Here is a 65,026-nt window from a genome sequence, read left to right on the forward strand (position 1 = left end):
GAGGACGAGGAACAGATCACCTTGGTGGCTCCTTATTGGCCCAGCCGGACCAGGTTCTCGGATCTTATGCTCCTTGCGACAGCACCTTTCTGGCAAATTCCCCTGAGGAAGGACCTCCTTTCTCAGGGACGGGGAACCCTCTGGCACCCGCGCACAGACTTCTGGAATCTCCACGTCTGGCCCCTGGACGGGACGTGGACGACTTAAGTGGTCTACCACCTGCAGTCATTTTTTTATTTTTTTATTTATTTAACAGGGACCATACAGTCAAACATAGTTACAATACAAAGCCTGTAACTGATGCGCAGCATATAGAGTTTATAGCTAATGCTAATTTTCAACTCTTGTCCCTGGTTGAGCAGTTTTAAGTACATTATAAAACCAATACATAAAAATAAAAAAATAAAAAAATTCACATTTCTTTAAACACACGCATGCGCACACACACACACACACACACACAGACCGACACGCATACAGACAGACAGACAGACAGACACACACACAGAAAAATAACAATAGTTAAAAATGGTTACAGTTTTGGTTTGCCTTTAGCCACAACTTAATCCTGGAAGTGAACTTTTTCAAGTCATATATGACCTTAATGTCAGATGGTAATGAATTCCAGAGTCTGCTGCTCTTAACAGAAAAGGCTGTCTGTGCGAAGCTTGTCCTACAGTATGTTATTGTACAGTTATGATTTGTGCTGCTTCTGGTAACTCTTTTGCTGTTCTGTATTTGAATACATTTACTAAGTGGCTCAGGTGCTAAATTATTAATACACTTGAAAATTAATTTTAAAAAACATAAATTACTGAAGCTTTCAAAGCTTAATATATTCTATTTCTCGAGGATGTAACAGTGATGGTAACAGATTGGTTTCTTTTCCATAATTTTTATTGCTTGATTGTAAAGTGAACCAATGTGTTTTGTTGCAGATGGGGCTGCTTGCGCCCAAACTGTCATGCAGTATGAAATATGCGAAAAGACCATTGCATGCATGTACAGCAGGGCTGCCTGGTTTGGTATGTAATTTCTAATCAGTTTAAAACAGTTAAGATTCCTTTGTATTGTTTTAGAAATTTTCTTTATATGTTTAGCAAATTTAAGTTGAGGATCTATGACCAGTCCAAGATATTTAAATTCTGTAACAGATAGAATTTTTCCATTTTGTAAGTTAATTTTAAATCTTTCACTATGATCAAGTTTCTTAATAGAAAAACACATGGAGAGTTTTTATAAAATTTAGCACCAACTGATTTTGATTGAGCCACTATCTAACATCAGCCATACATGCAGACAGTACATCAGCAGCCAGCTCTGGTGACTTAGTGGGTGCATAAAGAACTGCATCATCTGCATAGAGCTGGACGCTGGCACCTGAACAGTTCAATGGTAAGTCATTTATAAAAAGACTGAACAGCAAAGGACCAAGTATGGATGTGGTATGCCCAATTTGATGTTCAAAAATGAGGATTTTTCTTGGGCAACTTTAACACACTGTACTCTAGCCTGAAGATAGGACGCAAACCAATGTACTGCCTCAGTAGAGAAATTAAAAGATGACAATTTAGTTAAGAGCAAGCTATGGTTGATTGTGTCGAAAGCCTTTTTAAGATCAAGGAATACAGCTCCCACCACATCACCCCTATCTAGGGATTTTTTCACATTTTCAATAAAACAGCAGTTTGCAATTTCAGTTGAATAACCCGATCTAAAGCCAAACTGCTGTGGGTGGAGGAACTGACTGGCTTCTAAATAGTCAACCAATTGTGCTGATAAAACTTTCTCAATTACTTTAGATAAAATAGGTAAAATAGATTAGGGTTGGGCGATGTCCCCTAAATTGGCAGTTGACGATGTTGACAGTAAAACATCGCGATGGACGATGATATCGTCGGTGGGGCGGTAATTTTCAAAAATGATACGAATAATTATAATTTCGTTATTTTACTAACCCAACTAATGACTCGTCGGCGCTTTATCAGTAGGTTGCACGACACGTGAAGCATTTTTTTTTAGCTTTCACTTAAGAAGAGTTTTATATTTTAATATATCTCTTTACATAAATACTATTTTCCACTTAAAAACTATAATTTCGTTATTTTACTCACTGATGAGCAAAAGGTCGAGGCAGAAATGACCATGTACCTGCAGGAAATGGCCATTGATGGGGAAGAAGACCCGCTGACTTGGTGGAAAACGAACGACAAAAGGTTTCCGTTCATGGCAAGATTAGCACGGAAATATCTGTGCATATGTGCTACCAGTACTCCATCAGAGCGGGTCTTCAGCACAGCGGGTAGTGTAGTTACTCCAATCCGCAGCTTATTAAAACCAGATAAAGTGAATATGTTGGTATTTCTGGCCAGAAACATCAAAATTTAAACATGGTCTATGGTGAAAGATATTAGACTTCTTTACGCATTTTTCAGCCATCCGTTCTTGAGCTATTCGATTTTGCATATTATTTTTTAAACGTTCATTTGTGTAGTTCATATGACCACTTTACAATATTTCAATAACATAATTTATTTTGTAGCCTGTGCTGAAGTTAATTGTGCTGCTAATTATAAGTGAAATGTTAATGCCGAGTTTCGGTCTGAGTGTTGTTCCCGTTTTCTTGTTCTTTATTTGTTGTTCTTCTATGTTTTAATAAATGTGTGTTATTCATATTCACCTTGTTTCTTTCATTTGATTTGACATTATGGATTTATGGCCAAGGAAAGTTTTCTTTAAAAGTATTAACCAGACAAAAGTTATTTGACGTTCGCTGGTCTGGGTTTATCTTAAACTGCCGCTTCAGTGTATACAAGAGCTATGTGACAACGAGCAAGATTTTCTGAGACACTACAACTACTAATAATTCATTAATAAAGGCTATTTTCTTGTAGCCTACAACATAAAATATTTTAATCTAAATGTACAGTGTAAGACATGTAAAAAAAGACAAGAAGCTAACAAGATCAATATTTGTGCAGCCTGCCTGACACGGTATTTTCACAGACTAACACGTCACGTCTCTGGCATATACTACAGTATTTAAAATAGCATATATGCATTAGTTATATTCTCAATTTAATTTACAGAGCAATCCCTGCAAAGTTTTTAGGTTAACTATAGAAGAGACTAGGATTAGTGAGTCACACTAGCAAGACTCGCAAAAGGGGGCGTGGCATCACGATGGTGGCTCTACATCGTGATGTTGGTCAGCCATCGTCCATCGGCACAACCCTATAAATAGATATGGGACGATAGTTACACATAGAGTCCTGACTTCCTGATTTAAATACTGGCACACTGACTGCATTTTTCCATCCTAAAGGAAATGTACTTATAGAAAGATTGACAAGATGTGTCAGTGGTTTAACTAAACACAGTTCTATATTTTTTTTAAAAGCAACTATTAATCAAATAGATATCATTGGATTTGGAATTTGACAATTTATTAATAATTTCTGCAATTTTTGTCTCCGTAACCTCTGTAATATAAAAGGAATCTGCAGAAGTCACTCCAGTTGAATAATTGAAATCTATAGACTCAAAATCTTTTGTTAGTTCTTCTACTGATTGCACAAAATATGAATTTAACTCATTAGCCATAGTGGCATTATTATTTATGTTAAGTTCCTTTATCCCTTTGTGTTTATTTGTTTTATTAGTCAGATTGTTTAAATGTCTCCAAATGGAATTATTATTGCCCTTAGCATTACCTATAAGTTGAGCATAATAGGAAACCTTTGCTTTACGTAGTTCTAGTACCACTTTATTTCTTAAACATTAAGTTAACAGATCAGTATTCAGTTTTGAGCATAATGATTTTTTTTCAGAGCCAAATCTCTCTTGTTCATAAGCTTTCTGATTTCATTACTTATCCATGGTATAGTAGTTTCTTTCTGTCTACATCTTTTTTGTTTTATAAATGTATCTATTAGTCCTGAGATAGCTGTAGTCATAGAATTACAACACTCGTCTACATCATTCACAGCCATGATCTGTTCCCAATTTAAGTTATTAAATTCTCTTTCAATCTGCACAGTTTTAGCTTCAGGAATGATAAATGTTAATTTATCACAACCAGATTTGCCAAAATACTGTAGCCTCTTTCTAGTCAGTTTCCTAGCTGTCAGAATCATGTTGTGATCTGAGAGACCTGTTATCAAATTGTACGTCCTTGTTATACGTTCTGGTTTATTAGTAAAAGCCATATCAATAAGTGTTTTGGTCTGCCTTGTGATCCTAGTGGGCCCTTTAATCATTTGTAGATAATTAAATTTTGTCATGATTGTTTACCATTTTTGTCACACCAATTAATGTTAAAATCACCATACCATATATAGTCTCTTTATAAGAATCAAGTAGTTTAGCTACAATACTTAATTCATCATAAAAAGTAATGTTATGAGAAGGTGGGTTATAAAGAACAACAATATTAAAATTCATTGTAGATGATAAAATTACATTCAAAGCTAAACATTCCAGAGGGGTTTTCAATTCAACTGTATGACATTTAAATGTATCTTTTATGTATATTAAAACTCCTCCCCCCTTGCCTACATCTCTGTCCTTTCTGAAACATTGATATCCAGCAATGTCTATCATATTAGTTGATACATTACTGTGAAGCCAGGATTCTGTTAAACAAAGATAATCCAAATTTGAGTCCATAAGGAGTAGAGATCTGATCCCTTTTGGAAATTAGGCTGCGAATGCTTAAGTGTCCACCCAATATACCTTTTGGTTTACACTTAACATCCCAGAGCACTCTAGCATGATTAACAGTTTGGAAAAATAGATATTGTTTTTGTTTTTGTACAGCGCGACTATCCGAGCCATTTGAGTGCACTAATGGCGTCTTGTTCGGTCCTCCACATGAAGCAGCGCGCCTCACTCTATCCCCAGACCGAAAATGAAAGGCCACGTCATCACTCCAAGCCACCACAGCCCTGCGGCCAGCAGCCACAGCAACTCCCGGTACATTCCCCGAACACGGATCCATCAGACGGGGTGACTCACCGGTCCCGCCGCGATCGGCCACACACAAGCGGCCAAGATTAAATGTACTCCGTCCTTCGGCTTGGCGCTGATCCTGTGGTTCCTAGCTCTCAGCCAACAGCCCCCGTAGCTCCGCTCCGCTTTACCCTTCTGGTTGGTTGCAAAAGAGTTGTTTCCCTTCACAACTGTTGAAAAGCCATCTTTCAAAAAGTTGAACAACACATTTTAATTGCACCAGTTTTTTCAGTTTCATTTGAAATTTCAGTTAAAATAAATAAATAATAAAGTTCAAAGTTTGAAATTAAGCTGCCTTGCATTATTGTGTAGGCTATTGCTTAACAGTGTTAGTTGGTTTGAACATGTACAATGTAGCGGTGTGAAAATGATGATACCGTAGCAAGTCTAATACCTAGAATATCAAAATCCACAAAAGGAGGTAGATCCTAAACTATGGATAGTCTTCCGAAAATATTTCGGGACTCAGACATGCTCACAAAGTGACCGATCCGGTCATAGTTTGAATTACAGGGGGTACTGGGGGGTACTATACCCCCCAATGAAGACCCAGTACCCCCCAAAGGGACAGAAATATCAGTTTTGGGGGGGTCAGATAATTTTTCTGATATTGTGAAAAAATATATTTACGGTTACAATATAAGTCAACTCCTATTTTCACTGTAGGAACATTTTAATGTAAAGCGATTTCAGACACCCCTATAGTGGACCGTGCCATTTTTAACCACCGTGGCGGCTAGAAGCAATGGAGATAGAGAACGGTTTGCTGCTGACGTGCATGGATAATTGTAAGTTGCTAGCTGACGTCTAGCTTGTTGATTTTACAACCTTCATTTATTAACGTGTTTTGTTCTTTCATAGCTCATGTCACGTCTTCATATATTGAATTACCGGCTACTTACCTGTAGGGATGGGACGCTTACCGGTTTCAATATAAACCACTATAAAATGTATTGACTACATATGGTTACACGTCGGCCTTGTTGACATGCCCTGCTTTTAACCTTTAGTGACACATCTTACTGGAAACAACAACAGTTTACTTTGCTCACCCAACAACAAAACGAGTCATCGCCCATATTTCTGCTTGCATCATCTGATTGTGGAGAACTATGTTGTGGTTTTCTCTCTTCAGGTATGTTTCCACTCAAAAATAATTTCTCTTGACCTTTTATATGCTCAAAGCGCACATAACAAAACAGTTGGAATGTAAGGGCTGGCATATTGAGGTAAACTCATAACAATGTTACCGTGAATAAGACCCTCGGTCATTGTCCATATTAAAACAGAACATGTAAAGAATAACCTTCATGTGTTGACTGAGCAAATATAAATGTCCTTAAAGGAATAGTTCACCCAAAATTACAATTCTCACATCATTTACTCACTCACTTTGAAGGAAAATCTTCATTTGAGCTCAACAGAAGAAAGTCATGTACATGCACAGCTCTGTAGGTCCATACAATGCAAATGAATTGGTACCAAAAAGTTGAAGCTCAATAAAGCAAAAAAGGTAGCATAATAGTAATCCATACGATATGAAAGGTGTACGTGAGAAACAGATCAATATTGCAGTTGCTTTTTACTATAAATATCCTCCCTGGCCAGTAGGTGGCGTTATGCATGAAGAATTTGAATCGCCAAAAACAAAAGAAGAAAAAAGTGAAAGTGGAGATTTATAGTAAAAAAGGACTTAAATGTTGATCTGTCTCTCACCCACACCTATTACATAACTTTTTTTTTATCCCTTTTTCTACCAATTTGGAATACCCAGTTCCCACTACTTAGTAGGTCCTCGTGGTGGCGAGGCTACTCACCTCAATCTGTGAGGCGCATGACACCACGGAGACTCACAGCATGTGGAGGCTCATGCTATTCTCCGCGATCCATGCACAATTTACCACTCACCCCAAACAGAGTGAGAACCACTAATCGTGACCACGAGGAGATTACCCCATGTGGCTGTACCCTCCCTAGCAACCGGACCAATTTGGTTGCTTAAGAAACCTGGCTGGAAGGAGCAGTACCCCCCCAATTATGGTGGGGTAATTCGCACTCTGGATCCGGTCCTGACATACTGTGAATAAGATCTACTGCTTTTATAAAAATGTTACTACTTGAGTCACTACTACAATATTAATCCGCTGTACAAGTTGTGGTATTCATAATGTTTTTGCATCTGATTATGATTTTAATAGTCTTGTTAAAAAAATAAAGACAATTAATAATGTTACTGTGGACCTAAAGGTAACATTTCAAATAACTGAGATCATTTAATTGTATTGCACTAGTGTCATTTCTCACGTTCCCAAAGCTGTTTATTGAACTTCTTTGACAGAAATGTGTGCTACGTCATCAGATTTCTTAATATTTCATTAAATACATTAAAGTGTTTAGTGTTATATTGTCTCACTAACATCTAATCATTTGTGTTAAATGTGTCGTTTGACTCCTCCACCGCATTATACTATGACCTTTAATTAAAGATATATGAAATGACATTAAACGTGCAGGTAACATCAGCCATTCAGCAAAATAATATTATTGAGTTATGTGAAGTGTATTACTAATCTGTTTGATGTTTTCCTGGTCAAACATATAACTTTCCATAACATGGAAGACAGTTCATAAGTATATAATATTTATATTTCAATATATTAATGTTAACCGAAATCATCACCATAGTTTGCTGGATGTCATTCAGACACATGCAGTGGGTCATTTTACACAATGAATGTCCACACTGATCCTGCCCATTTAATCAGATGGACATTCATTAGTCGTTAAGCTTGACCTGTATGATTTATCAAATCTTCCACACATCCCTTTCATGATTAAATATAAAGACATTTATAAAAGTATGTTTCAAGTCAAAAAGGAACCGAATTTTAGGATTGACCCACATAACAAAATAATGTTTCATTGAAAATTGGTGTGCTTAATATTTTAATAGTCTACTGAATACACTACTGGTAAAAAGTTTTGAAACACTTGCTTGAAATGCTTCACATGATCTTAAAAATCTTTTAATCTGAAGGTGTATGCTTAAATGTTTGAAATTAGTTTAGTAGAACAAAATATAATAGTGCCACCATATTCATTTATTTCACTACAAACGAAAGTTTTTTTTTTTTTAAATAATCTTGGACAGAATAATAAAGAAAAGAAGTCAATAAGTGCCCAACATAGATGGGAACGCCTTCAATACTGTTTAAAAAGCATCCCAGGGTGAAACCTCAAGATGTTGCTGGAGAAAATGTCAAGAGTACATTCTAGGCAAAAGGGTGACTACTGTGAACATGCTCAAATATAAACGTTTTGATTTATTTGGGATTTTGTTTAGTCACAACATAATTCCCATAGTTCCATTTACAGTATGTTATTCCATAGTTGTGATGACTTTACTATTATTCTAAAATGCAATAAAATATATAAAAATAAAGAATAAGTAAGTGACCCTAAACTCTTGACCAGTAGTGTACATGTATGCTGAGCAGTGATATTCACAGCAGGTACAATGCAGCTAAAGACACACCTTAAGGAAAATGGTCAAAAGTGCAATTTCATATAATATTGATGTGTGAAAAGAAATAATAACGGCAGGTTGTTTTGATGAAAGTCCTTCTTAAAAAAAAAGAAAAAAAAAAAGGGAGGTGAAAAGGCCCCAAAGGGGGTTATAGTGATATCGTGTAAATATAGACATATAGGGCAACATTTGTCAACTAATGCAAATAATTTTGAGACAGCAAGATAAAGAAAAGAAATAAAGATAATACTTACTCAGAATCACTACTTCAGAAAAGGGTGCACGATTTCCTGTTCATTTCAAGTTAGCATTTATTACATCTCAAATATTCCGTAAACTAATGAAGCTTCATTGTGATTGGATGAGTCGATGTGAGCCCACTTTAAACATTCAGAACAAATCTCTTCTTTTTATGGGACCTTTAGAACCTGCAACAGGGGCCTTTTACCCCCAAACACCATCCTTTCAGTTATTGAAAGACTTTTGTCTCTTTACTGAGAGATTTGATTAATAAAGATCAGACGAGTGGAAACTCCACAATTCAGACGGTTGAGTGTCAAAGCTGGTTTATTTTTTATTACAAAAATAAAATACAAATGACTATAGAGTAACACAGCACTAAATAACTCACTAAATAAACCTGACAGTAAAAACCGATGGAGTGCGTACTCCAGGTAGGGAAGGAGGTATTGCCCCAAGTGGAGGAGTTCAAGTACCTCGGGGTCTTGTTCACGAGTGAGGGGACAATGGAGCGGGAGGTTGGCTGGAGAATCGGGGCAGCGGGGGTGGTATTGCACTCGCTCTATCGCACCGTTGTCACGAAAAGAGAGCTGAGCCGGAAGGCAAAGCTCTTGATCTACCGGTCAATTTTTGTTCCTACCCTCACCTATGGTCATGAAGGCTGGGTCATGACCGAAAGAACTAGGTCGCGCGTACAAGCGGCCGAAATGGGCTTCCTCAGAAGGGTGGCGGGCTTCTCCCTTAGAGATAGGGTGAGGAGCTCAGTCATCCGTGAGGAGCTCGGAGTAGAGCCGCTGCTCCTTTGCGTCGAAAGTAGTCAGTTGAGGTGGTTTGGACATCTCCCTAGGGAGGTGTTTCAGGCACGTCCAGCTGGGAGGCCTCGGGGAAGACCCAGGATTAGGTGGAGAGATTACATCTCCTAACTGGCCTGGGAACGCCTCGGGGTCCCCCAGTCAGAGCTGGTTAATGTGGCTCGGGATAGGGAAGTTTGGGGCCCCCTGCTGGAGCAGCTGCCCCCGCGACCCGACTTCGGATAAGCAGTTGAAGATGGATGGATGGATGGAGTAAAAAACACCTCTCAGTGCTCGCATCTTCCCTTCTGCATCACAGGAAATCAAACATATGAATGGTCTCGCCACACACACTGAAATCAGTCAAGCACATCATCACCTCATCCAAATAAAGCCACTGTCAGAGTAAATGAAACACAGATTAGCAGAGCAATGATGAGCCTAAAAAATCATGGAGTAAAAACAGGTTTACAGACGTGTACATGAGTGACATTAAATATGATTTATTAAACACATTTGAGAAGCTCAACGTCTTCATGTATCAGAGAAACTGCATCAACCAGCGTAAATAATCATGTCCAAATCCTCACATTTTACATCTGGTCATTTATTGATATTATGTGACACATACTGAGGCGTTTATGAGCGAGTAATAATTCAGTTAGTACTGAAAATAACAAACATGAAACAAATCATCATGGCTTCAAAAATACCATTAATGAGTCTAAACTGAAGAAATAAATGTCTATAATAGCAATAAACGGTTTGCTAGTTTTACACAAAAATGAGATGAGCAGACATGGCACAAGATATCGAGATCGGTACTGCGGTACACATCAGATGTTGTTTGCATAGTCTAGTCAGTTGGTTTGTGTAGTTTTTCCCTGGGAAAGGCACAGAATCTGTAAACTTTGTGTAAATTGTGGACGGGTCAAAGAAATTCCAGGAGTACAACAGTGAGTAATCTGTAGAGATGACACGATTCAGTGCAACACACAGGAAATAAACACGAGACGTTCATGATGCTGAAATAATGACACGTGTGAAACACCATGAAACATCTTCTCTGTGTGTGTGTGTGTGTGTGTTTGAAGCTCTTTAATGCTGGTAAATGTGTTCATGTCATTTCAACCTCAAACATGAAATAAAATTAATGTTCATACACGGATATACAAACATCATGCAACTATGAACTATGAAAATGTCCTGGTCATATTTTACTCCACAAACAGAAGAAATGAATTATGTTTTCAAATAGATAATGAGACCTATTTTAGTACCAAAATTGTAGGATTTTGCTCAGTGTGACATGGTTTTCATGACAGTTGTGCACATTTAAAATGGATTTCAATATTATAATAGCACTCTCTTGTTAATGCTTTTCATTTTTCACTGATTAAAAAAAGAATAATTGTGGCAACAGGTTGGAACAGTCTTAGCTGTTACTCTTGTATTTGTGTATCATACTCATCACTAGACGGCGCTTGAGCGCTAAAACAGCTGGTATTTAAACTGGCACATATGATAGAAGTCAGTTTGTTTGGAAGAGGGAAGCATGGGATTATTCTAGCACCTCCAGCGAAACTCATTGCAGTCCTGACTGAGAAACTTTGTTTCCAGTTCAATCATGTGAACTTTTAACTGTAATGAGAATCAAAACAATGGGAACTGTAAAAGTAAAACATCAGATTCATTTCAGTAATGAGAATTGCGTGGTCAATGGTGCAACAAATCTCAATGGTCCTAAACATATGATTTCTGTACATATGAAGCTGTTTTGGGGTTAAATATTTTCTTGGCAGGTTTTGTAAGAATCACTACACAAACTCCACAATTCTACAGTATAAACCTGTAGGACACACACTCAGTGTACAGGGAAGGGCTGAAAACAATCATTCTTGTTCTTTTGTTTTCATGAAAAGCATCCTGTGATCATCTGGTATTGTGGTCTGAGCATCAGCAGAAACCTTTGAATGAGCCCATCTGGCAATCTCAAGAAGGCAAATATTCCCACACACACAGCTTTAACATTTATTTAAACACGCCACCACTCAGTGTTTTATCTAGAAGAGAAGTATTAGATTGATGTGACACTGAGACGCTCATCTCCATGAAACTCAAAGCGTCTCTGCTCCTGAAACAAAACGTGTCACACATTTCAGTCAGATCACATGAACAGTGTAAAACACAAGGCCACTAAAATCTTTCAAATCAGCTGTACAACTGCAGCAGCACGTCGAGAGACACAAAGCAATATTTCACCCAAAAAATGAACAATTCTCATCAATTACTCAACTTTCTGATGTCTCAAACTCATATGACTTTCTTTCTGGAAGTATGAGGTGGTTTTGTCAATGGGGTCTTTCAAGGCATCAAAAGTAATCCAGTGATTTAATCCCTTTCTTCGGAAGCGTGTACAGTGTTCTGCACATGTGTCAAGCACGAGGAAGTGTTATCAAGCTTCAAATCATGATTTCATCAAGGAGACTGCAGAAGTCAAGATTTATAGTAAAAAAGGCCCTTTCTCACCCAAAACTAACCGTATCTTATCAGAAGACATGGATTAAACCACTTGATTACCTTTATGATGCCTTCATGTGCTTTTTGGAGCTCGGTTGACATTGTATGAACTATCTAAATATCTTTGTGTTCTGCAGAAGAAGTCATACAAGTGAGACATCATAAGGGCGAGTAAATGATGGGAGAAAGATAATCTTTGTATGCACTGTTCCTTTAATGATAGTGATGAAATGATCATGCGTGTTTATCAAAGCAGAGACTCATGGGGATTTTATAGATTCATACATTACACGGGTCACTCTGAGTACATACAAATTCATGCCCCCATTATAACCTCTAAACTGCTGCCGATGTCATCTTTAACACCCTGCTGAAATGTGTGCGTGTGTCGTTCCTCTGGGACGAGCTGCACATGTGACCGTCACTCTGGGGATGATGTCATGGTGCAGCTGTGTGACAAACAAACACTCCTCTCTAGTTCATTTCATCAGTGTGTGGCAGAAAAACACCACAAAAACAAACGGCAGAAATATGAGCTCAAGCTGTTGATCAATATCAAAAATCAAGTTCCCCTTCTTTGTGTTTATGACCTTTGTGCTCCATTATTCGCAGGATTTATTGCAAGAATCAGATCACGAGTCAGTCTGCAGCGCTGGTGTCATCAGGCGACAGTTCTTTATCCACGAGTGTCGGTCGCCCGGAGCAGCACGCATTGCCTGGTCCCTGGCACACACGACCCACCTCCTCGTCTACGTCCAGTTGGCACACGCACACCTCAATGCCCGAGTCACCAGTCACGTGTCGGCGCCGCGTGTTCAGTTCGTCGGACTCCTCCACGGCGGCCACCACATCCCGATCAGACCAATCATGGGCTGTCTCCTCCACGGGTGACTCGAGAACCACCGCTTCCTCTGATTGCCCACTGGGGAGCAGGGCATCTGGGGGCATCTCAGAGTAGGGTGGAGGCGGGGTCGGGGGGTGACCTACAACCTCCTCATAGTCGGGCAGCTTGCAGTCGCTCCAGAACCCTGCGAGTGATTCAAAAAGACGGATCAGAAAACAGAGACTGTCCAGACGCTGCGTGCGCTCTTTTACAGCTGAAGTGGCATCACGCCAGTCAAACGTTGGCATAACAACAATCTGAGCAACGTGTCAGATAGACTGTAACTGAAAGAATCATCATCCCACCACATTTATGAAACTGCTATATAGCACAACAGTGTCTGACCACTATTTCCAAAAGTATATGAAAATCAGACAAAAAGACAAAAGATACAAGACCGTGTACTTAACATGTTTAATAAAGGAACAAACTACAATCCCATGAAGCATTGCAAAATGAAAAACAATGTAAAATATGAAACTATTGACTCAGTTGATTATAAGTATATTGTAAAATATTCAGAATTATTCAAATAAATAAGTATCTTGAGACAAGAGTGACTCGATTGCATCATAGTGCATCATGGGAGTGGGAGGAGCAGCAGCAATCTTTTGACGTGATTATCTGATTTGTGGATCTTTTTTAAGATTAAGAACCAACTGTTTATAATGCTGTTTATTATAATTCTGTAGCTTTCTTACTTTTTCTATTTATTTCTTTTCAAAAGGGAGACTTTTTTTTTACACATATGTACGAAGAGTGGATGTCGCATCATTCTTAAAAGTGTAACACATACTTCAATAAAATAAATGGTTTCAAGTCAATTATAATGAAGTGTTTGCTCAAAAATAAATAAATAAAAAACTAGTTTTCACTGATAATAGAAATTGTGTAATACCATGATATTTTCTGAGATGGTTATCATACCGTTGCAACCCTAAAATATATATATACACACACACAAACACACAGCAAAAAAAAAAAACGTCCTCTTACTTTCAACTGCTTTTATTTTCAGCAAAGTTAACATGTGTAAATATTTGTATGAACATAATATTCAACAGACATGTGACTAACAGAAATGGAATAATGTGTCCCTGAACAAAGGGGGGTTCAAAATCAAAAATAACAGTCCGTATCTGGTGTGGCACCAGCTGCATTAAGTTCTGCAGAGCATCTCCTCCTCATGGACTGCACCAGATTTACCAGTTCTTGCTGGGAGATGTTACCCCACTCTTCCACCAAGACACTTGCAAGATCCTAGACATTTCTGGGGGAATGGCCCTTGCCCTCACCCTCCGATCCAACAGGTCTCAGACATGCTCAATGGGATTGAGATCCGGGCTCTTCTCTGGCCAAACACTGACATTCTTGTCTTGCAGGAAATCACACACAGAACGAGCAGTATGGCTGGGACACACCACCCCAGACCACGACGGACCCTCTCCCACTCGAGTACAGGCCTCAGTGTAACACTCATTCCTTTGACGATAAACACAAGTCTGACCATCACCCCTGGTGAGACAATACCGTGACTCGTCAGTGAAGAGCACTTTTTGCCAGTCCTGTCTGGTCCAGTGAAGGTGGGTTTGTGCCCATAGGCGATGTTTCCGGTGATGTATTGATGTATTGCCCCGGCCACATCTGCAGTCCTCATGCCTCCATGCAGCATTCCTAAGACACGTTCACGCAGATGAGCAGGACCCTGGGCATCTTTCTTTTGGTGTTTTTCAGAGTCAGTAGAAAGGTCTCTTTAGTGTCCTAAGTTTGTAAAATGGTAACCTTAATTGCCTCTCGTCTGTAAGCTGTTACTGTCTTAACAACCGTTCCACAGGTGCATGTTCATTAACTGTTTATGGTTCATTGAACAAGCATGAAAAACATTGTTTAAACCCTTTACAATAAAGATCTGTAAAGTTATTTGGATTTGTAAAAAAGTATCTTTAAAATACAGTGTCCTGAAAAAGGGATGTTTCTTTTTTGCAGCGTTTATATAATGTATTGCAACTGCATGTATAATATTGCATTTATACTGTATTGTTACATGTTTACTGTTTGCATGTGTAATGTGTACTATTTAAAAGAATTTACACTGATATGTAGAACAAGTGCTAAAATGGTACTGTCTCTTTAAGAATAGCATCAGTTCAGCGAGTGTCTCACAGAAGAGTCTTGTTCATCACATATTAATGAGAGTGGAGTCAAGGGCTTCTTTACATCATCCATGCTATGTGTGATTAGTACAGCAGTTGGAATAAATAGTTTCAGCAATGCATCACGATTCATACTCAAATGAATCAGAATCGATTCGGAGTTCAGTTGAAATCACAGCAGAGCAGAGCAGTGGTGCACACCAAAGACAGATGTGGAAACAAAGAGGTGAGTTAAGTGCATACACTAAAGTCAAGTGCCCAAACATGACCGTTTGCAGACCAGCTGTATCAAACATATGACCATTTGTGCCCGAATTAAACTACGATCCCAAAATTCTTAAACAAACCCACGAACATGTTCCATGTTTTGTTCACAGCTCATACTGAATGTAAAATACCAGTTTATGTAATGTGACTCATTCTGATATTTAAAGAGTAAAAACTACATTTTGAAGAAACTGAAAAAAGAAAGATGTTGAAGGACAAGATGCATCAGTTACAATCGAATCATTACCCTTTAAATCGTAATCGAATCGTGAGGCCAGTGAAGATTCACACCTCTAGTGATTAGAATTAGATATTTCTATTTTTGTTGTTTTTAATCAACAACTGACTGTTAAGAACAGAACGGATATTAAACGAGACATTATTCAATGACACACATTATAAGGAATGAGTCAAACCAAATTTTACTCTCAACACAGAGTGAAAGGATCTCGCTGCTTAAAAAAATTATCTTCGGATTTTCAGAAAAAGTATCAGGATCGTTCAAATGGAGATCACAGTTTTTACCCATCCCTAATTATTTTTAAGTCATACAAATAAAAAAAAATGTCCATGTACCCCTGGAGCCTGTTTCAGTAACTCAGATTTGGAAATCACTGCACTAAAGCACGGCACATTGTCAGAGGGTTTTTCCTGCATTTAAGATGTTTCAAACATAATCATCTCTGTTCGGTGCTTTATATGCATTCAATATGCTTATCTTAAATGTGCAACTGTGTGGCACAACTGAAGACATCTGCCATCTCAGAACAACTGCCGCAAGTGATCTTCTCTTCACTATCACAGGAGCATGAAGAGCAGTATTCATTCAATTTTGCTACACAGACCACAAAACTTATGCAACCCATTTGAATTCTACAGAAAACGTTCTTGTTTAACACCATGGAAATCTAGGCCCGCGGACGGGCCCTTAAATGTACAAAATAAAAGTATGCGATAAACAAAACAGCTGTGTGTTACATTGGTACACATGCCACATATCTTTGGAAAGCTACATTTCTTGATTTTCTATTGATATAAACCATTTTAAGATACAATCACAACAGCAGGTACAATCTATATCTTTGTCAGACCACCAACATATAAACAACCAATAACAAAATTTAGGCAACTCACCTATGATGCCTCATAGTTGTACACTGAGCCATAACTTCCCGACAAAAACGGTGTTGTTTCATTGTCAAATGTCCAAATGATCAAATCAAGTAAAATGTTTAGTCCAAATCACATTATTACATCAATAAATATCCACAGACTCTTGTTGCATCATTTCAAAGCACCTGGCAGCTGTGCCTAATCTTTCACATATTACCGGTAATAACTTCAGTTCAGATGTAAACATTTCCTATATCCGGTATCAAAATGGAAGCACGCACTCTGACCTTTCGATTGACACCTCATTTGACCCAATAGGAGCTTCCATGTCCTGTCCACAGCCTTCAATACCCAACCACCATCTGTGTCGAGTGTAAGGGCATACCCACTTTCCTTTGTTTACTGATCAAACCAATTACATTGAAGAGTGGAAATGACTGACGCATCGTATAGCCAATGAAATTCTGAAAACAGTGATATGCGGCTTTAGTGGAACTATTAGATGACGGCTCTGTTATTCCTGTGCGCAAAGTTTCCTCGAGTTTACCCACTGCTGTGCGCCTCCGCGCGTAAATGCATGCAGAGCTGCTTTGGAACTGTTTACACATTTGGCGATTTAAATATGGTGAAACGGACGCGAAAAACAGGATTTTCACCCCAGGATCGCGATATAAGAAGGCATTCATTGTCAAAATTCTGAGTTTGGAGATGAAATTTCTGAAAACAATACAGATGATTCAGAGGCAGATGGAGAGATGAGACATGGCTCTGGACAAGTAAGTGTTTTCTTGTGTTTATAACATATATTACTGTATATTCCGCATAAATAAGCTTTAGTTTGAATAATGAATACACATTTTGTAATTACCCTTTGTCGTGTGTTTCCTCAGTGAGTGTTTGAACCGTTTGTGCGTGTTTTTAGTTCATTGTTTGTTTCAGATCTATTGACATGCTATATAGATGTTTTGTATATTTACTGTAAATATATATATATATATATATATATATATATATATATATATATATATATATATAGTAAATAAATCAATAAATATAAGTTGAAAATAAGAATATATGTTTGAGAGTCTATTTGTTACAATGCGGGGAGGTGGGGGAGGTGTAGGGCCATCTATTTGTTACAATGCTGAATTGATGGGGGAGGTGTAGGCCCATCTCTTTGTTCCATAGTACATTGGCAAAGTATACAGTATTTACAGTAAATATACATACAATAATACATTTTTACACACTCGAAAAGAAAAACTAATATATATATATATATATATATATATATATATATATATATATATATATATATATAGAATACAGAAAAGATGGAAAAGTTGTGTCTAGCTTTGTAAATTACATTTATTTATTCTCCCCACTCAGCAAGCGGCCACATAAAGTGGAGCAGCAGGACAGCACCTCATCAAGAGAGGAGGGCTTTCAGAGAGACCCTTGCTGAGGAGCATGGCAGAGTTGGGGTCTCACTCCACAGCCAGACCCGTATCTCCTGCTCCACGAAGAGCACATCACAGGCCGTTGCACATCACCAAATCTTGCACCGCTGGTCGTCTGAAGTGCAGGCAGTGTCATGCAAAGACACCAGTGAAGTACTCTCCTGTGTTGTGCCTATGTGCTTTGTACACAAATGTGACTGCTACAATGACTGGCATGTTGCTAGAAACATGTACAATTTTATAATGGTTTGTAAATACTTTATGTAAAAATTAATGTAAATAGTTTGTTGTGTATTTTTTATATAAACAAATTGTCCACCATAGCACTAGTTTTGACTCTTTTATATGCACAACATTTAGTTTCAAGAAGGGAAAAGGCACTCTAATGTGTTTATGCATCAGTTACTCTGTGTCAGCAAAACTAATAGTGGATCTGGATATGGAATATGATAGCTCTAAGTGTCATCTTTCATTAGAGCCCAAAATTATGACTGTACGTTGAAGCGTTCAAAAGTTGCAGCCTTTTTGTCCTAGGTTTCCAAAGTGACCTTTTGGAGTATCCAAAAGGCACTTTTGTAAAACGCCTGGGTGTACCCTTAGAAAAACATGTGTAAAATATTCATTTTTTATGGTATTGTTATAACATTTGAACCTGGACTAGGTAAGGATTCATGCTGTGATCCCATTGTGTTCTCAAGCTAATAGCTACAAGTTATAGTCATCTGCAGGCATCTGTATGCAAAAAAAATTTCAGGCGGAAAAAAAAAATTCTATTTCATTGTGTTCAAACTTCTATTACTCAAAATCAGTAGCACTTACAGTAATTCTGACAGCTGGAGAAAAAACTTCAGAGTGCCCCCTTTCAAATGTGACCAAAACCATGCATGTACTCCAAACGGTTCAAGAACAGCTTTAAATTTACTTCGGGTATGCCTTGATTAGGCGTTTTAGGCTAATTTTACAGGATTGGGAAGAGGTTAAAGCACTATGCAGCAAGTAATCTCAAACGGCTAGACAGCCTTGACATTATAACCAGCAATGATAAAGAAAAGAGAAGACAACATTGTGCTATGCATTGACATACAAGGTTTTAACATCAGAACATTATAGACAGCCCTATAGAAATAAGGTAGGCAAATAATTAAATAAAGTTTAATTCGATTTACCATAACACCTTAAAGTTAGAAAAAATTATCATTTGAATTTAAAAGGTCTTATATGATCTAAAATAACTCACATATGCAATATAAACATAAAATGTAATTGTTTCATGAATTAGCAGCAATTAAGTTCTATACTTCAGCCACCATCAAAGGCAATTTTTAGACTCAGGAAAAACCCTGTGTCAGCATGCTAGAACCCTCTCTGAGAAGTTGCATGTGCCACAAAAATAGTCAAGCAAAAAATCACACTAATCAACTATTCCGTTGTTGGATGACTAGTTGACCATTCTAATAGACCCAACACTGGAATGGGATGATTTTCAACCACAACAGTGTTCAACCACCAGCAGCACCAAACAGACGTCAGATAAAATAGTCCATTAGGAACTAATATTGTGACTTTAGATGTTCTGAATCACACATATGGAGGTCACAGGTGTGTCAAGCATCTGGAAACTCTATATAGGAGAGGGTGAAAGACAGCAGTACTCACGCAGGTTCAGAGGTGGAGGAGTGATGAAGGAGCTGGAGGCACCCTGATACGCCATGAGACTGATCTCACGCTGTCTCTGCTCCTGCTGCAGACGCATCTTTACACGCCGGTGTCTGTACGCGCAGCAGCAGCTCAGCATGATGATGAGCGTCCACACCAACCAGAACCCTGAAACACACAGAGCTTACTCTCAACAGCTCTGCTTTGAGTCTGTCACTTACCTGTGGCTCACTTCATGTGGACATATCAATCTCAACATTTCACTGGATTTCACACACAGGTTACCTACCGTCAACAAAGATTTTCATGTAAAACTGTACACAAGGCACTGAAGGAAACATATTGCATCAGCGGAGTGTTTGTGTCCAGGAACATACAACAAATTACAAGAGAGCTTCTTATGACCTTTATAAGTTTACAATATAAAGGTGCCAATAGCATCTCGCCCTTTTATGAATTAGTCAAGTCAAGTGTTTTTTATTGTCATTCAACCATATACAGTATTTACAGTACACAGTGAAACGAGACAATGTTCCTCCAGGACCATGGTGCTACACAAAACAACATAGGACAAACACAGAACCACATGAGACTACACAGACTAAATAACATACCTATATAAAATACCGAATCGGTTACTAACGTAACCTCGGTTCTCTCTAGATGAGGGAACGAGTATTGCGTAAGCTAGCTTACGCTACGGGAAAGATTCATCTTTTCTGAGATATTGAAGCCAAAAAATTATCCTTAATTTTGTATCCATTGTCAGCGCAGTCGCGGCGGCTGCAGACCTTGGCGGGCTAGCTAGCGAGCTCATTGGTTGCTCTGCGGCAACTGCTGCAGCCTATAGACGAGCTTGGGCGAACTCGCATCCAATGAGAAGCGTCCGGCGCTCACTGCATCAAAGCCCGCCAAAAGGGCGTGACTAGAGTGCATATAAGCGTAGTTCGTAGGCTGGAACCCTGGTTTTCATTGAATGAAGCGAAAAATGCGCTAGTGGCGCGAGCACGGCGGTTACACAATACTCGTTCCCTCATCTAGAGAGAACCGAGGTTACGTTAGTAACCGATTCGTTCTCTTACGAGAGGTTCTCTCGTATTACGTAAGCTAACTACGCTTCACGGGAACCCTTTGTCAGCGCCGTGCGTGCCAAGCATCCACTGCATGAGCCCCAGGGAATTAAGGGGGACCGGGGAGCCCTTGTGAGTGGGGAATTAATATTTGGCGGCAAGAGTGCGGGCCAGTGTGTGTGTAGTACATAAGCACATAGACAGAGCAGCGGTGCCGGTCTGTGTGGACTGTGTCCCATTAATGCAGCTCACCAGGGGAGCTGTAGCGTGATAAGCCGCTAGCAGTTTAGCCTGCAGAGCGGGTACTTCCAGATTGTAAATTCTGACAAAGGTGGAGGAAGCCCAGCCAGCTGCCACACATATGTCGTGAATGGAAATCCCGCTGGACCATGCCCACGAGGAGGCCATGCCTCTAGTGGAGTGAGCCTTAATGCCTAGCGGGCATGGTAGGTCTTTTGGCGTACTGCGGCAGCAATAGCGTCCACTATCCATCTGGACAGTTTCTGTTTCGGTGGCGAGACCTTTGGTGCGCCTTCGAGCGAAACAAAAGCTGCTCGAGCTTCTGAAAGATCGCGGGCGCGCAGTATACAATCTCAGTGCTCTGACTGGGCAAAGGAGATTGGCGTCGCGTTCGCTATCAGATGCTGGTAGCGCCGACAAGGAAATGATCTGTGCTCTGAAAGAAGTACCGACCACCTTGGGGGCGTAGCCGTGTCTAGGCTTTAAAATGACCTTGGAGTCACTTGGTCCAAACTCAAGACGCATGGCGCTGACAGATAGCGCGTGAAGGTCTCCCACCCGTTTAACTGATGATAGGGCAGTTAGAAAAGCGGTTTGAGAGGTGTTTCACATCCACGGATTGAAGCGGTTCGAAAGGGGGCTTTCATAGCTCGAGAACTATAGAAAGGTCCCAGATAGGAACCGATGGAGCGCGGAGGGTTCATCCTTCTAGCTCCCCTGAGGAAGCGGATGACCAGCTCGTTTTACCCTGTGACTGGCCGTGCAGGAGTTCAGCGAGCGCCGCGACGGCCGCCACATACACTTTGGCGTGGATGGGGATCTGCCCTTATCCAGCAGCTCTTGTAAAAACACGAGCAGCGGCGACACCCACATGTCCGTGGGTCCAGGTCTCTGTCGGTGCACCATTTTGAAAACACAGACCATTTTGGCGCATAGAGTCTTCTGGTGGAGGGGCTCTAGCGTGTATGATGGTGTTTATTACTCCTTCTGGCAAGCGGCGGGTAGTCGTTGATCACCGCGTGTGTAGCGCCCAGCGCTCTGGGTGGGGATGCCAGATCGTTCCATGAGCTTGCGAGAGGAGATCTGCTCTCACTGGGATGGGCCGCGGCTGTCAGTGACAGCTGCGTAAGCTCCGGGAACCATGTTTGATTCTCCCAGCGGGGCTATGAGGAGCACCGAGTGGCGTGTTTCCCTGATCCTCTGCATTACCTGTGGCAATAGCGAGGCGGGAGGGAAGGTGCAAAGCGGCGGTTGGGCCAGTCCTGGGCCAGCGGCGTCCTCGCTTTCGAGAAAAATATTGGGCAGTGAGAGTTCTCTTCTGGCGCTAAAGAGGTCTATCTCTGCTCTGCGAATATGCACCATAGCGTCTGGAATGTTTGGCGTGCAGGGACCATTCCCTGGGGAATATTGTCTCTGGACAGTCTGTCTGGGCCGTCGTTCAGGTGGCCTGGCAAGTCGCGTCGCCCTCAGCGGCGCAGGTGGCGCTGGGACCAACTCAGTATGCGTTTCGTCAGATGGAAGAGGTTCCTGGATCTGACACTGCCCTGACAGTTTAGATAGGATACCACAGACCTGTTGTCCAAGCGGACCAGGGCGTGGTGACCCTGAATGATCGGGAGGAAGCGCCGCGGCGTGCTCGACCGCTATCATTTCCAGACAATTTATGTGAAGGAGCTTTTCCTGAACTGACCATAGGCCAAAAACCGGAGAGCCCTCGCGGACGCGCCCCAACCCGTGTTGGGCGCGTCTGTCGAGATGACTTTCGGCGAGATACAGCTCCCATCATCACTCCCGCTGATACCACTCGGCCACTGTCCAGGGCTGCAGAGCTGAAATACAGGTCTGAGTCACTCTGATTGGCTGGCAGCCTGTGGCCCAAGCCCGGCGAGGCGGGTGCTTAGCCAATGATGAAGCGGGCGCATGCGCAGTAAACCCAGTTGAAGTACTGCTGCGGCTGAGGCCATGTAGCCTAGCACTCTCTGAAACTTCTTCAGAGGTGTGAGGCTGTTCATCTGAAATATGCTGGCTAATCGCTGCACCGCGCCGCAGCTGTGTAGATAAGGGAGCCGTCACTGCCACTGAGTCTAGTTCTATTCCAAGGAAGGAAATTGTCTGACTGGGCTGTAGTGAGCTCTTGGTCCAATTGACTGCAAGGCCCAAACTGTTCAGATGACTGAGGAGAACTGTCCTGTGAGACAGAAGCTCCGTATGTGATTGTGCCAAAATCAGCCAATCGTCCAAATAGTTCAGAATTCGCAAACCCTGACTCCGCGGGGAGTGCGAGTGCCAGCGTCCATGCGCCGTTGAAAGTGCGAGGTGCTAAGGACAGGCGAGCGGAAGGGCGGTGTATTGATAAACCTGGCCGTCGAGCGAATCTCAAGAATGGCCTGTGGCGGGGATTTATCTGAATCTGAAAGTATGCATCTTTCAGATCGAGAGAAATAAACCAGTCCCCTGGCGCACATGCGCGAGGCGTTTGCTGGTTGTAAGCATTTTGAACGGTCTTTTTGCAAGCGCTTTGTTCAAAACCCTGAGATCTAATATTGGTCTGAGGCCGCCGTCTTTCTTGGGGACAAGAAAATAACGGCTGTAAAACCCCGACTTGCTCAGGGGAGGCGGCACTCTCTCTATGGCCCTTTTGCACAGAAGGCTATTTCTGAACGAAGCATGCATGCTGTTTCCGTGTTCACAGTAGTTTCGAGCCGCACTCTGAAGCGAGGAGGACGGCGATCGAACTGTAGCAAATAGCCCTGTTTTATTGTGCTTAACACCCATTCGGATATCCCTGGGATATCTTCCCACGCTTTGAAGCATAATGTTAGAGGGTGAGTGGCCAAATCGCTCTGATTGCGCCACAGCAGCTGAACAGAATGTGTGGCGCTTACTGTGCTTATGCTGGACTGCTCGCAGACAGCATGGACAGGCTATTCTGTGAGTGACTTCCGATTGAGGTGAATGGGGAAAGAGTCACGTCTGTTAAGTTATCACGCAAGCATAGTCACGGACGCGGGACTTACATACAGAGAAGTGGTTGCTGGCCGTGTGACAGAGCGGGCAGAGAATGGTAGCGCGCGTATTAGGTGGCGAATTTATTGACTCTAACACTTCGAGTGGTTCAGTAACCGCTTTTGAGTGTGCTCTGATGGGGACACGGGCGTGTAATGCTTGTGTGTAGAGGTGAACACTGGATTGTGGGCACATTTTCTACACATAAGGCTGGTCGGTGTGACAGAGCGGCCAGAGAATGGTAGCCGCGCGGATTAGGTAGATGCGTTTATTAACCCTAACACTCGGCGGTTCAGTAACAGCTTTATGTGAGTGTGCCGTGATAGGGCCACGGGATGTGTAATGCTTGTGTGTAGGGGTGAACACTGGATTGTGGGCACATTTTCTACACATAAGACATGTTTGCTCTCTGGTATGGACACGGGATGTGTAATGCTTGTGTGTAGAGGTGAACACTGGGTTCACATTTTCTACACATATGGCATGCTTGCTCTTTACCAGATTTATTTGGGTCGCCGTGAAAACGGCATTTGAGCGCAGGCAAGCGGGCGTTAACACCGGCTTGTTGGCTGCTGAATCTACCACTGTAGTAGCCTGAAGGAAGGGGACTGACAGGGGGCGAAGCTTTGACGGTGGTCCGGCCGCAGCGGGACTGATCCGTCGTTTTGTCAACAAAGCTAGGAGGACTTCGGTTGTTCAGGTTTCAGCGCAATTCTAGTCCGAGGCCCGCGGGGGGGCGGGGGGGCGGCGGTCTGAGCGCGATCGAGGGATCGCCCTGTCAACGCCGAGAAGGCTGGCTTTGTTGAGCTGGGCGCTGTGAAGAGGCTCGTGCAGGAGGCTCACGTGGGCGGCCTGCAGAGGAGCTAGCGCGACGAGGCAGAAAGAGATTCATGGCTTGTGTGGCTTTTTGGACCTCTGAAAACCGGTCAATGATACCACTCACCGCGGAGCCGAAGAGACCGGATGGAGAGAGCGGTGCGTTGAGGAACGTAGAGTGCTCTGTTTCTCCCATGTCGGCTAGCGTTAGCCACAGCTGTCTCTCGGTCACAGTCAGCGCGGCCATGCACTTCCCTATAGCTTGGGCTGCAGCTTTGGTAGCGCGGAGGGCGAGGTCCGTAGTACTCCGTATGTCTGCAACCGCCTCTGGATGCCTGCTTTCCTCATCCCACTCCCGAAGAAGGTCCACTTGGAGGATCTGTAGGATGGCCATAGAGTGCAGAGCAGATGCAGCTTGGCCGACGGCGGAATAGGCGCGGCCAACACAGGCGGAAGTTGTTCTGCAGGCCTTAGACGGGAGCACTGGTTTAGACCGCCATCTCGCGGAGGGCGGGCAATAGGTGTGCTGCTACCGCATCCTCGACCATCCTTGATGCAGTGAGCGCGCAGACGCCTCTCATTGGATGCGAGTTCGCCCAAGCTCGTCTATAGGCTGCAGCAGTTGCCGCAGAGCAACCAATGAGCTCGCTAGCTAGCCTGCTCAAGGTCTGCAGCTGCCGCACTGCGTTGACAATGGATACAAAATTAAGGATAATTTTTTGGCTTCAATATCTCAGAAAAGATGAATCTTTCCCATAGCGTAAGCTAGCTTACGCAATACGAGAGAACCTCTCGTAAGAGAACTATATATACCTATATAAAGTGCACATGCAAACGTGTGCAAAAAGTACGGGAAAGTACAATAAATTACAAAAAATGAACAGGACAATAGACACAGTGAGAGACAGTGCAGCGCCGACCAGTGCGCAGTAGTGCAAAAAGATGACAGTTTCTAAAAATGCCAAATGTAAACATAACTTACTATGAGATAGTGTTCTATGGACATAGCAGTTATTGAGGTAACAGCCAGGTATAAAGTGACAAAGTGCATCTCAGGACAAGTGCGTGCGTGCGTGTGTGTGTGTGTGTGTGTCAGTCCAGTCTCTGAGTATTGAGGAGTCTGATGGCTTGGGGGAAGAAGCTATTACACAGTCTGGCCGTGAGGGCCCAAATGCTTTGGTACCTCTTGCCAGATGGCAGGAGGGTGAAGAGTTTGTGTGAGGGGTGTGTGGGGTCATCCACAATGCTGGTTGCTTTGCGGATACAGGGTTTTGTGTATATGTCTTTGATGGAGGGAAGAGAGACCCCGATGATCTTCTCAGCTGTCCTCACTATCCTCTGCAGGGCTTTGCGGTCCGAAACGGTGCCAAGTCCCAAACCAGGCAGTGATGCAGCTGCTCAGGATGCTCTCAATAGTCCCTCTATAGAATGTAGTGAGGATGGGGGGTGGGAGATGTGCTTTCCTCAGCCTTCGAAGAAAGTAGAGACGCTGCTGGGCTTTCTTGATAATAGAGCTAGAGTTGAAGGACCAGGTGAGGTTCTCCGCCAGGTGAACAAAAAGGAATTTGGTACTCTTGACGATCTCCACAGAGGAGCCGTCGATGTTCATCGGAGATCGGTCACTCTGGGCTCTCCTTAAGTCAACAACTATCTCTTTTGTTTTGTCCACATTCAGAGACAGCTTGTTGGCTCTACACCACTCCTCTCTGTATGCTGACTCATCAGTATTGCTGATGAGACCCACCACATTCGTGTCATCGGTGAACTTGATGATGTGGTTCGAGCTGTGCATTGCTGCACAGTCGTGAGTCAGCAGAGTGAACAGCAGTGGACTGAGCACACAGTTGAAGATGTTGGTAAGAACATCTGCCAGCTGGTCTGCACATCCTCTGAGTACTCTGCCAGGAATGTTGTCTGTTCCAGCAGCCTTCCATGGGTTGATTCTACATAGAGTTTTCCTCACATCAGCCGTGGTAAGACAGAGCACCTGGTCGTTGGGAGGAGGGGTGGTCTTCCTCGCCACCACATCGTTCTGTACTTCAAACCTAGTATAGAAGTTGTTCAGCACATCTGGAAGGGTGGTGTCTTTGTCACAGGCAACTGATGTTCTCCTGTAGTTGGTGATGGGCTGGATGCCCTGCCACATGCGCCACATGTCGCCGCTGTTTTGGAAGTGACTGTGGATCTCTGGGCGTGTGTGCGCTTTGCCTTTCTGATGGCCTGGGACAGTTTGGACTTCACTGTTCTTAGCTCAGCCAAGTCGCCTGCTCTGAAGGCGGAGTCTCGGGTCCTCGGCAGCGCATGCCCCTCCGCAGTCAACCACGGCTTCTGGTTGGAGCGTGTGGTGATAGTCTTGGAGAAAGTGACATCATCAATGCACTTGCTGATGTAGCTGATCACTGATGCTGTGTATTCCTCCAAGTTGGTAGAGTCGCCATATGTTGCAGCCACCATGAACATGTGCCAGTCAGCACACTCAAAACAGTCCTGAAGAGCAGAGATGGCTCCTGCTGGCCAGGTTTTCATCTGCTTCTGGAGCAGTTTTGCCGGAATTAGCATAACAGAGATGTGGTCTGAGTAGCCGAGGTGGGGGCTGGGCTCCGCCCGGTACGCGCCTGGGATGTTTGTGTAAACAAGATCACACGTGTTGATGGAATTTAGGGAGCACTGTCTTGAGATTTGCATGGTTGAAATCTCCGGCGACAATAAACAGTCTGTCAGGGTGAGCATTCTGCAGTTCGCTCATAGCCCCATACATGGTTATAATAACAGTGGTGAATTCTCCTGGTAAATAAAAAGGTCTGCATTAACAGTCACAAGCTTCACCAGCGATGAGCAATAACTAGAGACTAGCATAGATTTATTGCACCATTCCGTGTTGATGTAAACACACAAGCCACCATCGCAAGTCTTACCGCACATAGCTGCATTTCTGTCGGCACGAAACAAGGCGAGTCCATCTAGCTGAATGGCGGTGTCCGGAACTCTGTCGCTGAGCCATGTCTCCATGAAAACAAAGACGCTGCAGTCCCTAAGCTCACGCTGCGTAGTCTGCTGGAGTCGGATGTAGTCCAGTTTATTGTCCAGGGAGCAAACATTTGAGAGCAGGACAGACGGGAGAGCCAGCCGGCTAGGGTTTGTTTTTAGCCTAGCATGGACCCTCGCCCTCTTGCCACGCTTTCATTTCCTCGCACAACACTTACGACATCCCCTACCCCGGCCACCTGCATCAGGCGACGCAGAGGACTGGAGGCCTGGTCTCCGCAGGAAGCAGAATTCACGTAGCGACTCCTGCAGATCATCATGCAGCTTGGTTGTTGCATGAATCTTATATTTTAGCAGTGTCTGGCGATGGTAGACACGAACACCGGTTGCTCCGATGTCCGTGTGCAGTAAAAGTCGAGCTAAGTGACAAAAATAGAACCGTTTTGGATCCGGAGTGGCCGCTGCATGCTACCGTGCCGCCATCTTGGATCAAAAATTAATACAGCCATGTGTCTCACAACTCGTGATTTTTTTCAGCATCTGGCCCTCATTACAAAAAGTTTGGAAACCCCTGGACTATAAACTAATGCATATAAAGTGAAAGTTCCTGCCAGACAGGAGGGCATTGAAGTTTACCAAACAAAATGACAGGAAGTCTCTCAAAAGAGTGAAAAGCAGGTAGATCTGGAGCATGCCAGTGCTTTTGTGATTAAGGCCCCGATATATTTCCAGAGAAGTTCTTTGTTATTCGTTTAGAGGTAAAAATAATTCTAAACAGTCGAGCAACAGTATACTGTTTGCAAACATTCCGAATCAGAATGAGCCTTATTGCCAGGTATACTTGCACATCATTTGGAATTCGTCTTGGTGACAGAAGCTTCCAGTGCACAAATAATACAACAGTGATTCTTCAGTGAGTCTTCTCTTTACTGTTGTACATGAAACTGGTGTTGAGCGGGTAGAATTCAATGAAGCTGTCAGCGGAGGACATGTGAGGCGTCTATTTCTCAAACTAGAGACTCTGATGTTCTTATCCTCTTGTTTAGTTGTACATCTTCCACATCTCTTTCTGTTCTTGTTAGAGTCAGTTGTTCTTTGTCTTTGAAGACTGTAGTTACACCTTTGTATGAATTCTGCACAAAAGACAATGTTCAGCTTCATTTAATTCAAATAAATCAAATAAAAATCTGTGTTTGATATAATGACAAATTATTTTCTAGTACCAATTTAACATGATTACTCAAGGATAAGGTGTTGGAGTGACGCTGCTGTCTAGTTTTGATCAAAAATGACTTTCAAATAGTGATGATGTTTTACATCAGTAATGTCCTGAATATACTTTGATCAGTTTAACGCCACTTTGGTGAATTAAAGTACCAATTTCCTTCCGAAACAGCAAAATCTGTACATTATTCCAAACTTTTGGCTGCCAGTGTAAGTATATATAGAAATACACAATAAGACAAAATATATGTAAATATGTATGTACAAATACAAATCTGTTATATATACAGATAGTGCAAGAGAATGTATGGCAGAAGAGGTAAGGCATGTTAGATAAATATAAATAGATTCAGCTGTGTATTGCTCAATGGGGCAGTTTTAACTGTTCATGAGATGGATCGCCTGATGGAAAAAAATGTTCCTGTGCCTGGCAGGGTGAGTGGGATCCAGAGTGATTTTTCCAGCCCTTTTCCTCACTCTGGAAGTGTACAGTTCTTGAAGGGAGGGCAGGGGGCAGAACTGGACAACCTCTGATGGGTCTTTTTTTTAATTTTTTTTACAATGGAGTCAATGTAGGTCTCCCACTTCAGGTCCTGTGAGATGATAGTGCCCAGGAACCTGAATGACTCCACTGCTGCCACAGTGCTCTTTAGAATGGTTAGGGGTACAATTTTGGGGTGTTCCTCCAAAAGTCCACTATCAACTCCACTATGTTGAGTGTGTTCAGCTCCAGGCTGTTTTGATTGCACCAGACAACAGTGATCTCTGTGGACTTCACATGGACCATGGATTAAAAAGGCACACCAGCGATGCACTCAGCTGAATGTGTGAATGCTCCGTATCCTCATGAAGGATCCTCATTATCCAAACAACGGTTGCGGATAGGCGAATGGTAGCACAGCAGTGAGGGTCAACTCAGAGATGCTCAGGAGACATTTTTCCCCCAAACCATCATATTAGATCAGCACGAATAATAATATTTATAAAAATTTACATTTTAAAGAGGACTTCAGAGCAAACACTCTACAGAATAGCCCATCTTGTGCATTGCAGTAAATCATGGGCAAAACATGACTTCATTTAGGTCAAAAGCAATTATTTACTAGTTTGTAGTTTTAACACCTTGTTCAACATGAAAGCTGCTGTTTAATGTATTTTTCTTTTCTTTTAGAATTGATCTCTTAGCAGTGGCAAATGTACTTTTTCTTTTGTCCAAATGGTGCAGCCCTATAATCTAAAATGACAGAATAATCCAGATTAATTGTGATTACATTGCGCAAAATAATCAATTTAACCATTATCATACAGCCAATCATCTGCCTACCAACTAAGGCAATATTTTTACTTATTAATATCAGCATAACAATTTGAGGTTGAACCGAAAACTCAAGTGCCATCAAACGGAAATTTGTGGAAATATTGTTTTCTGAAAAAGCTTTTTGTTGCTATGCCCCCCTATCTGCTGTTGATTAAACAAACAGTCCTGCCCCCAACTCACGGCAATGGTTGAGTCAATTTTGTTGTGTCGGGCTGGATGGGTCAGAGCAAATTGACCTCTGAATGGCTTACCTATACTTGTCTCTGCATATTAATCTGGGATAGGAGAAAGTATTTTAAAACCCCAAAAGTTACAAACTACAGCTGAATGAGAACATTTGGTATTTTAGCTTTAATAACAGCACGCACTGGAGCTGACATGAACAAAACCTGATGATCAAGTTTTCCAGCATGATTTCAGAACGTTCCAAAGAGCATCTTGTGTGCTTCAATCTGGCCATCTGTACAAAGAGTTTACGTGATCAATGACAATGATTAGTGACCCTGGATCTCAAATATTTCTTAATCATTTTACATCATGACTAGGGATGTTACTAATCAATGATCAATGAATGATCATTAATCATTTAATCGATTAAGCTCATCAATTGTAATCAATTTCAGCATAAATTTGTTCAGTAATCATGTGAACACCTGGAGAAAAGATGTTCGCACTACACTACACACGACCTGTCCACAATGCAAACGCACCCTTCACTTCCTTACTTGTAAAGATAAAGCAGGCTCAACCCGAAATGACAAAGCATTTCTCAATTTTCTGTCAATTATTCCCCTTGATTATTGTAATTGCGATTCATTTTAACTGACAAAATTTACATCTAAATACTTATTTTGAGTGGATCAACTGCATTCCATATTTCTTATACAGGCTACACATCTTAAACAAGTCGAGAGCGGTTTCTGAATTACTTTCACAGGTGGGTAGAGTAGCCAAGTAAAAGTTCAATTACTTAAAAAAAATTATTACACAAGCAGAAGTAAAAGTATTAACATAAATAATTACTTGAGTAAGAAAGTATCCAATTAAAAGAGTACAAGTAGTGAGAAACTCGTTACATTCACAAATGACTAAATAGACGTTTACTCCCCTATATTCCATAACATAATACACATTGAACATGTACTACAGAATTATTATTATTATTATTATTATTATTATTATTATTAATGGAAATTCTGTCATCATTCACCATCATGTTGTTCCAAACCCGTATGATTTTCTTCTAATAAATCTTAATTTGAGTTTAGCAGATGAAAGTCATACACATCTGGTGTGGCATGAGGGTGTGAAAATAATGACATTTTTAATTTTTGGGTGAGCTATCCCTTAAAGGGCTCTTGTTAGATCTGGATGACTTTGTCAATAAGAAGAGAGGTTTGGAAAAGTTTCTAGAAATAATTACAGTGAAAATGTCATACAAGGACATTATATATAATGCTGAAATATAGCCCAAAGCAAGATCATGCTTTATTAATGCCAACTTTTGCCATTTCATAGCTTTTAAAGAACTGTGTGGATTCTTATTTCAGTGTAGTTACAGTTTTCAGTGTCGTAAGTATTTAGATCATTAGTTCTGTACAGCATTACCACCGCTCTCTAAATGCAGAGTATGCAGCCTACGTAGGGCACCAACCCTGATCGTCGAACACTCGTGTCTGAATTCTAAGTGAGCCACTCGTTCCCTACTTTTGTTCACTCATTCCTACCCACAATGCACTCTAATTTCAATTGTACATTTGATGTACATGCCATGATGGATTATTGCCCACAATCCACCATGGGAAAGACGTACGAGCTGGGAGTTTACTGTTTCCTTCAAGTCCTGCAATGTTTTATTTCATGCTAAATGTAGTAAACTAATTTTTGACAAATCATCACTGGATTAAAATAACATAATAATATATAGAGAGACAAAACATACAGATACATTTAAAAATTTACTCTTTATTTGATCAAATGTGTTTACTCTTAATATTAACACACAGTATATATTAAAAATGACAAACAGGATGAATATTTATTGTATTAATATATTATTTAATAAGAATAACAAATAAGGCCCAAGTATTTTTAAATATCATATGTGACGTTTCTGCACCAGCACCACAGCTCCGACACTCTCGTCCGAATTCACTCATTTCATTCACTTACTGCTGAGATATAGTGCACTAACTGCCATTCACTATATAGGACACAGTGAATGAGTGAATGATTGCGGACACATCCACTCTCTTCGCCATATGATTGCCTCACACCCGCACATCTCTCACGTGCGTGCCCCTCACAGTGTCTTGATGTAAAATGAAAGCATTGCATGATGAAACTATTCTTTTTTCACTGTCTGGAGCAAAGAAAGTGTTTCACTTTGAAGAGTTTGATGCTGACTTGAGTGAGACTGTGACAGCACGCGCAGCTGTGAACTTCCGCTCTCGTAAAAGTCTCTTTCAATAATCTATCAATAAATTGCACATTAACTCAAATTAAACCCAGTAATGTCACACATTGTAAAGAAGTAAACTTTGAAGTAAACTTTAAAAAAAAATAAAAAATTGAGTGAGAGTAAAAAGTACCAACTTTTAAACCTACTGTGGCAGGGCCAGGCTGTGATTCTACACACCCCAGACCCTAACCAGGTTGATCAAGCCCAAGAGGGATAAACGCGACTGGAGACAGCAGTGCGCGAGAAAGTGTTAGGGGCAGCTGCCCGACACCTGTGTGTGTATTTGTCTTTTGTTTAAGTTAATCATTAACTATTATTTATATTGTTAAGCCGGATCTCGCCTTCCCCTTTCCTTTTTATCCCTCGTTACACCTACTCTAAAAGTAGTTTTTCACCAAAAAGTTACTCAAGTAAATGTAGCACATTACTACCAACCTCCGATTACTTTATAGCTATTTTATCAGTAAGTGAAGACTAAATGATCAAATTCATATTTTTTCTTAGCAGCATGGAAAAACAAAACTATTATTAAAATGTGAATAAATGATACACAGAAGCAAGAAACGGACTTGTAATTGGTTGCAATACACAACCACTGAAAAAATACATGTGAAATAGAAAATGTAATCAAAAATTGAGGTGTAGACCTAAATGGACTGCTATAATTGACACTTCACAATGAATTGTAAAATGAGTTGTAATTGGTGGCAGCTGTAATCGCAATTGTTTATTTGATTCATTCGATGCATGTCATGAACTCTATTTCACACTGTGTGCTAGGGCTGGGCAGTATGGCGATATATGTAGTGGTGATGGTATACGGTCAACCGGTGGAGATTTCTTTTTTTATACCATCAATATCACGGTATGTAAATAACTGTGTGCACGACACTTATGGAATATCTTTATTTAATCATTCAGTTAATCCATTTTTTATAATTGAATATGTATGCAATATGCAGTGATCTAAAAATGACAACATGTAATCAATGTACTATGAAGAATTCAATATGTTAGATATTTAATCATTCTTTTATTGATTTAAAACTTTGATTTACTCTGATGCAGTTCGAATTTATGGAAAACAGCTTAGCTTGCAGTCTCTCTCTGTGTAAAGCCTGTCAAGGGAACATTTTGATGTGATACAGACAATGAGAGACTTTGGGAAAGAAGTGAATGAGTAGGGAGTTTTAAGGATTAGGAACACCACTTGTAGCAGATTTGCTTCTCTAGAAAGAATTACAGCCTCTTTCTTCTTTGTATGACCCAAAGTGAGGTGTGCATGTGGATTTTGAAAGGAAAATTGAATGAACAGAGCTGGTGATGATAATGCCACCGTCACCAAAAAAGTAATTGAGATGAAACAGCAAGTTGGGGCCAAAGGTGACCAGCTGGAAGGGAGACAGCGAAGATGAAACTAAAGGGCATAAGATGATTTTATTGGATGAAGAGACCATCACTCAAAGAGAAAAGATGGAACAGAAACTGTATAAAATATGCATGATCCTGAAGTGTGATTTCATATGCTGGCATCTCAAGTTTTGTTATGTTGCTCAATAAAGCCTAACTTTTGACATCTGGAACTCCTGACTTCGAGAGTTGAGGGAAAGAGTCTTCAATATTCCACGGCACACTCCAACCGACAGAAACTGACTGATACTGAGAGATGAACATACATGGAAGATAAACTCTAAAAACATGGGACGATTCCAAAACAAGTGTAAAACAGGAGTTTGGAATTTTGCATTAAAAGGTGCCATTTTCTCATGTTCTTGAATGAGAGCACTTGAAATCAAATCAATCATATCCCTTTATTGTCACTCAACCATATACACAAGTTCAAAAGTGGGTGAAAGTCTTGTGTGCAGTTCCAAGCAACATACCATTATGACAATTATAAAAACATCTGATTTACACAGTTTACACATTTATTACACAAGATAAGAAGACTGTATACAATAAAAATACACTGTACCCCCCCATGTAATCAGTGGAAATAAATATGAAGTGTTTTGTTGACATTCAGCTGACGGATGATAGTCAGTCACCACTGTGTTATTAAGTGAAGTATAAAATGTTAGTAGCTTGGGGAAGAAGCTGTCATGTAGTCGGCTGGTGCGGGTCCTGATGCTGCGATACCGCCTGCCTGATGGTAGCAGTGAGAGCAGCCCATGACTGGGGTGGCTGGAGTCTCTGATGATCCTCCGAGCTTTTTTCACACACCGCCTGGTATATATGTCCTGGAGGGAGGGAAGCTCACCTCCGATGATGTGTCTGGCAGTTTGCACCATCCTTTGCAGGGCTTTGCATCAGACCTACCACAGTCGTATCGTCAGCAAACTTAATGATGGCATTGGAGCTATGTGTTGCCACACAGTCATGTGTGTACAGGGAATACAGAAGTGGGCTGAGAACACAGCCCTGTGGGGCTCCAGTGTTGAGGGTCAGTGATGAGGAGATGTTGCTGCCCATTCTGACCACCTGACATCTGCCTGACAGGAAGTCCAGGATCCAGCTGCACAGCGAGCTGTTTAAGCCCAGAGTTTCTCATCAAGCTTGGAGGGCACTATGGTGTTGAATGCTGAGCTGTAGTCTACAAACAGCATTCTCACGTATGTGTTCCTTTTTTCCAGATGGGAGAGAGCAGTGTGTATTGTAGATGCAATGGCATCATCAGTGGAGTGGTTGTTGCGGTAGGCAAACTGCAGTGAGTCCAGTGAGGTGGGTACCACAGAGCAGATGTGATCTCTGATTAGGCTCTCAAGCATTTGCTGATGATGGGGGTCAGAGCAACAGGACGGCAGATATTTAAGCAAGTGATTTTGGATTGCTTTGGTACAGGCACAATAGTGGACGTATTAAACCATGTGGGGACCACACACAAGGAGAGGGAAAGTTTTCAAATTATCCATAAAAACACCAGCCAGTTGGTTCAAGCACGCTCTGATGATGCATAATGTTACTTCTCTCGAAACAAGCATACAAATATTAAGCTCATCCGGGAGAAAGGCAGCGGTGTTCACGGCAGAGTTTTTATTCCATTCGTAGTCTGTGATGATATTAATTCTCTGCCACATACTTCTAGAGTTGGTGGTGTTGAACTGTCCTCTAATCTTGTCTCAGGTTCTATTTATTTTACATTATGAGAGAAAATGTTTGTGTTAATAATACTCAGCACTGTTAGTGGTTTGAAACCGACCCTCTGCTATAAGCCCATTAGTTATTGTTGCTGAAGCCATCAAGCTTTCCTACCGACATCTGTACTTCTGAAAACACTGAGAAAGAAGAGTAAATTAGCTCAGGAATGATTAAATGACACATTTGTCCACAGCGCATTTATATCTACTAGGCTATATACAGTAGTTGGTTTTAAAGTTTTTGAATCACTTTATCAAAAATTTGCAGGCAATATCATCATATACTGTATATTGTTACTTACTATGGTTGCAACTAACGATTATTTTGATAATCTATTAATCATATGATTATTAGAATGATTATTCAAGGATTAATGTAACGATTAATCATTAGCTCTTAACTGATTATTCAGCTTGTGTATTTGGCATACAAGTGTATTTTTACACTTGGTTAAACTTCTGTGAGTGCAGTAAAGACAAAATATAATTATATTCAAGATCTATTCTCTAAAAGCAAGTCTAAATATCTGATATGATTCTTCTCAGGTGAATGCATCTTTTTCAAGATTTAAAGAATTCAACTTTCTCAGTTAACAATGTTTTCTTCTGCTGAACAGCTGCTAAAATAAATGAACGTTGTTTTAAAGGAGTTTTATATATTTATGTTAGAAATCAATCTGAGACTAAATCAAATCATTTTGTTGCGGTGTATAATGATGTGAAGACTCTCTCACCTTTCTGTTCACTTCAATCCATCTTTAACTCACAAAAAGACAATCTCTCTCTTAATAATAAAGCTGCGTATTGCCAATGTTCTTCACGATAAGAAACACACAGTGACACATATATTATGATTCAATAAGTCGTAAGTCATCATGTTATAATCTAGCTGCATTAAGCGTGTGCGCTCGAGGGATGAGCGTCCCATGACAGAGTGTGCGCATCAGTCAGTGCACTTTCAATCTCTCAGTCAAGGGTGAACTGCAGTGCTGCTCTCACACGTCATCATTTGAGTTTAATGTGATCTCATGCTACCTTAAACTTGCAGTATGTAAAATTTTTCATGTAATATTCACACTTTTTTGCCAATGTGTGAACGGCTTGTTAAGCAACTTAAAAATGAGCCCTTCCCAGACTTCCTTGTTTGCCTCTTAAAGCCTGTAGACTGATTTTCATGCGACGGGAGCGGGTCGCTTTTGCCGGGAAAATCCAAAGGATGTGACGTTTATGCGTGCTCCTGAAAGCCGTGATTATTCAGCAAGGTAAACTACAATAACACGTGAAATGAATTCAAGACAATGTTCAAGATTATGCAAAAAGACCCATTCATTACTGTAACGTAACTTGGTTATACAGAAAATATATACAATCTATTATTATAAAACAATAGTGCATCGATATAGCAAAGTGACAGTTGTGATTGAATCACATCAATACTGAATTGTGTCAACATATTAATAATGTACAGTCTAGTGCATCATGCAAAGAAAAGTGATCACTTCAAACTACAGTCTCGTATAGTCAGATGTATATCCACACTTTGTTTGAACCCTGTTCCAGCACTGGAGAGTCAAATATAATATACCGTCTCAAAGTTTGTAGTAAAAAAAATCATAACTGTGTCATTTTAATTATGCTCCCTCATCTGTCGGCATGAAGTTTCACGTTCAGTCTCTTTGCGTCTGTATGGAGTGTGTGCACGAGCATGAGCAACAGATAGCTGCTGCAGTTCACTTAACGGCCACAGGTGTCATTAATAACATGTGTTTCTGAATCTTACATAATGCACCTTTAAATGAGATCAAATGACTAATCAACCCGAATATATATATAAACCCTCCTTTGTTGGTTTTCCATAAGAAAAAATACATGATATATGCCATTACCGTGATATAACATTACTCATACTGTGATAGAGAATTTGTCATATCGCCCACCCATACTGTGTTATTATTTGACTTAAATAAAAAAAAAAAAGGTCAAAATATATCATGATCCACAATGTTGTTTATTCTATTAAAACTATTATTAATAGTAATAGATTAATAGTAAATAAAACAAATCACAAATGCATCCTAAAAATATCTAAATGTATTCAAATACAATGAACTGAATATATATATAGAGAGTATATTCAGTATAAAATACCAATACTCACATTTCTTAAGTATATTGAATTCTATTTAAAGAGTAAGCTACATGCACAGATGATTTGAAATTAAATGCTCCACGTTTTGCCGTATAATATTAACAATAAATTGACCATTCATTTTCATGACAATCGACATCCCTAGTCATAACATGTGCATGTTTTTCAAAATTCTAAAACTTTTTTTATTATTATTTAAATTATATTGTAAATGACAGATTTTCAGTGTGGACATGTGACCACAGAACATATATCATCTATGGAAATTCATGTACACAATACAGTAATTCTATCTAACAATGAACATCAGTTTAAAATAAAGGCAGTACAAAAAATGCTACCATTATAAATACTTCATTTAAATATCTTTTGGCATTAAGGTAATGACAGTTGGGGGGGGTGCTAAATTGTTATGAAAATATTGTGACATTGCAAAAAATCTTAATGCTCCTAAAAATAGGCTTCATTTTCTTTTATGCCAAGTGTCATTTATTTATTTTGCTGTTGGGGTGAAATAAGACCTGAACTTGTTCTTGATGGGTTTTGTGAGATTGCCCTTTTTTATTCATATTTGGTAGGCATTGTATGTTTATGAGAAACACATGAAACAGTGGCAGATGCACTTACACCACAGCTCGTAATAGTAGGTGCAGCACTCGGTCTCTCCACAACAGTAGCCCATCTCACAGCGGTACTGTTCATTGTTCACACCAAAACAAAACTCCTTTCCCTACCAAACAAACACACGCATTCAATGAGCAACACAGATATTTGCTCTCAAGTACAGCTGTTTCTGAAAACATTCATTCAATACAAATCAGTAAGAAGGACTGAAGGAAGTTTAACTCTACACTTCAACACTGGTAGAAAGAAAATGTCTATTTTTCTAAGCTATAGGACTCAATTACATCAGATTTTATTGTGTTAAATTCACATAAATTATGAGGCTGAAATTAGCTAATCAAACAGAGAACAAAAGTATTGTTGAAATATATAATTCAATATATATATATACACACATATATTCAAAAGTTGTACTAAATGCATATGAGGTTGTTTGACAGGTCAGTCAGGTTTCTTGCTTTATTTATACTGCTAATAATTATATTATTACTAATAATAATATTTATACTGGTGGCCAAAAGTTTGGAATAATGCATAAATTAGGGTTTCAACGGTATGAGATTTTCACGGTATGATAACAGTGTCAGAAAATATCACGATAGGGGGGTCACGTGACGCCATACGAGAAGCAGATGTGTGAGCGACTAGCTCTGCGCACTTTGCTATTTTTTTTTATTGTTTTCATGTAATAATCCGGTGAGATTCGATATACCAGGTACATATTTGCTCTTTGAGGTAAACATGGCAAAGAAGTCAAAATTCTCAGACTCATGAGACATTAAAAGACACTTACGTGCTCAAGCTGAAACCTCTGGCGGCCCTGCAAGTCAGGGACTCAATTTGGAAGCCACGTCAGGAGAAGAAATTCCGCATTAACTGTCCAACAGGTGATGCTGATGAAGGTTGTTGCTGACTTCGAGGACCTCGCTGTAATATGCCGATCGATTACAGCAATGAAAACAAAAAGAGAAAAGTTGGTCACAAGAGTGGCAGATGTTGAGAAACCGATCGATTATCTAGAATCATTGGAAAGGCAATTATCCGCTAATCCACCCGTGTCCAAAATAGACTTGGAATTCATTTTGTAAAAACTGGAAGATCTCGAAAATAAGAATCGAAGGAATAATATATGGATTATTGGAATTCCTGAGCATGCAGAGGACAGAGATATGGTGACATTTCTGGACAAGATCTTCCCAAGTCTGCTCGACATAACAGTCCATAAGCTGGAAATTGAACGAGCTCACAAAGTCCCGGCTCGAAGATCTGCTGAGGGAGCAAGGACTCGATCAATTCTGGCCAAATTTCTGAGATCATCATATAAAGCTCTTGTGTTACGCAAGGCGAGGAGCAAAGGAAAGATTTCTTGGAAGCATCACAATACATTCTTGTTCCTAGATTTTGCGATTTCGACAAGAGAGAAACGCGATCGGTTTAAGGAATGTAAGAAACGCTTGCAACAATGGAAGATCGCTTTTGCACTGATGATTCCGGCCAAACTGAGAATAGACACCAAGGATCGCAGCGAAGTATTTTATGCCTCAAATGGTTGGCGCTGTCATGCGCAGGGTTAATGTGCATATTTTTCTTTTTTCTGTTTGTTTTTTCAGTGGGAATTTCAGGGTTTGACTGTTGCATTAATGGGTAATGTGGTCTGTACCAACTGGTCCTCAGTATCCTCTGTGGGCGTGGCTTGGGAGGTACTTAAGGTCTTACCTACATGCAAGGCTCAGGGGTCAGACAGCTTTGCCTGAATTTTTTTTTGATCTTATGCTACAGAATTGACTCCACTTTTCTTAGAAGTTTATACGGAATCATTAAAGAATGGAAAGCTTCCCCCAACATGACAAGCCCAGATCAGTCTGATTCTTAAACGGACAAAGTTTGCAGTGATATACCGGTTTCACGGTATACCATGGTATGAAAATTGACGGTTATCGTACCATGTACATTTGCTTGTCTACAGTATTGAAAAAATAATGCAACCGGACGGAGAATCTCACATGCGCGTGCGCATCTTCTTTCCTCCTTGTCAGACTCATCAACTTGCGTCACACACACGCACGCAGCGGACAAAATGTCAGAGAGAAGCGAGGCGAGGGGGTCTGACATGAGTGTGTGTGTGAGTTAAAGCAGTGTTTCTTAACTGGTCTATTCGGACTGGGTCGCGGACAGCAGGGAAAGAACAATGCCATGGTTCTCCCATTGAAGATATTTCGGCGGCCGCCCAAGTGATAGCCTATTTAGGACTGCCGAGGCAGATTTAATGATATCTCACTATCAGCTAAAGGTTGTCATCTGCTCTTTTGCACGAGTGTAACGAGCTTGCGATCATGATCTACTCCTCTCTGGCGCACACGTGCAACAACAGGGCTTCCCTCGATATTGCGGAGTGCAGAAATCAAAACTGATGTGACCAATTTCAATTCTAATGAGACATTTCTAGTTTAAAGCGTTACAGAGGAAGTCCAGTCAAAACTCTCAAACAGTAGCAGTCCTGACATGCCAAACAGCACTGAGGAGGAAAAGAGTAACACTGTGCTATGCGGCAGAAAATGGAAAATAACACACCATCACCTTTACAAATTTGTTTCACAATTTTACATGAGTAAAAGTAACTTGTTATATTTTGACAAAATGTTATAGTTTCATATGAAATAATCTAAAGGTAGAATCTATTAGAACAGTGGCAGTTGTAGTTAAAGTTTCAAGATGGGTTTCAGCTAGTATTTATTTTTCAAAAATACATTAATTTATTATTATTATTATTACTATTATTTAAGACTAGCTACACTGACCTATCCATGGTAATGAGGAGCTTCTCCTCCTATGTAATATGTATGTTCTGTTTGAATTATGTTTGAAATTAGGAAACAAATGGGATAATAATGGGCTCATATAAGTGAATATGCTCTTCATTTTTTAAAAGGGGTGAGAGAAAACTTCCTGTTGGTTTTGTTGTTGACATCAACACAAAAATAATGTCACATGATGCATGTCCTTGAAAACCATGAATAAAACTATGCAACATAAAAGGAAATGCAACCCAGGCAGAGGTGGGTAGAGTGGCCAAAAACTGTACTCAAGTAAAAGTTAAATTACTTCAAAAACATAATTACTCAAGTAGAAGTAAAAGTACTAACATAAATAATTACTTGAGGAAGAAAGTATCCAATTAAAAGAGTACTCAAGTAGTGAGTAACTCGTTACTTTCACAAATTACATAAAAGACATTTACTCCCCTATATTCCATAACATAATACACATTGAACATGTACTACAGAATTATTATTATTAATAATGTCATCATTCACCATCATGTTGTTCCAAACCCATATGACTGACTTTCTTCCTGAGAAGAAATGTTTGCCTGAGTCACTATTTACTTTCAGTGAATGTTTTTTTTGTGAAAAATGGTGAGCGAGACGGTCAGTCCCTAACATTCTGTCTAACATATTTTGTGTTCCACATAATACAAAGCCACACACTGGTTTGGAACAATATGAGGGTAGAGAATTTATGGCAGAATATTAAATTATGGCTGAGCGATCACTTTAAAGAGATAGTCTTCCAAAAAATTAAAATTCTCTCATCATTTATTCACCTTCATGCCATCCCAGATATGTTTGACTTTCATTCTTCTGCAGAACACAAATTAAGATTTGTAGAAGAACATTTTAGTTCTGTAGGCCAAATTTTTTATGCTTCAAAAAGTACATAAAGGCAGTATAAAAGTAATCCATAAGAGTCCAGTGGTTTAATCCATGTCTTCAGAAGTGATATTATAGGTGTGGGTAAGAAACAGGGAATTATTTGTTATTTTTTGCTAGACAGAAGGGGCGATATGCAGAGAAAAATGTGAATCACCAAAAACACAAGAAGAAAGTTGAAGTGATCTGTTTCTCCGTTTCTCATCCACAGCTATCATATCACTTCTGAATATACAGATTTAACCACTAGAGTCTTATGGATTATTTTTATGCTGACTTGTATTTGTTTGTTTGTTTAGCTTTAAAATGTTGGCACCCATTCAATTGCATTGTATTGACCTACAGAGCTGAGAAATTCTTCTAAAAATCTTAATTTGAGTTCAGTACAAGAAAGAAATACATACACATCTTGGGTTGCATGAGGGTGAGTAAATAATGAGAATTTTAATTTTGGGATGAACTATCCCTTTAAGGCCTCTTGTCAGATCTTGATGAATTTGTCAATAGGAAGAGAAGTTTGGAAAAGTTTCTAGTAATTATTACAGTGAAAACATGAAAATATCATACAAGGACATTACATATAATGCTGAAATATAGCCCAAAGCAAGATCATGCTTTATTAATGCCTACTTTTGACATTTTCATAGCTTTTAAAGAACTGTGTGGATTCTTATTTCAGTGTAGTTACAGTTTTCAGTGTCGTAAGTATTTAGATTATTAGTTCTGTACAGCATTACCACCGCTCTCTAAATGCAGAGTATGCAGCCTACGTAGGGCACCAACTAATCGTGGAACACTCGCTGTGTCTGAAACCGCCCCTATCCACTATATAGTGCACCATTTAGAGTGTCCGAAATTTTGTAGGAGTGTCTGAATTCTAAGTGAGCCACTCGTTCACTCATTCTTACCCACAATGCACTCTAATTTCAAGTGTACATTTGATGTACACTCGACGATGGATTATTGCCCACAACGGGGAAGATGTACGAGCTGGGAGTTTACTGCTTCCTTCAACTCCTGCAATGTTTTATTTCATGCTGAATGTAGTAAACTACTTTTTGGCAAATCATTCCTTGATTAAAATAACATAATACATATAGAGAGACAAAACATACAGATACATTTAAAAATTTACTCTTTATTTGATCAAATGTGTTTACTCTTAATATTAACACACAGTATATATTAAAAATGACAAACAGGATGAATATTTATTGTATTAATATATTATTTAATAAGAATAACAAATAAGGCCAACGTATTTTTAAATGTGACGTGTCTGCACCAGCACCACAGCTCCGACACTCTCGTCCGAATTCACTCATTTCATTCACTTACTGCTGAGATATAGTGCACTAACTGCCATTCACTATATAGGAAATAGTGAATGAGTGAATGATTGCGGACACATCCACTCTCGTCCCCACGATTGCCTCGCAGCCGCACATCTCACATGCGCCCCGCGCACCTCACTGTACATGCGCAGAAATGCTGTCTGTTCACACGCCAGTGTCGATGGCAGTAATTTACACTTAACTTGGATGTTTAAATGGATTTATATAGTTAATCCACCTGAAGTAGCTGCGATAGTTTCCAGTACCCCGCAGAGTTAATTGGTCTAATCCAAAGCTTTGGCTCTGACTGAATCCTGCCAGTAACGGCTTTCCAGCCGGGGACCTTGCAGTTGCCCAAACATTAAGTATTTGGGTATTTTATTCCCAGCAAATTTGTCTGATTTAGTCAGCGTTAATTTTGACCCTTTAATAGAAAGGTTTTCGAGTGATGTAGGCAGGTGAGCTTCTTTACTTTCATCTATGATTGGGAAGGTTCATGTTATTAAAATTAATTGCATTCCAAAATTTAACTACCTGCTACAATCTCTCCCTGCAGATGTCCCCCTCTCTTATTTCAACCATATTGATAGCATAGTGAAATCCTTCCTTTGGACTTTTAAGCGGCCCAGATTACATTTCAATAAATTAAATGGGCCGATTGATAAAAGGTGGGCTTGATCTACCCAAGAATTATTATTATTATTATTATTATTATTATTATGTATTCGGTCTCAGACATTTGGCTCATTGGTCGCTTCCACCTGAGAGAGCCCCTCCCTGGTTCTGTATTAAACAGGAAGTTCTTGCCCTTATTTCACCATTGCAAAGCCATTCTGTAAAACTAACAGAAGTTAAGTCACATCCCATTAACTCACATCTGCACCTGGTTTGGACAAAAGTGTCCAAAGTGTTTAATTTGGAAATGTATTTAAATGTTGTCTCAAGCATATGGATGAACCCAAAAGTACATATTACATAGAGGGAGTGAGGGCTAGGATCCTAAAAAGCATCAAGTCTGCATCTAGATATGCAAGGGTTCGTCTGATACAATATAAGATTTTGCATCGGTTCTACAGGACCCCTCTTGATTGAATAGGTTGGGTCATAAAAGACACACCCATCTGCTGGCAGTGCCAATCAGAAGACGGGGACACAATACATGTATTTTCGGGTGTGTAAAGATTCAAGAATTTTGGTTGAAGGTTCAGAACTTTATGAGTGAGGTGTTGAACACTGAACTTTCATTTAGCCCAAGACTCTGTATGCTGGGTGATGGGATGACTCTGGACAATGGGGACAGTTATTTAAAAAGTTGGGTCCTAACCGGAGTCATGATTGGTAAAAACATCATCCTCAGGGGATGGAAATTGGCTGGGGTACCCTCATCTTAAATTGTAGGGAATGGTGCGGGGATATGGGCGAGGTGGCGTGTTTGAGGAGATGTTTTTAGAAGGCTGGGGAAATGGGATTTGTTCGTAAGTGGGGGGGTTAATTGGCTTTTTGGATGGTTCTCAGTAATGTCTGTGGAGAGGGATTTGTAGTTTAGTTGGGTTTGTGTTTGATTGATTTTGTTTGAATGTATATCTTGTTTTTTGAAATGTATATCTCGTATTTTGATAATCTAATTGTTGGTGACCACAGTAGTACGCTTCTGGGGTTGAACAAGCGCTTTATTATAATTGAAATTGAAAAAAAAAATGTAATGGATGTGTAAAAAAAGTCTTCCTTTAGAATAAAATAAATAGAATAAGAAATCTAACAGAATTATAATAATAAAATGAATTATAAGCATGATAAAAAATAGCATGTAACTATAAAATGTTATATAACTAAAGCATGTTAAATGAACTACTAAATGAAAAATAACATCAGCTGTGTGAGCTTCTGAATTAATATCCTATGATTATTAACAGTTAACATATACTGCAGACGGCTCCTGTCTGTACCTTTAACTTAGTGCTTCTCAACTGGTTTTGCTTCAGGACAGATTTTACATTGGACATAAAGTGACGACCTGCCATAGATTAAACATAACCTGTATTTATTGTATCCTGGGTTGCATTTCCTTTTATGTTGCATAGTTTTATTCATGGTCTCAAGGACATGCATCATGTGACATTATTTTTGTGTTGATGTCAACAACAAAACCAACAGGAAGTTTTCTCTCACCCCTTTTAAAAAATGAAGAGCATATTCACTTATATGAGCCCATTATTATCCCATTTGTTTCCTAATTTCAAACATAATTCAAACAGAACATACATATTACATAGGAGGAGAAGCTCCTCATTACCATGGATAGGTCAGTGTAGCTAGTCTTAAATAATAGTAATAATAATAATAATAAATTAATGTATTTTTGAAAAATAAATACTAGCTGAAACCCATCTTGAAACTTTAACTACAACTGCCACTGTTCTAATAGATTCTACCTTTAGATTATTTCATATGAAACTATAACATTTTGTCAAAATATAACAAGTTACTTTTACTCATGTAAAATTGTGAAACAAATTTGTAAAGGTGATGGTGTAGAATTTAAATAATTCGCGCATAGCACAGTGTATACCGCTGCAACCCTAGAACAGATTTTGTGTTTATGGAAAGAAATTGGTACTTTTATTCACCAAAGTGGCGTTCAGCTGATCACAATGTATAGTCAGAACATTAATAATGTGAAAATTACTAAAACATGTTCAGAACTTCTTAAAATTACTTCAAAGAGTTCCCATCAAAACAATCCTCCACATGCAGCAATGACAGCTTTGCAGATGCTTGTTATTCTAGCAGTCAGTTTGTGCAGATACTCTGTGATATTTCACCCCACACTTCCTGTAGCACTTGACCTTTCACCCCACACTTCCTGTAGCACTTGACATAGATGTGACTGTCTTGTCGGACACTTCTCACACACCTTACAGTCTAACTGATCCCACAAAAGCTCAATGGGGTTCAGATCCATAACACTCTTTTCCAATTATCTGTTGTCCAATGTCTGTGTTTCTTTGCCCACTCGAACCTTTTCTTTTTGTTTTTCTGTTTCAAAAGTGTCTTTTTCTTTGACATTCTTCCCATAAGACCTCCTGAGTCTTCTCTTTACTGTTGTACATGAAACTGGTGTTGAGCGGGTAGAATTCAATGAAGCTGTCAGCGGAGGACATGTGAGGCGTCTATTTCTCAAACTAGAGACTCTGATGTTCTTATCCTCTTGTTTAGTTGTACATCTTCCACATCTCTTTCTGTTCTTGTTACAGTCAGTTGTTCTTTGTCTCTGAAGACTGCAGTGTTCACCTTTGTATGAAATCTGCAGTTTTTTGTTTTCTAGAGTTTTCTTTTTTGCCATTTTTGACCTAACATTGACCTTAACACATGCCAGTCTATTGCATACTGTGCCAACACAAACACAAAGACAATGTTCAGCTTCATTTAATGAATCAAATATCTTTCAACTGTGTTTGATATAATGGAAAGTGATTTTCTAGTATCAAATGATCAATTTATCATGATTACTCAAGGATAAGGTGTTGGACTGATGCTGCTGTCTAAATCTGATAAATTACTTTTTTCAAATAGTGATGATGTTTTTTACATCAGTAATGTTCTGACTATACTTTGTGAATAGTTGAATACCACTTTGGTGAATTAAAGTACCAACTTCCTTCCGAAAAAGCAAAATCTGTACATTATTCCAAACTTTTAGTGTATATTTAGCAATTTATCATAGACAATAAACTTTAATAACATAATGAGAACTACCGCAAACCCAACAAAATCGTAAAGCCCTACAGAAAGACACAGACACTTTCTCACACACATTATCATTATCTCTCTCTCTCGCGCTCTCTCTCTCTCTCACACACACACACACACACACACACACACACACACACACACACACACACACACACACACACACACAACTGCCGTATATATATATAGATAGATAGATAGATAGATAGATAGATAGATAGATAGATAGATAGATAGATAGATAAACTAGTTTCACTTATCGAATTTTTTCATCACTTCTCAGCCGGCAATAAGCGATATGAATGTTAAAACACACTGTCAGAAACACCAATCGTGAAAAAAGCCATTTAAAAGCTTGATCATAGCAATCCTTTATCACACTTTAAATGACGGTAGTTTTATGTCTTTATTTCAGTAGTTATTCAGGGCCAAAATACCGCGATAATCCCCGAGCTCGAGTTCAAGCACCCGACGCTACACACGACACAATACCGGCTTACCTGAACCAGACACGTCATGGTATAGGCGAGTTGCCCCACGACACAGTGCAGCATCTTCTGCGGCATCTTTCTCCGATTTTCTCTTCAAACTCGACGAGTATCAAGCTTCAGTTCAACAGACGCGATGAACGCCCGTGTGAGAGACGAGCGACATGTTTGTGTTCATGAATGTGACTTCATGTGATCTACAGACAGAGGGCAGCACAAACCACACAACTATCACTGTAATAAAATCAATGTAACTTATGAATGTGATTTCATGTGATCTACAGAAAGAGGGCAGCACAAACCACACAACTATCACTGTAATAAAATCAATGTAACTTATATATGAATGTGATTTCATGTGATCTACAGACAGAGGGCAGCACAAACCACACAACTATCACTGTAATAAAATCAATGTAACTTATATATGAATGTGATTTCATGTGATCTACAGACAGAGGGCAGCACAAACCACACAACTATCACTGTAATAAAATCAATGTAACTTATATATGAATGTGATTTCATGTGATCTACAGACAGAGGGCAGCACAAACCACACAACTATCACTGCAATAAAATCAATGTAACTTATATATGAATGTGATTTCATGTGATCTACAGAAAGAGGGCAGCACAAACCACACAACTATCACTGCAATAAAATCAATGTAACTTATATATGAATGTGATTTCATGTGATCTACAGACAGAGGGCAGCACAAACCACACAACTATCACTGTAATAAAATCAATGTAACTTATATATGAATGTGATTTCATGTGATCTACAGAAAGAGGGCAGCACAAACCACACAACTATCACTGTAATAAAATCAATGTAACTTATATATGAATGTGATTTCATGTGATCTACAGACAGAGGGCAGCACAAACCACACAACTATCACTGCAATAAAATCAATGTAACTTATATATGAATGTGATTTCATGTGATCTACAGACAGAGGGCAGCACAAACCACACAACTATCACTGTAATAAAATCAATGTAACTTATATATGAATGTGATTTCATGTGATCTACAGACAGAGGGCAGCACAAACCACACAACTATCACTGTAATAAAATCAATGTAACTTATATATGAATGTGATTTCATGTGATCTACAGACAGAGGGCAGCACAAACCACACAACTATCACTGCAATAAAATCAAAGTAACTTATATATGAATGTGATTTCATGTGATCTACAGACAGAGGGCAGCACAAACCACACAACTATCACTGTAATAAAATCAATGTAACTTATATATGAATGTGATTTCATGTGATCTACAGACAGAGGGCAGCACAAACCACACAACTATCACTGTAATAAAATCAATGTAACTTATATATGAATGTGATTTCATGTGATCTACAGAAAGAGGGCAGCACAAACCACACAACTATCACTGTAATAAAATCAATGTAACTTATATATGAATGTGATTTCATGTGATCTACAGACAGAGCGCAGCACAAACCACACAACTATCACTGCAATAAAATCAATGTAACTTATATATGAATGTGATTTCATGTGATCTACAGACAGAGGGCAGCACAAACCACACAACTATCACTGTAATAAAATCAATGTAACTTATATATGAATGTGATTTCATGTGATCTACAGAAAGAGGGCAGCACAAACCACACAACTATCACTGTAATAAAATCAATGTAACTTATATATGAATGTGATTTCATGTGATCTACAGACAGAGGGCAGCACAAACCACACAACTATCACTGTAATAAAATCAATGTAACTTATATATGAATGTGATTTCATGTGATCTACAGAAAGAGGGCAGCACAAACCACACAACTATCACTGTAATAAAATCAATGTAACTTATATATGAATGTGATTTCATGTGATCTACAGACAGAGGGCAGCACAAACCACACAACTATCACTGCAATAAAATCAATGTAACATATATGAATGTGATTTCATGTGATCTACAGACAGAGGGCAGCACAAACCACACAACTATCACTGCAATAAAATCAATGTAACATATATGAATGTGATTTCATGTGATCTACAGAGAGAGGGCAGCACAAACCACACAACTATCACTGCAATAAAATCAATGTAACTTATATATGAATGTGATTTCATGTGATCTACAGACAGAGGGCAGCAAAAAACCACACAACTATCACTGTAATAAAATCAAAGTAACTTATATATGAATGTGATTTCATGTGAGCTACAGACAGAGGGCAGCACAAACCACACAACTATCACTGCAATAAAATCAATGTAACTTATATATGAATGTGATTTCATGTGATCTACAGACAGAGGGCAGCACAAACCACACAACTATCACTGCAATAAAATCAATGTAACTTATATATGAATGTGATTTCATGTGATCTACAGACAGAGGGCAGCACAAACCACACAACTATCACTGCAATAAAATCAATGTAACATATATGAATGTGATTTCATGTGATCTACAGACAGAGGGCAGCACAAACCACACAACTATCACTGTAATAAAATCAATGTAACTTATATATGAATGTGATTTCATGTGATCTACAGACAGAGGGCAGCACAAACCACACAACTATCACTGCAATAAAATCAATGTAACATATATGAATGTGATTTCATGTGATCTACAGACAGAGGGCAGCACAAACCACACAACTATCACTGCAATAAAATCAATGTAACTTATATATGAATGTGATTTCATGTGATCTACAGACAGAGGGCAGCAAAAAAACACACAACTATCACTGCAATAAAATCAATGTAACTTATATATGAATGTGATTTCATGTGATCTACAGACAGAGGGCAGCACAAACCACACAACTATCACTGTAATAAAATCAATGTAACTTATATATGAATGTGATTTCATGTGATCTACAGACAGAGGGCAGCACAAACCACACAACTATCACTGTAATAAAATCAAAGTAACTTATATATGAATGTGATTTCATGTGATCTACAGACAGAGGGCAGCACAAACCACACAACTATCACTGTAATAAAATCAATGTAACTTATATATGAATGTGATTTCATGTGATCTACAGACAGAGGGCAGCACAAACCACACAACTATCACTGTAATAAAATCAATGTAACTTATATATGAATGTGATTTCATGTGATCTACAGACAGAGGGCAGCACAAACCACACAACTATCACTGTAATAAAATCAATGTAACTTATATATGAATGTGATTTCATGTGATCTACAGAAAGAGGGCAGCACAAACCACACAACTATCACTGTAATAAAATCAATGTAACTTATATATGAATGTGATTTCATGTGATCTACAGACAGAGGGCAGCACAAACCACACAACTATCACTGCAATAAAATCAATGTAACTTATATATGAATGTGATTTCATGTGATCTACAGACAGAGGGCAGCACAAAACACACAACTATCACTGTAATAAAATCAATGTAACTTATATATGAATGTGATTTCATGTGATCTACAGAAAGAGGGCAGCACAAACCACACAACTATCACTGTAATAAAATCAATGTAACTTATATATGAATGTGATTTCATGTGATCTACAGACAGAGGGCAGCACAAACCACACAACTATCACTGCAATAAAATCAATGTAACATATATGAATGTGATTTCATGTGATCTACAGACAGAGGGCAGCACAAACCACACAACTATCACTGCAATAAAATCAATGTAACATATATGAATGTGATTTCATGTGATCTACAGAGAGAGGGCAGCACAAACCACACAACTATCACTGTAATAAAATCAATGTAACTTATATATGAATGTGATTTCATGTGATCTACAGACAGAGGGCAGCAAAAAACCACACAACTATCACTGTAATAAAATCAAAGTAACTTATATATGAATGTGATTTCATGTGAGCTACAGACAGAGGGCAGCACAAACCACACAACTATCACTGCAATAAAATCAATGTAACTTATATATGAATGTGATTTCATGTGATCTACAGACAGAGGGCAGCACAAACCACACAACTATCACTGCAATAAAATCAATGTAACTTATATATGAATGTGATTTCATGTGATCTACAGACAGAGGGCAGCACAAACCACACAACTATCACTGCAATAAAATCAATGTAACATATATGAATGTGATTTCATGTGATCTACAGACAGAGGGCAGCACAAACCACACAACTATCACTGTAATAAAATCAATGTAACTTATATATGAATGTGATTTCATGTGATCTACAGACAGAGGGCAGCAAAAAAACACACAACTATCACTGTAATAAAATCAAAGTAACTTATATATGAATGTGATTTCATGTGAGCTACAGACAGAGGGCAGCACAAACCACACAACTATCACTGCAATAAAATCAATGTAACTTATATATGAATGTGATTTCATGTGATCTACAGACAGAGGGCAGCACAAACCACACAACTATCACTGCAATAAAATCAATGTAACTTATATATGAATGTGATTTCATGTGATCTACAGACAGAGGGCAGCACAAACCACACAACTATCACTGCAATAAAATCAATGTAACATATATGAATGTGATTTCATGTGATCTACAGACAGAGGGCAGCACAAACCACACAACTATCACTGTAATAAAATCAATGTAACTTATATATGAATGTGATTTCATGTGATCTACAGACAGAGGGCAGCAAAAAACCACACAACTATCACTGTAATAAAATCAATGTAACTTATATATGAATGTGATTTCATGTGATCTACAGACAGAGGGCAGCAAAAAACCACACAACTATCACTGCAATAAAATCAAAGTAACTTATATATGAATGTGATTTCATGTGATCTACAGACAGAGGGCAGCACAAACCACACAACTATCACTGTAATAAAATCAATGTAACTTATATATGAATGTGATTTCATGTGATCTACAGACAGAGGGCAGCACAAAACACACAACTATCACTGTAATAAAATCAATGTAACTTATATATGAATGTGATTTCATGTGATCTACAGAAAGAGGGCAGCACAAACCACACAACTATCACTGTAATAAAATCAATGTAACTTATATATGAATGTGATTTCATGTGATCTACAGACAGAGGGCAGCACAAACCACACAACTATCACTGCAATAAAATCAATGTAACATATATGAATGTGATTTCATGTGATCTACAGACAGAGGGCAGCACAAACCACACAACTATCACTGCAATAAAATCAATGTAACATATATGAATGTGATTTCATGTGATCTACAGAGAGAGGGCAGCACAAACCACACAACTATCACTGTAATAAAATCAATGTAACTTATATATGAATGTGATTTCATGTGATCTACAGACAGAGGGCAGCAAAAAACCACACAACTATCACTGTAATAAAATCAAAGTAACTTATATATGAATGTGATTTCATGTGAGCTACAGACAGAGGGCAGCACAAACCACACAACTATCACTGCAATAAAATCAATGTAACTTATATATGAATGTGATTTCATGTGATCTACAGACAGAGGGCAGCACAAACCACACAACTATCACTGCAATAAAATCAATGTAACTTATATATGAATGTGATTTCATGTGATCTACAGACAGAGGGCAGCACAAACCACACAACTATCACTGCAATAAAATCAATGTAACATATATGAATGTGATTTCATGTGATCTACAGACAGAGGGCAGCACAAACCACACAACTATCACTGTAATAAAATCAATGTAACTTATATATGAATGTGATTTCATGTGATCTACAGACAGAGGGCAGCAAAAAACACACAACTATCACTGTAATAAAATCAAAGTAACTTATATATGAATGTGATTTCATGTGAGCTACAGACAGAGGGCAGCACAAACCACACAACTATCACTGCAATAAAATCAATGTAACTTATATATGAATGTGATTTCATGTGATCTACAGACAGAGGGCAGCACAAACCACACAACTATCACTGCAATAAAATCAATGTAACTTATATATGAATGTGATTTCATGTGATCTACAGACAGAGGGCAGCACAAACCACACAACTATCACTGCAATAAAATCAATGTAACTATATATGAATGTGATTTCATGTGATCTACAGACAGAGGGCAGCACAAACCACACAACTATCACTGTAATAAAATCAATGTAACTTATATATGAATGTGATTTCATGTGATCTACAGACAGAGGGCAGCAAAAACCACACAACTATCACTGCAATAAAATCAAAGTAACTTATATATGAATGTGATTTCATGTGATCTACAGACAGAGGGCAGCACAAACCACACAACTATCACTGTAATAAAATCAATGTAACTTATATATGAATGTGATTTCATGTGATCTACAGACAGAGGGCAGCACAAACCACACAACTATCACTGTAATAAAATCAATGTAACTTATATATGAATGTGATTTCATGTGATCTACAGACAGAGGGCAGCACAAACCACACAACTATCACTGTAATAAAATCAATGTAACTTATATATGAATGTGATTTCATGTGATCTACAGACAGAGGGCAGCACAAACCACACAACTATCACTGCAATAAAATCAATGTAACATATATGAATGTGATTTCATGTGATCTACAGACAGAGGGCAGCACAAACCACACAACTATCACTGCAATAAAATCAATGTAACTATATATGAATGTGATTTCATGTGATCTACAGACAGAGGGCAGCACAAACCACACAACTATCACTGCAATAAAATCAATGTAACATATATGAATGTGATTTCATGTGATCTACAGACAGAGGGCAGCACAAACCACACAACTATCACTGCAATAAAATCAATGTAACTTATATATGAATGTGATTTCATGTGATCTACAGACAGAGGGCAGCACAAACCACACAACTATCACTGCAATAAAATCAATGTAACTTATATATGAATGTGATTTCACGTGATCTACAGACAGAGGGCAGCACAAACCACACAACTATCACTGTAATAAAATCAACGTAACTTATATATGAATGTGATTTCATGTGATCTGCAGACAGAGGGCAGCACAAACCACACAACTATCACTGTAATAAAATCAATGTAACTTATATATGAATGTGATTTCATGTGATCTACAGACAGAGGGCAGCACAAACCACACAACTATCACTGTGATTTCATGTGATCTACAGACAGAGGGCAGCACAAACCACACAACTATCACTGTAATAAAATCAATGCAACTTATATATGAATGTGATTTCATGTGATCTACAGACAGAGGGCAGCACAAACCACACAACTATCACTGCAATAAAATCAATGTAACTTATATATGAATGTGATTTCATGTGATCTACAGACAGAGGGCAGCACAAACCACACAACTATCACTGCAATAAAATCAATGTAACATATATGAATGTGATTTCATGCGATCTACAGACAGAGGGCAGCACAAACCACACAACTATCACTGTAATAAAATCAATGTAACTTATATATGAATGTGATTTCACGTGATCTACAGACAGAGGGCAGCAAAAAACCACACAACTATCACTGCAATAAAATCAAAGTAACTTATATATGAATGTGATTTCATGTGATCTACAGACAGAGGGCAGCACAAACCACACAACTATCACTGTAATAAAATCAATGTAACTTATATATGAATGTGATTTCATGTGATCTACAGACAGAGGGCAGCACAAACCACACAACTATCACTGTAATAAAATCAAAGTAACTTATATATGAATGTGATTTCATGTGATCTACAGACAGAGGGCAGCACAAACCACACAACTATCACTGTAATAAAATCAAAGTAACTTATATATGAATGTGATTTCATGTGATCTACAGACAGAGGGCAGCACAAACCACACAACTATCACTGTAATAAAATCAATGTAACTTATATATGAATGTGATTTCATGTGATCTACAGACAGAGGGCAGCACAAACCACACAAGTATCACTGTGATTTCATGTGATCTACAGACAGAGGGCAGCACAAACCACACAACTATCACTGTAATAAAATCAATGCAACTTATATATGAATGTGATTTCATGTGATCTACAGACAGAGGGCAGCACAAACCACACAACTATCACTGCAATAAAATCAATTTAACTTATATATGAATGTGATTTCATGTGATCTACAGACAGAGGACAGCACAAACCACACAACTATCACTGTAATAAAATCAATGTAACTTATATATGAATGTGATTTCATGTGATCTACAGAGAGAGGGCAGCACAAACCACACAACTATCACTGCAATAAAATCAATGTAACTTATATATGAATGTGATTTCATGTGATCTACAGACAGAGGGCAGCACAAACCACACAACTATCACTGCAATAAAATCAATGTAACATATATATGAATGTGATTTAATGTGATCTACAGACAGAGGGCAGCACAAACCACACAACTATCACTGTAATAAAATCAAAGTAAATTATATATGAATGTGATTTCATGTGATCTACAGACAGAGGGCATCACAAACCACACAACTATCACTGTAATAAAATCAAAGTAAATTATATATGAATGTGATTTCATGTGATCTACAGACAGAGAGCGGCACAAACCACACAACTATCACTATAATAAAATCAATGTAACTTATATATGAATGTGATTTCATGTGATCTACAGACAGAGGGCAGCACAAACCACACAACTATCACTGTAATAAAATCAATGTAACTTATATATGAATGTGATTTCATGTGATCTACAGACAGAGGGCAGCACAAAACACACAACTATCACTGTAATAAAATCAATGTAACTTATATATGAATGTGATTTCATGTGATCTACAGAGAGAGGGCAGCACAAACCACACAACTATCACTGCAATAAAATCAATGTAACTTATATATGAATGTGATTTCATGTGATCTACAGACAGAGGGCAGCACAAACCACACAACTATCACTGCAATAAAATCAATGTAACATATATATGAATGTGATTTAATGTGATCTACAGACAGAGGGCAGCACAAACCACACAACTATCACTGTAATAAAATCAAAGTAAATTATATATGAATGTGATTTCATGTGATCTACAGACAGAGGGCATCACAAACCACAAAACTATCACTGTAATAAAATCAAAGTAAATTATATATGAATGTGATTTCATGTGATCTACAGACAGAGAGCGGCACAAACCACACAACTATCACTATAATAAAATCAATGTAACTTATATATGAATGTGATTTCATGTGATCTACAGACAGAGGGCAGCACAAACCACACAACTATCACTGTAATAAAATCAATGTAACTTATATATGAATGTGATTTCATGTGACCTACAGACAGAGGGCAGCACAAACCACACAACTATCACTGTAATAAAATCAATGTAACTTATATATGAATGTGATTTAATGTGATCTACAGACAGAGAGCAGCACAAACCACACAACTATCACTATAATAAAATCAATGTAACTTATATATGAATGTTATTTCATGTGATCTACAGACAGAGGGCAGCACAAACCACACAACTATCACTGTGATTTCATGTGATCTACAGACAGAGGGCAGCACAAACCACACAACTATCACTGTAATAAAATCAATGTAACTTATATATGAATGTGATTTCATGTGACCTACAGACAGAGGGCAGCACAAACCACACAACTATCACTGTAATAAAATCAATGTAACTTATATATGAATGTGATTTAATGTGATCTACAGACAGAGAGCAGCACAAACCACACAACTATCACTATAATAAAATCAATGTAACTTATATATGAATGTTATTTCATGTGATCTACAGACAGAGGGCAGCACAAACCACACAACTATCACTGCAATGTAATCAATGTAATTTATATATGAATGTGATTTCATGTGATCTACAGAAAGAGGGCAGCACAAACCACACAACTATCACTGCAATGTAATCAATGTAATTTATATATGAATGTGATTTCATGTGATCTCCAGACAGAGGGCAGCACAAACCACACAACTATCAATGCAAAACAATCACTTTAACTTATATATAAATGTGGGGACTCGTATGTTGCCACGCGAGGTTCGGATATATGAATGGCGAGCTCTGCTCACTTTGCTAGTTTGTAATACTTTTTGTGTCATAAACCGGTGAGATTCTATACACCCTGTTCCATAACTGTTCTATGAAGACAATATGTCAAAGAATTAAAAATCATTGTGCTCTGGAGACATTAAAAGACACTTATGTTCTCAAGCGGCTACCCCAGATAGACCAGGGACTCAGTTTGGACGGTGCAGTGGGAGAGATTCAGCATCAACTGTCGAGCAAGTCGGCAATTCTTGTGAAGGTCGTTGCTGACTTGGAGGATCTTGCTGTAATATGTTGTTCGATCACTGCCGTGGAGACGAAATTCTATGAGTTGATTACAAAAGTGTCGACGGCGAGAAAAGGATCGATTATCTGAGTCATCGGAGAGGGAATTAGCTGCTAACAACTTCCGAATTGTTGGAATTCCTAAGAATGAAGAAGGCTGAGATATGGTGTAATTCCTAGACGAGCTCTTCCCAAGTCTCGATATAACAGGCCATAAGCTGGAAATTGCGCGAGCTCACAGGGTTCCAGCTCAGAGTTCCACTGAGGGAGACAGGCCCCGATCAATTCTGGCCAAACTTTTGTGATCATCTGATAAAGATTTTGTACTACGCGAGGCAAGGAGTAAAGGAAGGCTTTCTGGGAAGAACCACAGCATGTTCTTGATCCAAGATTTTGCTAATTCAAGAAGATAGAAACATGATCGATTCAAATAATGTGAGAAACTCTTACATCAACAGAAGTTCGCTTTGCACTGATGTTCCTGGCGAAATTGAGAATAGACACTAAGGATGGTTGCAAAATATTTACATGCCCACAGCAAGTGATGTCCTTCATAAAGTCAATGGAAAGAGTAAGTCATGGTGTGAAACTCATGTTGCAGCCAAGCGAGAATGACTCATTGAACATTCACTTGACTGTCCGAGGAAACTGGGTGCCTTTTAATTTATTTTTGTGTTGGTTACGCCTAGCGGTTATTCATTTGTTTTGTGGAATAACACTCCTTCAAGAAACTCTTGCATCAATGGAGGGTCGCTTTTGCACTGATGTTCCCGGCCAGGTTGAGAACAGATGCTAAGGATAACCGCAAAGTATTTACTTGTCCCCAACAAGATAAAGTCAATGGAATGAGTAAGTCATTGTGTTGCGCTCGCTTTGCAGCCGAGTGGACCTGACTCACCGAACATTCACTTGACTGATCGAGGAAACTGTGTGCCTTTTCTGTTTCTTTTTTTGCTGTTTTTTTGCTGAGTTTGTTTAGCAGCACTACTTCAGTACAGTGTTGTGGTTGAATCTGCACATTCTTTGGGCTTGTGCCTCCTGTTGGCTGGAGTTTGTTTTGTGGGGTATTTTTTGCAGGACATTGGAAGGATTAGGTCATCTGCTGCACTCATGTAACAGCCGGCACACTGAACATTCGTTTGTCTGTCCCTTTAAACTGAATGGCTTTTTGTGTGTGTGTGTGTGTGTGTGTGTGTGTGTGTGTGTGTGTGTGTGTGTGTGTGTGTGTGTGTGTGTGTGTGTGTGTGTGTGTGTGCTGGTTCTGCTTGAGGCTGGAGTTTGTTTTGTGGAGGAACACACCAGTGGGGATTTCTTTAAGACTGCAAGGGAAGCTCAGCTTCCCCTATAATGTCAAAAAAATAATGGTCAAATATGTACTATTGTGTAAACAATTTATTGACTAAAAATGCGTTAGAACACGTTCATCTCGAAGATGAGTTCGTTCAGAATCAGCTACATTACATATAGCAGGTCGGCTGACTCGATTTACTTCTCATACATTCCCGTAGCGTCAGTGCATTTCCCTGTTGAAGCCGAGCGTCCATTGACTTCAATGTGGCTGCTCTGAACAGTTTTTTCAGTGCTCCGAAAATAGACGGTCATTGGATAAATGCTGCGATTATGTCCCGCCCACGGACGCTCAGCGTCTCTGGGGGTGAATGAGGAGTGGGCTGGCCCGGACTCCGGGCTTCAGCGTGATGATTGGAGGATCTGTCGAAAGACTGCATCTCCTTTTGATTAACAGCGAATCTGTACTATAAGAAGTCACTGAAGCTATTTCAGGCTCAGTCCCATCGCGGATTTCTCAAGTGTAGTCGAAAGACAAACTGCTGCAACCTATTTCTTTATATTTGTTTGGCTGAAATTGCTAGTCAATTTGCATAATACATTTCACACAATTATACACCACATTCCTTGTTTCAGTTTTACCAAGTTTAATATATTTTGTTTTAGAGCGTTCGTTCGTTCGTTCGTTCGTTCATTCATTCATTCATACAGTAGGCTAGGCTAGCGTCAGTACGGGTGAAACTGCGCATCGATGGCAGACGGTGCTAATATTGTCGACCTGATTTTGGCGAAGCCATTTGAAAGTCTTCCTTACGAGGAAAAAATTAGAATTAAACAGCAGGGCAGATCAACACCTAAGATTGATTTAGTGCAAAAAATAGGGTAAATAAGTTTATAATGTAGGCCGAAAATGAGCTTCCCCTCTTTGAAAGACCAGCAGCCACCACTGGAACACACCTTTGGGACAGTTATGTGGATGAATCTACATTTTCTTTGTATTTATTTCATCTATTGACTGGAGTTTGTTTTGTAGATTTTCTTCTGTTATGAATTTGTGTCTCATAAAATCTGTAAAGAAACACCGGACTTGAGCAAACTGATGGCAAAGTTGTCGCAGGGGCTCTCGTAGGTGTACGTGGACTTTTTGAGTATAGAGGGATGGACAGTTGGTGCTGTCATGCTCGGGTTAATGCACACTTTTTTCTTTTTTCTGTTTGTTTGGTTCTGGGGGAAGTTCAGGATTTGATTAAGGCAGTAATGTTGGAATGTGGTCTTTATAATTTAGTTTTTGACACACAATTAATTTTTTTCTAATATGTCAAAATGTCAAATGTTTAACTGAGTTGATTGTCTCTCTCCACATGCAATATGAATGGTTGGGGCACCCCATTAAATGAAGGAAGGTTATTTATTTTGTTAAACAAAAAACATATGATATAGTGTTTCTTCAAGAAATGCATATTTCCCTACACGAATGTTTTCTTTAGTGCTGTCTCAAGTAAGATCAGGGGAGTCATTACATTGATAAGTAAACATCTACAATTCAAATGTCTCAAACAGAGTAATTATGGGAGATTCATTATTGTTTTAGCAGAAAATCAGGGGCAATGGTTGATTTTGGCTAATATTTACACACCTAACACTGATGATCAGGGCTTTTTTAAAGATCTTGAATGGATGTTGCAAGCCGCTGGCACCCCTCATGATATAATATTTGGAGGAGACTTTAATCTTTTGCTGGACTCAGTCCTTGATCATAGTGAAGCAAAAGTATGTAAGCCCCCTAGAGCAACATTGATGCTTCTCAAGATGTGTAAAAATCTTGGTCTCATAGATATTTGGAGATGTTTGAACCCATCTGGTAGAGACTATACATTCTTATAGATGAATGTGATCTCATGTGATTTTTGATCGATTTTTTAATATATCTAAGTCACTAATTTTATTTGTTGTTGATTGATCAATTGGAAACATCTTAGTCTCAGATCACGCCCTGGTGTGTTTAGAGGTGTTGCCACATATGGAGAAAAATAAATCATATAGTTTGCCCTTTAATGTATTCCTTTAGCAAAATCCTGATTCCAAGGCTGAAATCAATGTTTATATGGAGACCAGCAGGTCCTCAGTATCCTCTGTGGGTGTAGCTTGGGAGACACTTACATTCATAAAAATATCCAAAGCACAAGAACTCATGGAGTTGGAAGGGAATATTTAAAGTGCTGAGGCAGAGCTGAAGTGCCAAATGCTGCCTGATGGCCTCAGAGAATTGACTCAATTGAAATACAGATATACAGTAATACTATTTTGTCATGGAAGGTGGAGTTTTGGCTATTCAGGGCAAGACAGTCATACTTTGTGTCAGGAGACAAAGCAGGTAAGCTTTTGGCTAGATAAATAAATCAGAGAGAGTCTTTTTTTACCATTCCCTCAGTGAAATCTGCTATATATATAATTTTTGTGTGTGTTTAATACACAAAAGGTAATAGTGAGGGTTAATGTTGATTCTGTGTATATATGTTATGTTATGTTCAATATGTGAATCAATAAAAAATTGTTAATCTGAAAAAAGCGCTATACAAATAGAAATGACTACATATTGAACTTATTTCGTTAAAATTCTTAATGAAAAATTCCAAAAGAAAACTTCCCAAATAAGTCCTGTGCTATGTAGGTAAACATATTTAGATGTATTGTTTAGTTGTTTGGCGCCAAACGGTCGAAGAGTTTAATAGAATTTGAATACAATTTACAATTGGAATTCTATTTTATATTTATTTATTTAGTTATTTATTTGTATAAAATATCTCAAACGTATATTACCCTAATAAAATAGTCTTGTATCATAAAAGGGATATTTTAATGAGTATTTTAAAATTCGTGTGATGTCATAAATTCTAAAGGTTAAATAATTTTATAGAGTTAATGAAAAAAAAATTTCATTTAAGTTTTGTGGTATGCTTATGATATCTGATTATGTATATTTGTGGCTTCTTAATGTGAACAATGCTACATTCCGAATATCAATCTAACTTTACCGCTGCTCGTAATTTAAGTATCATACCATATTTTAAATCTCCGTATTGATGTATTCAAGGGATTATAAACATTTGTGCTATTTTTGAATTAATAAAAATACGTTTCTGTGAACTATTAAACTATTTCCAAAAATGTTTAGCAAATGTAATGGATTTGCCCTGGGAATAAGGGCATCGTTCCCGTGCGTCACCCGGATGACGTCAAATCCGTGACCTGCGAGACAGCGGGAGCGCGCACTGAGGAATGGTGAGTCTCTCTCTTATAAACACACTTCAACACACACTCATTTCATGAACACACTCCTGCAGTTTGTCATTCAGTTGATTTGGATTTTCATCTATCAGTTCTTCTAACGCTTGTGTTAATTATGAAACCCGTTTATTCGCTATTAGAAGAGACTCGTATAGACATTATTTATAAAGAATAGCATTTATTATAGATTTAACCGTTTATTATTGTTCATTAAAATAATTATAAGGTTGTCTTGCGTGTTTCTCGTTTGCAGATTTTGGGACAATGTTACTTTTAAGTATTTATTATGTATTTTACGAGTTTTATCTATAGAATTTAACATAAATCACATTGCACTTTTTAGAAATATCAATACAGTGTATTAGATACTTTATATATAAAAACAAACAAATAATACACGTTAAGTGCATAATTAAGGTTATTAAGTCACAGTGTCATGTGGCACAGAATCTGGCTACTTTATTGTTATGTTAAATATGTGTCAATCCTGAACAAAGCTGGTGATTGGTTGGTCAAATCAGAGTCTCGTGTGATTGGTTCAGGACTCTGTTGGACTTTCTCCATTGGTCAGGATGATGTCAAGAACTGTAGTCTCTGATGGTGTTTTATTTTGTGTCAGGGTTTACTGGCTGTGTTGAGGAGACTGAAGAACTCACCTGAGCAGGAGGTTCGAATCCTGCTGCTGGGTTTGGACAATGCGGGTAAAACCACCCTGATCAAACAGCTGGCATCAGAAGACATCAGCCATATCACTCCCACACAGGTCAGTTAGCACACATAATAACAACATATCAGATATATACATATCTATCTGACTGTCTGTCTGTCATTATTTAGTGCACCCTAGCAACTCAGGCTGGCAAGTAGCCTTTTGAGTATCACCCTGGTAACTTCCTAGCAACCACATGGGATTACCCTATCAACCAAGTAACAAAACAAATATCTCTGCAGCAGAACATTTTATACACTTCTGGGCTGGCTCATTTGAATCAGACTGGCAAGGAGACTTTGAGTCACCCTGGTAACTGCCTAGCAACCAAATGGGATCTATCTATCTATCTGTCTATCTATCTGTCTGTCTGTCTGACCGATCAGGCTTTTTCAAGCCAACCTAACGTTAGTCCACAAACTTTTTTTATCTAGTTATTCCTGTTGTATGAATTCTATTATCAGTTTTTCTCAGTACTGATGTAACTGAGTATGAAGTGGTGGTGGCTTAGTGGACTAAAGCACATAACTGGTAATCAGAAGGTTGCTGGTTTGATCCCCACAGTCACCACCATTGTGTCCTTGAGCAAGACACTTAACTCCAGGTTGCTCCGGGGGGGATTGTCCCTGTAATAATTGCACTGTAAGTCACTTTGGATAAAAGCGTCTGCCAAATGCATAAATGTAAATGTAACTGAGATACTGAAAAGACCAATTATTTTGAATTGTTGCATTTTGTTTTAAATACCCTAGAACCAAAATCTTTTTTTTTTATATCCAGATCACGAAACATGATTGAAGTCACTTATGACACTGCTTACTTAGTCTTTTACTGACCAGCCCAAATCTCCGCTCTCATGAGCTCTGTGTGTGTATTTTATTCAGCCTGATGATTTGCACCTGTTGATGTGTTTCTAAACAGGGTTTCAACATCAAGAGTGTGCAGTCTCAAGGGTTCAAATTGAAAGTGTGGGACATCGGTGGACAACGCAAGATCAGACCATACTGGAGAAATTACTTTGAGAACACAGATCTCCTGGTGCTTATCATGTCCTACGAAGAACAAACACATTTACTAAAAGAGATGTAGTTGATTATTACATTTTGCCCAAATGGCCTCTTGATCTTTAAGTTGGATTCATTCAGTATTATTTTAGTCATTACGAAATTCAAACATGCAACTAATCACTTCATGAAAATATTTCCAGATTGTGCTAATGATGGTTGATATATTACAGATTTATGTGATTGACAGTGCAGACAGAAAACGCTTTGATGAAACAGGACAGGTAAGATGTTCACTGTGAATCTGTTCTGGAGTCTCTTATCTTCACTGGTTCTGACTGTATTTGTGTTACACACACGAATGATCAGGAGCTGTGTGAGCTGCTCGAGGAG

General features: G+C 39.1%; 2 protein-coding genes across 3 annotated transcripts in view; one reads left to right on the forward strand and one right to left on the reverse strand.

Moving 5' to 3' along the window:
* Positions 1 to 9,103: 9,103 nt before the first annotated feature.
* On the reverse strand, positions 9,104 to 48,118 carry wbp1 (WW domain binding protein 1). Of its 2 annotated transcripts, XM_052096421.1 has the most exons (5): positions 47,944 to 48,069; positions 39,443 to 39,576; positions 38,653 to 38,755; positions 19,620 to 19,787; positions 9,104 to 13,115 (listed from the first exon to the last, which is right to left on the reverse strand). In XM_052096421.1, the coding sequence occupies exons 3-5, from the start codon at positions 38,705 to 38,707 to the stop codon at positions 12,727 to 12,729; spliced, it is 612 nt and encodes a 203-aa protein (XP_051952381.1). In that variant the 5' UTR covers positions 38,708 to 38,755; positions 39,443 to 39,576; positions 47,944 to 48,069; the 3' UTR covers positions 9,104 to 12,726. The 2 variants fall into 2 exon arrangements, with proteins under 2 accessions (XP_051952381.1, XP_051952372.1); XM_052096412.1 differs by lacking the exon at positions 39,443 to 39,576 and having other exon boundaries at positions 47,944 to 48,118.
* A 14,762-nt stretch (positions 48,119 to 62,880) lies between these two features.
* The window catches only part of LOC127630977 (ADP-ribosylation factor-like protein 3), a 4,730-nt gene continuing 2,584 nt past the window's right edge, over positions 62,881 to 65,026 (forward strand). Inside the window, exons 1-5 of the mRNA XM_052108908.1 lie at positions 62,881 to 62,914; positions 63,540 to 63,683; positions 64,551 to 64,667; positions 64,867 to 64,917; positions 65,003 to 65,026. The exon at positions 65,003 to 65,026 is cut by the window's right edge and continues 162 nt beyond it. Coding sequence (XP_051964868.1) covers positions 62,912 to 62,914; positions 63,540 to 63,683; positions 64,551 to 64,667; positions 64,867 to 64,917; positions 65,003 to 65,026 — 339 coding nt within the window. The 5' untranslated portion in view covers positions 62,881 to 62,911. The remainder of the gene's footprint in view (positions 62,915 to 63,539; positions 63,684 to 64,550; positions 64,668 to 64,866; positions 64,918 to 65,002) is intronic.

This window comes from Xyrauchen texanus, chromosome 3 (genome assembly GCF_025860055.1).
Source record: "Xyrauchen texanus isolate HMW12.3.18 chromosome 3, RBS_HiC_50CHRs, whole genome shotgun sequence".
Classification (NCBI taxonomy): domain Eukaryota; kingdom Metazoa; phylum Chordata; class Actinopteri; order Cypriniformes; family Catostomidae; genus Xyrauchen; species Xyrauchen texanus.

What these genes read in the sequence shown, in the direction of transcription:
- wbp1 (XM_052096412.1), bottom strand. Translation starts at nt 48,009, where the DNA reads ATGCCGCAGAAGATGCTGCACTGTGTCGTGGGGCAACTCGCCTATACC. An exon ending in CCATGACGTGTCTGGTTCAG is followed by an intron (nt 38,756 to 47,943) that starts GTAAGCCGGTAT and finishes TTTGTTTGGTAG; the next exon opens with GGAAAGGAGTTTTGTTTTGG. An exon ending in CTACTATTACGAGCTGTGGT is followed by an intron (nt 19,788 to 38,652) that starts GTAAGTGCATCT and finishes TGTGTGTTTCAG; the next exon opens with GGTTCTGGTTGGTGTGGACG.